Source organism: Sorghum bicolor, chromosome 8 (genome assembly GCF_000003195.3).
Source record: "Sorghum bicolor cultivar BTx623 chromosome 8, Sorghum_bicolor_NCBIv3, whole genome shotgun sequence".
Classification (NCBI taxonomy): Eukaryota; Viridiplantae; Streptophyta; class Magnoliopsida; order Poales; family Poaceae; genus Sorghum; species Sorghum bicolor.
In genome coordinates, this window is record NC_012877.2 from 55,761,988 (window position 1) to 55,822,935 (window position 60,948).

The 60,948-nt window shown below is 43.1% G+C and overlaps 3 protein-coding genes and 1 long non-coding RNA gene across 6 annotated transcripts; 1 reads left to right on the plus strand and 3 right to left on the minus strand.

Moving 5' to 3' along the window:
- LOC110437667 lies at positions 7,901-9,349 on the minus strand. Its single transcript, XR_002455576.1, has 4 exons — positions 9,068-9,349; positions 8,905-8,986; positions 8,443-8,542; positions 7,901-8,182 (listed from the first exon to the last, which is right to left on the minus strand). It is a non-coding gene; the product is annotated as an uncharacterized LOC110437667 (long non-coding RNA).
- LOC8068853 (psbP domain-containing protein 1, chloroplastic) lies at positions 33,952-40,286 on the plus strand. 3 transcript variants are annotated; one of them, XM_002442289.2, is made up of 4 exons: positions 33,952-34,126; positions 34,362-34,633; positions 39,262-39,683; positions 39,816-40,286. In XM_002442289.2, the coding sequence occupies exons 2-4, from the start codon at positions 34,507-34,509 to the stop codon at positions 40,032-40,034; spliced, it is 768 nt and encodes a 255-aa protein (XP_002442334.1). In that variant the 5' UTR covers positions 33,952-34,126; positions 34,362-34,506; the 3' UTR covers positions 40,035-40,286. The 3 variants fall into 3 exon arrangements, with proteins under 3 accessions (XP_002442334.1, XP_021301835.1, XP_021301836.1); XM_021446160.1 differs by lacking the exon at positions 33,952-34,126 and having other exon boundaries at positions 34,406-34,633; positions 39,247-39,683; positions 39,816-40,261; XM_021446161.1 differs by lacking the exon at positions 33,952-34,126 and having other exon boundaries at positions 34,436-34,633; positions 39,269-39,683; positions 39,816-40,261.
- LOC8068082 (nuclear export mediator factor NEMF) lies at positions 40,275-53,640 on the minus strand. The gene is made up of 14 exons (XM_021446159.1): positions 53,395-53,640; positions 52,553-52,665; positions 52,362-52,458; positions 52,133-52,257; positions 51,367-51,964; positions 50,979-51,164; positions 50,536-50,829; positions 43,891-44,043; positions 43,448-43,602; positions 42,916-43,021; positions 41,733-42,836; positions 41,562-41,640; positions 40,920-41,276; positions 40,275-40,795 (listed from the first exon to the last, which is right to left on the minus strand). Exons 1-14 carry the CDS (start codon positions 53,497-53,499, stop codon positions 40,602-40,604), a joined length of 3,666 nt encoding a protein of 1,221 aa, XP_021301834.1. The 5' UTR covers positions 53,500-53,640; the 3' UTR covers positions 40,275-40,601.
- LOC8068854 (putative disease resistance RPP13-like protein 3) lies at positions 54,317-59,120 on the minus strand. Its single transcript, XM_002443329.2, has 2 exons — positions 56,680-59,120; positions 54,317-56,587 (listed from the first exon to the last, which is right to left on the minus strand). The coding sequence occupies exons 1-2, from the start codon at positions 57,498-57,500 to the stop codon at positions 54,547-54,549; spliced, it is 2,862 nt and encodes a 953-aa protein (XP_002443374.2). The 5' UTR covers positions 57,501-59,120; the 3' UTR covers positions 54,317-54,546.

Genomic DNA, 60,948 nt, shown 5'->3' on the forward strand with positions numbered 1-60,948 from the left:
TACATAGTCATCACACATAGCATGAAAGGTGGGCAGAAGGAATGGAACGTTACACAGCATTTCTGTAAATATCAACAGCTCTTGCTCTAGAGTTAACATACCATTTGGCGCACCGCCCTGCAGACAAATACGCAACTGCAGCTGCTTGCTCTAGAGTTAACATACCATTTGGCGCACCGCCACTACCCATCGGACCACGAACAGTCACTTCAACACCATTCACTGGAAATGCGGCTGTCCCTGATTCCTGAGATGCAAGAAAAAAATTCGCATCAGCAATCTAAACTGAGCAGTGGGGCAAAGAAAGAATGAGGAGTGGGGCAAATACCAGCTTTCTATTTGGGTCAATTATTGTCATGGTCTTCCACTGGTTTCTAAAATCATAATACTTTTCCTTAACAATCTTGAAGTCGAAGTTCATCACATTAAATCTCGTATTCAACCTTACCGCAATCATTTGATGTAAATCATTTTTTGGCCGAGTCCATCGCTTGCCTTGAAGAACTGTTTGAACTTCATCTAAGTAAGCAACGTCTTCATCACAGCTCGATTTATGTACCATCCTCTGCTGTCTGGAGTGGGGAGATGAGGATGAGCTGCAGTCACGGGGATGAATCTGAAAAGGAACAGCAGTCACAAACATACTTCCCAGTTAATTAGTATTAAAAAAGAAAACGATGAGAACATGGAAGAGGCCAGTAATGGAAACCATCGCCATTAGTCTGTTCTGCTTGTCCGAGCTTAAGTTAAAAGCAATCCTGGAAATCCTAAGAACCAGCTCTCTGTGGAACTGGAAGATTGCATCATATTGACTTGTTATTATTAGCAGCGCTGCATGGTCTAAATTTGCTTATCTGACAAATAACCATGATTGCATGATGACTTATATATATATGTAATTTTAACTTCAAAATATGGGCAGGAAGTGGATGACCAATGGCAGCTTGATATGTCAGTTATGCCTAAGTGAAGGCTTCTCTTTTTCTAGAAAAAAAACATTTATTGCATGATGAATTCCCTTCTCACTGAAGTTGGATGTGGTAGCCCATATGAGACTAGGATCTTATCATATCTAACAATGGAAACTAAAATACTCAATTGGTTTTGGGTATTCTCTAGCAATTTTATGCTGGGAGGGTAACCACTGTCCTAAAGGCATCACAAAAATATGACATGCATGACATGACATGATGCACCCAGGGGCAAAACATTTAACTCAAAATAGACCAATAACACATGTACATATTAAGCATCATGGCAAAGATGTATAAACAGGTCAGCATTTTAAATCTTGATCTAAGTCACCTTGGAAGGAGACTGTGGCCAGTGGGACAATGCCATATTTTTCATCAATTTATCTAGTCAAGTATATTAAGGTTAATTAAATTTCTCCTACTACAACTTTAGCAATTCAAGTTAATACTGAGGTTGTTAGCACATAGTTTGTAAGGCAAGGTAGCAATAAAAGAATCAGCATGTGATCAATTCAACGTAGCAAGATCCTTTGTTTAGTTGCTTGTTTGTCTAGAGGCAAAGCTAGCTGAATCTGAATGTATTATTTAAACAACTTTTGTTCCAATCATACAAACTACCACCTACCTACCTGTTTCAGAGATGTGAACAGAGAAAACAAAGACTAAAACAGAGCCATGCATTGGATTGCAAATGCTATTCCACACTTTGGAATCGTTCCAGGGACTCAATCCAGAGCAACCGAATGAGCCCTAAGATGGATTGAGCGGTCATAGAGGCCAGAACTATTCCATTCTCTATGAATAATAAGATAGACTCATAGACGTACCCAAACAACTGACAGCATATATATAGAACACAAACAGGTTCAGCACTTTGAGGTTGCATTCAGCTAATTCAATCAACTAAACAAATTGGAACAAGCATGCCTAATAGCATATTGAGCCTACATGTCTACATCATAACAAAGTCATTCCTGAAATCCTGATCAATCGGCAGTCATAGCTGCTACTAACTGACTAACATTCAGAGGCAAGATGTCACTTCTCGTTAGGACAGACATTGCTGACCATGAGTGCCCATGGCTGCCCGCAGGTTCCTGGGAGCTCTGAACGCCTGTGGAACCACAATGCCCTGCGAGCCCCGTAAACATGACATGTGCACCCCGTAAACAAAGTGACAAAGCCCGTAAAACCTGCCCTGCTGACCCCGTAAACCATCCCTCTGCGCCCCGTAAACCTCTCATGTGCACCCCGTAAACCTCTCATGTGAACCCCGTAAAACCAAGTGACAGCCCGTAAAACATGCCCTCCGACCCCATAAACCGTTCCTCTGCGCCCCGTAAACCCACCCTGTGCCCGTAAACCTATCGTGTGAGACCCGTAAACACGCCCAAGGGCAGGTTTACAGGGTGCACATCTCAGGTTTATGGGTGCGCAGAGGAACAGTTTACGGGGTCGGCAGGGAAGGTTTTATAGGGCGTAATAAAAAATATATTATAATTTTTTTTAGAGAAGGCAACAGGCTGAGGCTGGCGGCTACAGGCCTCTATGGGTCGCTGAGGCTGAGGCTCCCAGGCTTTTTACGGGACGCGTGGAGCAGAGGGCTTCCTCTCTCAGATTAGTGTAGAATATAACGGGTCTTTCTAGTCTAGGAGTGTATCTTAGACTCCTGATTTCGATCCAGGGTCTAATGGGTTATGGGTCAACCACACTTCTGCTGCGCTACTTTGATAAGCGTAGATATCCTCCTTATCTTCTGGCTGGGTAGGCATTCTCTAAACTGAGATGATCATCTGGGCCACAGGATGTGGTAAAGTGGAATTGATTGAGACGGGTCGTAAAAGGGCGAGGCTACTTCTAACCTACTTCTCTAGGGCTTATTGGACGAAGTGCGAAAAGAACAATTGATATTAAAAGGTAAACTGATGATAAAAGGGTAAACTTGTATTTATGGTAGACCAAATTTTGGTACAAATATGGGGGATCATACATGAACTTGAGGTACTAGATAAGACATCATTGTAGCTTGAATGGTACTAGATAAAACATGAGGTAATTACATTCTCCATATTTTGGGGCACTATGTGCTGCTAGGTGGTTAAGCTGAAAGCGGGCAGCTCGTGTAGCACTTCGAATCTTCGTGGCTGAACCTTGAATTGGCTTGAACTGGATCTCAGCTGGTGGAGTGTTGTAGTTCCTCGGGCAGTTGATGACTCGGTGACCCGGTTTACCACAACCAAAACAAGTGAGAGGCTCACTGCTTGTAGGTGTTGGCACAATGTCCTTTTGGTTGCCAGATCTTGGTGTAGAGTGGTTCGATGCAGGATGTCTAGATATGGGGCGAGTATGAGTATGGCGACTCTGTGTAGAACGGTCCTGAGCAAGGTGATCCCGAGTGAAAGGGTCCTGAGTAGGGTGAGACTAGTCAGTGGTGTGGGTACCATCATACCAACTCGAATCTAGTACATCCTCCTTGATGTAGCCAGTGCGGTCCGTCGAAGGTGCATCTTCATGGTACCTCTTGCGATCAGAACAGTGGAATGATTCCTTTAGTCTACGCTTCTTTTCCTTGTACTCCTTGATAGCTTCCATGCGGTCTCTCTCGATCTGGATGCATCTGTCGATCAAGTTACGTAGGGTGTAACTCTTGACACCACTAAGGATCAACTTGATCTTTGAGTTCAGTCCTTTCCTATAGTAGTAAACCTTTTCCTTCTCATCTTTCTTGACTGCAGGGGGTGCATAGCGTAGCAAGCTAGTGAAGCGTGTTGTGTACTCGCATATCTTGTCCTTACCCATTCTGATGTTGCGGAACTCTTCAGTCTTGGCTTCGAAGACTCCTTCAGGAATGTGGTGCTCAATGAAAGCTTCCACAAAGTCTTCCCAGGAGATGTTGGCAGGGTTCTGGTGTGCGCCACTGTAGCTATCCCACCAATCGCGTGGAGCACCTGTGAGCTGGTGGGTGGCGACTGTAACACGCTCCTCATCATCAGTGCACTTTATCACGTTAAGCTTCTTCTCAATCTCCCTGAGCCAGTCATCGGCTGCGAGAGGTTCAGGGTCAGTTTCGTCATAGGTGGGTGGCCTGAGCTTCATGAATCCTTCCAACTTCCGCTAAAAGTCATTGGGTGGATAGCGATTCAGCAGGTCCTCGGCAATAGTCATTGGGTGGAGACTTCCAGAGTGATGTCTGTGAGTTCCTGCTCTCTCTCTCTCTCTCATTTTGCTGTTTTGGTCGTACTGGTTTTCGTAGCAAATTGGTGATACTATGCCATCCAGCTCTCAGTAAGGGATGACTCACCAGCACACACTATAAGACTGCCCTGCGACTTGATATGATCATTATGTTGTTTTGGTTGTGCAGCCGTGATATGAACATTTTGTTTCCCTTGATATGATCATTTTCTCATCTTGACCATTTTCTCATCTTGACCATTTTCTCATCTTTGTAGGAAAGAGGGGGAGCTCAAAGAGGGGTGGAGACGTCTGAGCAATCTTGGGAAGTACCTGATCAGTGAGGGTGACATGCAATGGGGCATTGATCAGTGCCCAAAACTTAATGTAGTATTCTTAGTTTGCTGAAGTAGAAGTCTAATGAACCAGTACTTTGTAGTACTCATGTTGCATGCTTGTCCTGTCGTGTGAACAATTAAACTTGGTCTGTAATTTTGCTTGTCCTGTGGTGACAAGTTGTTGAACTTGGTCAGAATTTCTGAATGTTGAATTTGGTTTCCCTAATTTCTGAATGTTGAATTGGTTTCCCTATTTCCTGATAAAACCACGGTGCGGCGGGTGGAAAAGACACTTTTATCATGTAAAAGTGTTCTTGGCTGAGTGTGGTTTAGTTTCTGGTGATAAAAATAGTAGTCCAGGAGGTGCTGTTCTGTTGTGTCATGGCTAGTAGGAAGTCACTTTTGTGTACAGCCCGTCTACACGTAGCTACGCAAACGTGCCTTTTGTGATGTGACATCCCCTTTTATCACATGATAGGTTTACGGGGCGCAGAGCCACGGTTTACGGGGTCGGCAGGGCAGGCTTTACGGGATAAGTCACAGTTTACGGGGTGCACATGTCAGGTTTACGGGCACATGGTGGGTTTACGGGGTGCACAGGGAGGGTTTATGGGCTAAGTCACTAGGTTTACGGGGTTCACATGTCAGCTTTACGGGGTGCACAGGGAGGTTTTACGGGGTTTACATGATAGATTTACGGCGTATCTAGCTGGTTTTACGGGGTGGGTCACAGTTTCACAGGGAGGGTACGAGGGCTCGAGGCAAAACTAACAACAGCCTGCTTTATAACCACACGAGTACCTCCACACTCACATGTCGTTTTCGCCCATAAGCGACCTCCGCACTCGCCGCCGCACACGAGTACAAGCAGGCACCTCGACGCCGGTGAATCCCCTCGCCTGGGCTCGAGGCCCGCCCGACGGGAGGACGAGGAGGAGGAGGCAAGAACCTAGAACCCTAGCCCCAGGGCCGGCGGGCCTTGAGGTGAGGCCTCCCCGTTGCCATTTCCCCCTTTCTTCTTGCGGTGCTCGTCTAGTTTCCTAGCGCGTTGTTGGTGCTCTGAGGTGAGGGGTTCCTGCGAGGGCGAGCAGGAGGTCTCCCTGTTCATTTGGGGTGGGTTCTTGCCTTTCGCAGCTTTAGTATTTCACTAGGTAAAGGCGTTACGGTGGATTCCCATAGGGTTTCTAGGGTTTTGGGGTTGTTGGTGTTTCTGGGTTTTTCCGTGCGCGGCGGTTGGCAAGTGGCTGGGATTTTTCGGTCGGTTTGTCGCGCGTCTGATTTTGAACCTGATGGTTGGAAAGTGTTTGGGATCTTTCATCTGTGCACCCCGGATTCACTTGATATTTTTTACTGGTATTTTTTTAGGAGGGCACCACAAGAATGAATTTTAGCGATCTTAAGAAAGCAGTTGAGGAGCTAACAGACCCCGCAAAACAGAAACTGATGGAAATGGGTCTAGAGACCTTTTTTAAAGTGAAGATTACTAGCCTTCATACAAGAAAGGGACTGTTGTTGCTCATGCTGAAATCCAATGTGCAGACGGCTGGTGAATCATTTACAACACAAGTTTCAGAAGAACGTATTTATCATATCACACCAGATGTGGTTCAGAAAACATTTGATTTCAAGAATAAAGGGACGTTTGGCGCAGACAAACTTGGGAAACAGAAAGACTATACATCTGTGTTCAAAGATTTTGTCGTTGAGTTGGAGGAAAACGGTTTTGCAGTGAGGAAACAAACAAACGAGGGCAAAACTCAAACAAATATTGATGTGCCTACCCTGATCAACTACATGAAAAAAATTAAGGAGAATGAAGAAATGACAGAACAAGCTAAAACGGACAAGCTAGTCTTTTTGTTCTGTTGTATGTTGGTAACAAAGATTCTATTGCCAACAACATCAGCTTATGTAGTTCCAAGAACAGTGTGGATGTGCAGCCAAGAAAACCTGTTGCGCAACTTAAACTGGTCCAATTGGATCTGTTTGGACATCAAGAATAAAATCAAAGACTGGCAGAAGAAGCACACAAGAATGGTAGCCACTCTTACCGGCTGCTTAGCTGTCCCATTGGTAAGGTCATCTAGGCAAATAAAGTTTCAGTTTTCAGTTTCCAGTAGACATGCAGGTTTTCAGATTCGGCTATCAGTTTGTATATCATGGAACATGGCAACAGCATGTTTATGTTTTGCTTCAGCACATATCAGATGCTTTTGTAGTTACCAGTGTCACTCTTTTATTCACTTTAACATATGCAACTATGTTTAAATGGAATTGTTGCTTCAGCACATATCAGATGCTTTTTGTAGTTACCAGTGTCACTCTTTCCTTCATCTTGTAATGGCCATCAGGTTCAAAATCAGACGCGCGACAAACCGACCGAAAAATCCCAGCCACTTGCCAACCGCCGCGCACAGAAAAACCCAGAAACGCCAACAACCCCAAAACCCTAGAAACCCTATGGGAATCCACCGTAACGCCTTTACCTAGTGAAATACTAAAGCTGCGAAAGGCAAGAACCCGCCCCAAATGAACAGGGAGACCTCCTGCTCGCCCTCGCAGGAACCCCTCACCTCAGAGCACCAACAACGCGCCAGGAAACTAGACGAGCACCGCAAGAAGAAAGGGAGAAATGGCGACGGGGAGGCCTCACCTCAAGGCCCGCCAGCGCCGGGGCTAGGGTTCTAGGTTCTTGCCTCCTCCTCCTCATCCTCCCGTCGGGCGAGCCTCGAGCCCTCGCGAGGGGATTCGCCGGCGTCGAGGTGCCTGCTTCTACTCGTGTGCGGCGGCGAGTGCGAAGGTCCCTTATGGGCGAAAATGACATGTGAGTGTGGAGGTACTCGTGTGGTTATAAAGCAGGCTGTTGTTAGTTTTGCCTCGAGCCCTCGTACCCTCCCTATGAAACTGTGACCCATCCCGTAAAACCAGCTAGATACGCCATAAATCTATCATGTAAACCCCGTAAAACCTCCCTGTGCACCCCGTAAAGCTGACATGTGAACCCCGTAAACCTAGTGACTTAGCCCGTAAACCCTCCCAGTGCACCCCGTAAACCCACTCTGTGCCCGTAAACCAGACATGTGCACCCCGTAAACTGTGAATTATCCCGTAAAGCCTGCCCTGCCCAGCCCGTAAACCGTGGCTCTGCGCCCCGTAAACCTATCATGTGATAAAAGGGGATGTCACATCACAAAAAGCACGTTTGCGTAGCTACGTGCAGACCGGCTGTACACAAAAGTGACTTCCAACTAGCCATGATACAACAGAAGCACCTCCCGGACTACTATTTTTATCACCAGAAACTAAACCACACTCAGCCAAGAACACTTTCACATGATAAAAGTGTCTTTTACACCCGCCGCACCGTGGTTTTATTAGGAGATAGGGAAACCAAATTCAACATTTAGAAATTAGGGAAACCAAATTCAACATTCAGAAATTCTGACCAAGTTCAACAACTTGTCACCACAGGACAAGCAAAATTACAGACCAAGTTTAATTGTTCACATGACAGGAGAAGCATGCAACATGAGTACTACAAAGTACTGGTTCATTAGACTTCTACTTCAGCAAACTAAGAATACTACATTAAGTTTTGGGCACTGATCATTGCCCCACTGCAGGTCACCCTCACTGATCAGGTACTTCCCAATATTGCTCAGACGTCTCCACCCCTCTTTGAGCTCCCCCTCTTTCCTACAAAGATGAGAAAATGGTCAAGATGAGAAAATGGTCAAGATGAGAAAATGATCATATCAAGGGAAACAAAATGTTCATATCACGGCTGCACAACCAAAATAGCATAATGATCATATCAAGTCGCAGGGCAGTCTTATAGTGTGTGCTGGTGAGTCATCCCTAACTGAGAGCTGGATGGCATAGTATCACCAATTTGCTACGAAAACCAGTACGACCAAAACAGCAAAATGAGAGAGAGAGAGAGAGCAGGAACTCACAGATATCACTGGAAGTCTGTCACTCTTGAGGTGGTTTCTTTTTTAAGTCTTCAGGTAGTTCAGCTTCAGGTACGTCGGGCACACCTGTCCCTCCATGTTTCTACAAAGATGAGAAAAATAGAGCAAATTAGCAAAATAATTGGAACAAATTAGCCAATTAGCAAAAAGGAGCAAATTAGCTTACAAACACATCAATGAGGTGGTTTCTCCTCATTACATAGTCATCACACATAGCATGAAAGGTGGGCAGAAGGAATGGAACGTTACACAGCATTTCTGTAAATATCAACATCTCTTTGCCCTGGGAATTTTTTTCTCCATTCCCTACAGACAAATACGCAACTGCAGCTGCTTGCTCTGGAGTTAACATACTATTTGGCGCACCGCCACTACCCATCGGACCACTAACAGTCACTTCAACACCATTCACTGGAAAAGCGGTTTTTCCCGATCCAGGTGTACCTGAACTTGTGCCTACATCACCACTGAACAAGAGTTTGATCGTTTCTTCATGGCCATTGATAGGTCGCCCTTTTGAAGTAACCTGAGATGCAAGAAAAAAATTCTCATCAGCAATCTAAACTGAGCAGTGGGGCAAAGAAAGAATGAGGAGTGGGGCAAATACCAGCTTTCTATTTGGGTCAATTATTGTCATGGTCTTCCACTGGTTTCTAAAAGCATAATACTTTTCCTTAACGATCTTGAAGTCGAAGTTCATCACATTAAATCTCGTATTCAACCTTACCGCAATCATTTGATGTAAATCATTTTTTGGCCGAGTCCATCGCTTGCCTTGAAGAACTGTTTGAACTTCGTCTAAGTAAGCAACGTCTTCATCACAGCTCCATTTATGTACCATCCTCTGCTGTCTGGAGTGGGGAGATGAGGATGAGCTGCAGTCACGGGGATGAATCTGAAAAGGAACAGCAGTCACAAACATACTTCCCAGTTAATTAGTATTAAAAAAGAAAACGATGAGAACATGGAAGAGGCCACTAATGGAAACCATCGCCATTAGTCTGTTCTGCTTGTCCGAGCTTAAGTTAAAAGCAATCCTGGAAATCCTAAGAACCAGCTCTCTGTGGAACTGGAAGATTGCATCATATTGACTTGTTATATTATTAGCAGCGTTGCATGGTCTAAATTTGCTTATCTGACAAATAACCATGATTGCATGATGACTTATATATATATGTAATTTTAACTTCAAAATATGGGCAGGAAGTGGATGACCAATGGCAGCTTGATATGTCAGTTATGCCTAAGTGAAGGCTTCTCTTTTTTTAGAAAAAAAACATTTATTGCATGATGAATTCCCTTCTCACTGAAGTTGGATGTGGTAGCCCATATGAGACTAGGATCTTATCATATCTAACAATGGAAACTAAAATACTCAATTGGTTTTGGGTATTCTCTAGCAATTTTATGCTGGGAGGGTAACCACTGTCCTAAAGGCATCACAAAAATATGACATGCATGACATGACATGATGCACCCAGGGGCAAAACATTTAACTCAAAATAGACCAATAACACATGTACATATTAAGCATCATGGCAAAGATGTATAAACAGGTCAGCATTTTAAATCTTGATCTAAGTCACCTTGGAAGGAGACTGTGGCCAGTGGGACAATGCCATATTTTTCATCAATTTATCTAGTCAAGTATATTAAGGTTAATTAAATTTCTCCTACTACAACTTTAGCAATTCAAGTTAATACTGAGGTTGTTAGCACATAGTTTGTAAGGATCGAGTATGCTATCGACGGCGCCATGGGTCCCGGTTGTTGCAGACAAACTTGGGAAACAGAAAGACTATACATCTGTTTTGCGGGGTCTGTTAGCTCCTCAACTGCTTTCTTAAGATCGCTAAAATTCATTCTTGTGGTGCCCTCCTAAAAAATACCAGTAAAAAATATCAAGTACAACCATCAAAAAATCCCAGTAAAGGCTGAAATGGGGAATCTCCTGCACCTCAGAGCTGTGGCTATCACAAAGATCGTACCTTTTTTCTCCTTTTCCTCAGCATAATCACCCGCATTCACATCCACATTCTCATCTCATTCACTGAAACTGTGCTCAGCTTCCTCATCTTCCATCGTGCTCTGATGCCTGTACGAAATTTTCATTGTGAGAACACACAAAATTGATTAAAAATAAATGACAAGAGGAAACGAAAAATCTTTTGGCAAGCAAAGTCCACAACGAGCTCACCAGTGCACCCCATAAACCTGACTTGTGCACCCCGTAAACCCGTCCTGTGCAACCCATAAACGTGTCCTGTGCACCCCGTAAACCCGCCCTTGGAAACTAAATGACCCAGCCCGTAAAACCTGCCCTTCCGACCCCGTAAACTGTCCCTCTGCGCCCCGTAAACCTCTCATGTGAGACCCGTAAACCCTCCCTGCGCACCCCGTAAACCTTACCTGTGCACCCCGTAAACCTAGTGACTTAGCCCGTAAAACCCTCCCTTGGAAACCAAGTGACTTAGCCCATAAAACCTGCCCTACGGACCCCGTAAACTATCCCTCTGCGCCCCGTAAACCTCTCATGTGAGCCCCGTAAACCCGCCCTGTGAACCCCATAAACCCTACCTTGATCTCTGGTCCAAACCTCGCATCTCGGCATCTGAATTCCAAATCTGCACCTCCCTTCCCAGGACAAAACGCCAACAATCTTTCTGTCCTAAAACAAATTGTACTACAAACTAGACTTATCAATGGGCGTACCATAATTTCTGCTTAGTATGACATACCAAAACGAGCAATCCAATCTATCTATGACTGCAGCCCAATCACAAACAAAGCATTATTAGGTGGGGTACTGAGATCACAAAAAAATTGCTACTTGCATTATATTAGCAAAAATGAACAAGCAAATGCTGGGAACAAAGACATAAAAAACTCTTGCAGTACACCACTGCAGCACAATCAACATCTACATAAGGTGGGTACTGACCTCACAAATTTTACAGCCAAAGCAATTAATTCTACCCAACTCTAGCAGTGTGTTCTTACGTCATTAGAAAAACCGCAACAAAATGACACATAAGCTTGGAACAAAAAATTATATCAACAAGTTATGGCTAAATGATACCTATCTCAAGACCTCAGTAGCAATGAACATAATCAAGCAAACATGCCTTTCCCTTGCCAGTTGCCGAGGACGATGGGCAAGAGCATAGAGCAAGGTAAACATTAATGGTGGTGACTTGCGGGTTCTCAGGAATAGTGAGAGACTGAGAGGGTAGCCAGTGGTGGTGTGGTAGACGGTGCGGTATCAATGTGATGGCGCAGTTATCAAAATGAAGAAACATTTGTTTGTGTAATGTGAACTCTCCACACCTCGAACGCGTAGCCCTTGTGAAGCGCCCCTGGTAAACCAGGAACTCAAATGTGATACAATACTAGTCCCAGGAGGCTAGTAATACATTTATTACATCAGATAAGTTTCAGCGCAGTAGTCTTGGAAAGCGTGGACAAGGAAGGCACGCTATAATAATAAGACACCAAAATACAACACAGGTCCAAAGGACCCAGAAACAAACGATATCGCCATCGAACATCTGACGAGTCCCAATGCCACAGGCTTAGTTGGGTGCAGACACGACCTTACTCGAACGCCACTTCGGGATCGAAGTCCGGATCTTCCTCTGTTTAATAAAGCAAGGGTGAGTACAAAGTACTCAGCAAATCCAACTTTACCCTACGGAAGGGGATAACAGTATATATGCATATGGTTAAATCAAGGATGAGGCTTAGTTTTATTTACATAAAGCTATCTTTTTACACATGCAAGGTTTCATTTCACAAATACTGTTGTAAAAGAGCTCCTTTTCCACATATGATAGTATTTCTAAAAATGGGGGTTTAATCACAATTTTAAGTGTTGTTGAACCCTTGTTCCCACAACACAATGGCAGTCAACCATTTATTTTCAAAATCACACTCACTCTCATGTTTTCACTCATACCATCCCATCTAGTTGTTGAAACCAAACCATAACCCGTCCGAGACCGCGGACACGGCTATCCAGATAGATTTACACTCTGCAGAGGTTGTACACTTTTCCCACAAGTAGGATACCATAACTTACACCGTCGTGCAAGCACAGATCCATCAAAGTCATTACCCTCCATAGCTAAGTAATGGCGCTCACCACGGGAACACTAAGGCCACATCTCATGATACCACAATAATTCACAAAGCTCTTTTCATATATTTCCACAATTTCACATACATCACTTAGTGTCCCGTTGCACACCTGCCTCCAGGTGATTGCCATACTAACTAGAGGGATTTAGACTAAGCCTTTCCCATGCAAGGCGAGTGGTTGTACGATAAATGAGTTAGGCAAGATGAATCATCAACTCAGTCCTTAATCGAGACAAGGCGGATATCTTCACGCTTAACCCCGCAAGGTATAAGCCACAACATCAGGGCATCCCCAAAAGAGATCCCATCCGCCCCATCTTCATAGTAATCACATCTATAACTTGTTCATTAACCCTTTCACAATACTCACAATTTATTTTCACCACTCACACCTTTTACTTTTAAAATCATTATATTTGATAAAATATAGCGATGAGTATCCAGGATGAGTAACAAGTCCTAAGCATACTAAATAATAATATTTCTGTCATAACATATTATTTGTTCCTAGGTTCGTACAAGACAATTATCGGGTAATATCAATTCAAGAATGGCTATTCAACAGGTTTTAACTAAGCAGCGAAAATACTTCGTACATATATCGTACATGCAATATTTAAAACGGCTTCTACGGGTTGTGTTTAAAAATAGGATCAATATGCATCAAAGGGGATCGGTTGGACTTGCCTCCGTCGGCGTCCTCGGCAAACTCCTGCTGACAGTCCGGGTCCTCGGCGTCAAACTCGCGGTACTCGTCTCCAACGTTCTCGTTCTCTGGCTCGTTCACTCCGTCAACTAAAATACGCGACGAACGATACAGACAACAGGCACAGATAAATAATCATATAAATTCATATGAGCTCCAAAAATCATGAAATTAATATGGGAGGTAGATCATGATTTTAGATGAATTTAGGAAAAAGGATTATTAAAATCAGAGTTAGCATGTGGCATTTGTGAAATGGCCGGAATTTAATCATGCGAAAAAGGCTAACGATGATTAAGGAATGGATGCTTCACGTGGGCATTTGTTTGGCTGGTAGTGCATGTTGCATGCATGCATGTACTATTTGGAGTTAATGCTTGGCCCACACATGCATGGTTAGAGAGAAATTAGCAGGGGTCATTAGAACTCTTCTGTATGTCATGGTTCTATTCGTGGAGTTCTTGGCAGTGAACCGGTACAGACAAATACATGGAAAAATACAGAAAAATACTACAGAAAGACAGAGAAGAGCAAGGAGATGCTCATGAGCCGCTCACCTCGTCTTGCGACGACAGTCGAGCTCGGCTTGTGCGTATGGCCGTATACGGTATACGCGAAGTGAGAGCGAGTGAGCGAGTGAGTGAACGTGTTTCTCGGGTGGAGAGAGTGAGCACCCGAGGCTGGCTTTTTATAGGCCGAAGCGCTCAGCTGCGTGCCATTAAAAATGCTACTGTAGCGCATGGTCGGTGCCTAATTTCATGCGAAGGACGATGTCCCATTTGCATGCACGTTGCATGTAAATGGACGGTGCCTAATCACCATGTCCTTTGCATGCAGGTGCATGCAAATGGACGGTGGCATGCTTGTCCTGCATGCATGCATGTATGAGATATATTCATATGTGTGGGTGCACTGCTATGCTTTCTTGCATGTAAACTTGCTGGTACTCGCTGTTATTTGTGCGCGAAAATATAAATGGTGCCTAATTGTACGTTGCGACTTGCTATCTTTTTATACAGCAAAAGAGGCGCGGGAAAAGGCAAGAGGTGGGGCCCGCATGCCGCGGTGCGCGCGCGAGCGAGTGCGCTCGGCGAGGGGGCCGGGCGTGAGTGCGCTGCGGCGCTGATGGTGGTGGGGTCGGCGCACGCGCCGTTGCCGGGTATCGGGCAGAGCGAGCGAGCAAGAGGGATAAGTAGCGGACATATGATGCTCATGCCATGCGGTGCAGGTTATATTTAAAGATGGATAATTAGAATGGATGGAAAAAGAATTAGATGGAGATACTATAGAGCTCAAATTATTTTATAGTTTTTGAAATATATTTTGAAAATAATTTTTAATGCGAGTGATTTTTGAATGTGAATTTTTGGGATGTTACACCTTGTTAGCGAGAGTCGTGCTCAAATGCAACCAACGATGTCACAGATAGCGCTTTACGAGACAAGAAGATCCAGTAGTACGCAAGGGTAAAACGGCTACCTGAAATCGATCGGCAGGTAGAGGAAGTCATATCCCGACCTCACCCCGCCCGGCGCGATCTTCTTGTTCTCGATGAAACAGTGTATGGGGCCATATTCCTGACATGTGCTAGTTGATCCTTTCAGTTTTTGTGCCATTGGTTGAATTCAGTATGTCAAATTGTTTTGTGCTTCTGTTGAGAACATATAAACTCCAATGGTCTTTATGCCGGACTGGCATAAATATCTGTACAAAAAAAGCACACTGTGTAAGAACACTAAACAACAGCTTTCAAATACATCTCTGGCTTGTGTACTTACATGTCTGCAGTTCAAAACTTCGTTGACCGTGTAAAGTGAACCGAGCTTTTCACAAATCAATTCCATGAATTGTTTCTCATCAGTCCTTTTATATTCCAATATGATGTCCTGTGATAACAAGTTAAAGCAACATTATAAAGCCAGCAAAACCATACCAAGTACTGTAACATCATGGAACTTAGACAACAATGAGCCACTAAAAACACTTACCGAGATCTTGGGATCTAGGAAAATCCTGTACCCTTTATAATCTGATCCTAACTTGTCGTCATCTTTCTTGAGACACACTGTGTGGAACGACATAACCTTGTCTTTACATCTTTCATGTAGTTTAAAGCTCTTGACAATATCATCTCCTGATAGATTCCATTGAGCCTCCCAACCAATTATCTCTTCTTCTAGACTCACGAAAATATCTATCAAGTACTTTTCCTCCTCAATTATCGCATTCCATACCAGCAATGCTTTATCCTGTTGTGGTCCTTCTGTGGTCCAACCAGACCCTTCTTCAAATGGGGACTTTAGCACTGAGGATCCCTTATGAATAGTGCTCTTAGGTTGTTCATGATGCTGCTTATCTTTCGCAGACTCATGTTTTTCTTCGTTTTTTAGGCGCTTTCCTCGCTTTCTCACCAGCACCATCTGCACCTTGGAAGGCTTCTTCTTCTCCATCTGCATCTTGGAACGCTTCTTCTTCTCCATCTGCACCTTGGAAGGCGGCTTCTTCTGACTCATCTTCACGTTCAGAGCCATCTACTCTACCTTCAGAGCCATCTACTCTATCACTATGTGAGGCATCAGAGCTTTTCTCCTCATAAGATTTTTCCTCCTCACCTTCCTGACGTGGATAACAACAATTGTGTTAGTTATCTATTAGTATTAGTCACTCTGCATACAAGCAATAGTAAACTCAAACTTAGCCATGAATTGAGTGAACATACTCTGGTCGACATTGCTCTCTTTCTAGAATAAACTCTGATGTTGCTGGGAAAGTTTCCCTTGGCCCTGTTCTCTTTATCAGTTAGCAAAGAATATGCAATGTGTTTGCGGCACAGCAGGATATCATTCTGCGTTTTATCACAAAATCCAGTTAGATGAGCCATTGCAAAATCAACAGCATTCAAAAAGAGAAATGAGTAGAGGCTAAAATTCAAAAAGAGAAATGAGTAGAGGCTAAAATTGAAACTCTGAATGTTTGGTAGCAAATGTTTTTACTGGCTGATTTTAGAAGGGTGATGTACTTCCACCAACTACTACTAGGATTGGCTTACTACCTTACAAGCTGCATCACTAGGGGCGCACAGGGTGGGTTTATGGGGTCGGCAGGGCTGGTTTACGGGGCGCACAAGACAGGTTTACGGGGCGCACAGGGCTGGTTTACGGTGAGGGTTTACGGGCTAAGTCACGATAGGTTTCCAACGGCGGGTTTATGGGGTGCACACAACGGGTTTATGGGGTGCACAGGGAGGGTTTACGGGCTGGGTCATTTAGTTTCCAACGGCGGGTTTACGGGGTTCACAGGTTAGGTTTACGGGGTGCGTAGGGAGGGCTTACGGGTCTCACATGAGAGTTTTACGGTGCGCAGAGGGACAGATTACGGGGTCGGAAGGGCAGGGGTCATTTAGTTTCCAAGGGCGGGTTTACGGGGTTCACAGGTCAGGTTTCTGGGGTGCACAGGGCGGGTTTACGGGGCTCACATGAGAGGTTTACGGGGCGAAGAGGGATAGTTTATGGGGTCCGCAGGGCAGGTTTTACGGGCTGGGTCATTTAGTTTCCAAGGGCGGGTTTACGGGGTTTAGGGTTTAGGGTTTAGGGTCCTAAACCCTAAACTGAATGTTTGGTGGCGAATGTTTTTACTGGCTGATTTTAGAAGGGTGATGTACTTCTACCAACTACTACTAGGATTGGCTTACTTGCCCTTTGTATGCAAAGCTGACCTACATGCCTTTGTATGCAATTAGGGAGAGAAGTTGGGAGCTTGCAGCAGATTATGACTTACAGAATGTTAGTACTGGTTACAGAAAAGTTACAGGACTAACCTGATCATAGTCCGTGAGCTCGCAGCTTTTAAAATTGCACAAGAACAAAAGCATATAATAACCGCAATCATAGCTGCAAAAATAATATATAAAATTAGCAAATTATGAAGAAATTAGCAACTTAAATTAGCAAACAAGTGAAACTTTTTACTTGTTTGTTTGCTCTGCGGTTTCTTCTGTTTCTGCTGAAACCTCGACATCCTTTAATTCAGCAATATATGATTTCAAAGAATTTATCCGCAATTCAAATGCGGGTCAGTTTTATGTATTCTCGTTGCAAAACATTTTAAGCTGAAAAAAATCTAACCAATCCGATGTGATATTTGCTAGGCTTCTCAGAATTTAGGGAATCAAGAAAAGTTATAGATGGATGCTTTTTCTTATGTTGTACCACCAGCAATGTCCAGTGATCTTTATGAAGTACAGGGATAAAAATCTGCATGAAAATGAAACAACCAAATTATGATGAAATACAAAAAACAAATACAAATACAAATAAATAGAAATGAAAAAGTACACACAATTTTGTTGTGTTTCAAATCATCTGGGCTCAGCTCTCTTTGGAGATAACCTCTACGGCCATTCCTGTTGGACAATTCCTCCTAGAAAAACAAACACCATGGTGCAATTAGACGAGCAGCACATTTAAAAAGCCGTAGTAGTGATAATTGGTACTTACCATAGCACAATAAGATAGCACCTTAGCTAGCTTCTTGGTCTCCTTCCAATCTCTGTTGAGAATGTAAGTGAAACATCCCATGAGAAAGTTGGAAAATTGGCCCCCTGGTCCTGAAGATTTAACAAACAGGTCCTCTGATATTTGTAGGCTGCCCTCAATATCCACTACAATGGTGTTTTTCATCTGTTTGACTAACTCTGCATGAGTAATTGAGGCCTTTTCTGCGATAAGTCTGTACAATCCATTGTGAGTGACTAAGAATAGTTTCTATAACCTAGGAGACAGTGTCAAGAAACTATTCTCCACAATGCAACTTTTTTATCTTTGAGTCTAGATAAAAATCTAGACAAATATTCACTGGATTCTCTGCTCCATCCGCACGTGCACCACGGATGCAGGTGCTGGAGATCAACCATCCGCGTCATCAACTCACCATCCGATGGAACTATTCACATCCTCTTGTTCATTCAATGGAATTGGCATCTACTCGTTCGTCCATAGTGAACAAATGCACCAGCCTAATCAGGAAGAACGCTGGCCCGTGGAGCACCAACCGCTATGCTATGCGCCGCCACGGAAGAGCGTCTTCGCTGCTGCCGCTCCCACCATCCGGTTGGCTTCACACGATCGTTTCCGGGCGACGACGGCCAACGATGAAGGTGCGGTTGGCAGGTGCTCTGCACCTGCAGGGGCCAACAGCAATACGGCCCATCGATGAACCATACCTCCCCTTGCAGCTTGCTGGTCTGCGATGCGTGCGTGCAGAGAAGAAGCACCGGATGGGACGGGGCTGAGCGCGCGCAGAGCTTACATGGAAGCGGCTGCGGCGATGGGGAGAGGAGGGGCACAGGGCGTAGGGGATCTGAAGGGGATCGATAGAAACTAGCCAAGAGTTACCAACGCGGTCGATGTTAGTTTCTTCGGCTTCGATGCGCGAGTAGACGTCGTTTCTTGTTTAGACATCGTTTCTTGGTTTTTTACTCTCTCTCATCAATAAATATAGCGCCACATTAGCAAAATTCAATAAATACAAGGATAATAAATAGACATAGAAACTATAATAGAGTCTGCATTGGGAGTGCCCTTGTAGATGCTACGGTGCCACTGTATATGGGTGGAGCAGAAATTTGAGGATGTACCCATTTGTTCCAAATTATAGTCACCATCAAGATATATACATTTCATAGAGAATCCAATTAAACCAATTTCATATTTTATGCGATGGCTCTATAAATTTGGTCAAGCCCACTACTACATAAATGATTTTTAACGAAGATAACTTTTTTAGTGGAGGCAAATCAATCAAAATCTGCCTCTAAAAATGGTTTCTGATATTTTTTTCAAACAAAGTCGGATAAAGAGAAACCTTATATGAAACATACATGTTTTGTAGTTGATAACTTTTTTATTTGAAGTTATTTAAATCCAACAAATTCTGTTTAAACTTCTCATATTTTGAAATTCAATTATTTTGAATTTTTTAAACAACCTTGGATGGAGAAATAATCAAAATCAAAGTCGCAAATCTTAGAAAAAAATCTAAAACATTACTACTGATATCCTTTTCATTTTAAGTACTCTAATGTAAAAAAGTTCAATTTTAAGTGTTCATTTGAAATTCAAATTTTGAAACGACCTTATATAGAAAAATGAAAAACCCAAAGTTGTAGATCTCGAAGAGCTATACAACTTTGTAGTTGATAATATTTTCATTTGAAATCATTTATCTAAGAAAAAATAGGCTTACCACATTCTAAAATTCAAAATTTTCAAATAACCTCTAATGGAAATAACAAAAACAAAGTTATATAATCAACCATATTTATAACTTTTCAGTTTAGACCCTTTTTATTTGAATTTGTTTGGTGTTCCAAATATTCTGTGAAAAATTGGTAAAGTAAATACGAGTGATTCAAACAAAATCTTTGATAGTATATTTAAGAAGGCTTGATGGTTTATTAATTTTTTTGGCTACCTTTTGGCCCGATTTGTGATTTCTTAAAACAATTTCCAGAGGCAGCTTCTGTTTTCAGGACCCTACAAATCGATTTGTAGAGGTGACTCTGGACAACCACTTCTAGAAGTCGTTCATTTATAGAGACAGACAAATAGAGGTTAGCCGTCTCTATAGAGGCTTTCCCACTGCCTCTACAAATGTTCTTTAGTAGTGAATTAGACTAGTTTAACTTAAAAAGCTGAAATGACTTGTAATTTGGAAACTCTAGTACAAAAAAATATTTTACTTGCAGTAGTTTTTGCATTTTACGAGCAGTTTTGTGAAATCACTAGCGTGGCAGTGTGAAAAGGCTAATGAAGATGGTGATGTCCCACTAGCATAAGCTTGAGAAGTCCAATGTAAATCCATTTACACCAACACATGCAGTGGACTTAAGTCATCAACTGTCAGTGCAAATATTTTACACTGGCGATTTATATCAAAAATACCATGTTAATTAATTTCAGAGGTACCTTAATAACATAACTTGCCTTATATTTTTTCTAAAAAATATATTCAAATGTTCACACTATATTACTATCGAACGTAGTCACATTCAAATGCAAATAGTCATCCATAGCAAATTATAACAACATAACAAATATATATCACAAACAATTATATTTTTTATGTATCCATAAACACGTGTAAATAATACTTATTTCATTCTACCATATATAGTCATCAATCAAGTATACATCAAACCTTCCAGACTTGAGTGAACGGAAAAGATTAAAAGAGCGCTCTCCTCATGTATACGTGAAAAAGTCTACATAACCCCTCAAACTATCTAGGGTGGAATACTTCATCCTCCAAACTATAAAACCGAATATTGTACCCTCTGAACTTTCAAAACCGGTCAAATAACCCCCTAGAGTGGTTTTAGATTGTGGTTTTATCTTTTTCTTTTTTATTTATTTCTGTTGAATCTTTAAAAAATCATAATAAATCACAAAAAATTATAAAATGAAAAATTCAATTTTATTACACTCTTGATGAGTAGACCTACATAATGAATATATAAATATGGTATGCTTTAGTACAAAGTTTTTGTTGTAGCTTTGAAACTATATTTTTCTATAATTGATAAGAATAATTCATATATGTAGTTCCTATAGTTCAATTATGGTAAATTTTTATGGTGGGCTCATTATTGAATGCTTGAACTATGGTAAAAGTTTCGTACCTATTGGAACACGTATAACTTAGTTATAGATTTATTTAGTTTTATTCTTGTTAAATCTATGCTTTATCTATAACTAAGTTATACGTGATCCAATGAGTATGAAATTTTTACTATAGTTCAAGCATACAATACTGCGCCCACCATAAAAAATTTATCACAATTGGACTATAGGAACTACATACATAAATTATTTGAATTAATTATAGAAAAACATAGATTTAGAGCTACAACAAAAACTTTGTATTTAAATATACCATATTATATATTTACTGTGTAGTTCTACTCATCAGGAGTCCTACAAATTTGAATTTTTATTTTATGATTTATTATGATTTTTCAAAGATTTAGCAGAAATAAATAAAAAAGCAAAAGACAAAACCACCCTCTAAAACCACTCTAGAGAGTTATTTGACCGGTTTTGAAAGTTTAAGGGGTAGAATATCCGGTTTTATAATTTGGGGATGAAGTATTCCCCCTAAATAGTTTAGAGGGTTTTGTAGACTTTTTCCTTTGTCATATATTCTCTTGATATTTCCACTTCCCAGTTGCTTTCTAGTCTGTGCTTTCCACGTACAGTGAAGCCAAAAATTTACAAGATTCTTCATTATATTGAATCTTGCAGTATATACATAGAACATTAAATATAGATAAAAAATAACTAATTGTACAGTTTACATGTAAATAACGAGACGAATCTTTTAAGCCTAGTTAGTCCATGATTAAACAATATTTGTTAAATATAAACGAAAGTAATACAGTGTTAAAATCTAAAAAAATTTACATCTAAACAAGGCCATGTCTTGCTGACATCCCGTACGACCTGACGACCGCTTGTCACATATTCTCTCAGTCCCACAAATAAACGTATTTCTTTGACTTCTATGATTTATATTTGACTGTTCATCTTATTTAAAAAAATTTAATAAAGAGTGAAGTCCACTACCGGTCCCTAAACATATACTGTCGTGTCATCTCGGTCACTAAACTCACAAATCGATCGTTTAGGTCCTCAAATTTGTTCGTCTGTATCATCTCGGTCCCTAAACTTGTTCAGTTATGTCATCCCAGTTCCTAAACTTCGAAATCACCTGTCCTCAAATTTGTTCAAGTGTGTCATTCCAGTCCTAAACTTGGTTTTGAATCTTATCTTGGTCAAAATAAAGCGATCCGAAAACTCTATATCAAAAAATAATTCATAACTTTTCCATATGAACTCGAATGAAGGTAAACTTTATACCAAAGTTATAGTCCTCAGCACAATCTACAACTTTGTAGTTGAAAAGTTTTTTTTATTTGAAGTCATCCAGTATTATAACATTTAATTTTAAATTTTAAATTTCAAAATCTATAAACTTATAAAAAATATTTTGAGGCCTAAATGATTTTAATTTAAAAACTTTTCAAGTGCAAAGTTGTAGATCACGTTGCTGCCTACAATGTTGATATAAAGTTTATCTTCATTTGAGTTCATGAAAAAGTTATGAGTTATTTTTCAATATAAAGTTTTTAGATTCGTTCTAATTTGAGCTAGATGAGACTTAAAAAACAGATTTAGGGACCGAGATGACACAACTGAACAATTTGAGGACTTATATAGCAGATTTTTAAGTTTGGGGACCATGATAACACAATTGAACAAGTTTAGGTACCTAAACGATCGTTTTGCGAGTTTTAGGACCATGATGACACATTCGAACAAGTTTAGGGATCGCTGATGGACTTTACTCTTTAATAAATATTATTTATTTTTATGACTTATTTTATTGTTATATATACTTTTATAATGATTTATTTATTTTATTATTTGTATAAAAAATTTAAATAAGACGAATGGTCAAATATGAATCATACCGGTCAAAAAAACATTTTTTTGTGGGACGAAGAGAGTACGCGTGCCTCATTTCTCAGCAATCTTGGAGTTGATGTGCGTGCATATCGGTGAAATGCGGACACAGTTTTCAGTTCATTGCTTCGGTTCCAATTCGATGCAGATCGGTGAAATGTGGACACTTCTTCTTCTTCTTCTTTTTTCCTAACGAAATTTTCACATGGATGTGTGTCCAACATGGGGACGAAGTTGCTGCAACAGAACAGACAATGACTGACGCCGTGTTGCCTTGTGGCCGACTGCGGCTAATGACAGCTTTAGCATAGTCAAGATTAGCTGTGATGTGATAATTCGCCCCGGCCGGGTGACCGGGTCATACAACAAGGTTGGCTAAAAACTATGTGATCCAAACATGTTGGCTAATTAAAAAATAGCCAAGCTGTTGGCTAGATGTAAACCTATTAGCCAAGTACAACTAGCAGCTAACAAGGCTAATAGTTCATTGCCACCGTACTAGGACAAATCTAGAAAAAACATATTAAGAGATGCTTCTCCATTATCTTTATCTCTAGCCTCTCCTTTTGAACTTTGTGCGACAATTTATAGGAAGGCAAAAGAGGGGCTCTATGATTTAAGTAGTGGTAGCAGAGGCTTGAGCCCACCCCACGCCCTGGTAATAGATCCACTCTGTTAACCACAAATCCAAACATGCACTTCATAGGTTGTCTTTAGAAGTATGCGCCTGTTCGGTTGCCTGATTAATTTTTCAGCTGGTGTTCATGCTAATGTTGATTTATTATTAGAAAAAAATATTATTCTAAAGCTGAAAACACTATTCCAAGGCTGATAAGCACGAGCCGAATTGGAGATATCAAAGTATGTAGGTTGATACTGTGCCAGCTCAGGTATCATCATCACATTGTTGTGTTTGTCAAAGAAGGAGCCTACAAGTTTGAAGTACACTGCACGAGAGCTAGCTAGGCTCCAAGAGCCCAAAAGTAACCAGCTGTGCTGTCACGATTTCTGTTTTTTCCTGTTTCTCCTAGCTAGTCTTGTATACCACGGTTGAAATGTTCAAACAGTTGAATTTAGTTAGCTAACGGTTTTGGATCTATTTGGAACTTGTTTTGAGTTGTTGCATACTCTGTACCTCTGTCTGGATACAAATCAAGGTTTGATTTGACACAAACTTTTTTAATCTTGATTAAGTTTATATAAAAAGTTATCAATGACCCAGGGGCAGCTACCTACTCCCTCACTATCACCACGATGCCACCCGAGAACAGGAGACAATGATGAAGGCCACAGTGAGCATGACAGTTGGCGAACCACCACCGTGCCTACAATGTCGTCACGACCGGCACTGTAGCATCATGTTGTGCCATGCTACAACGTGGGAACAAGACCATAGCGACAACCACACTAGAACGTATGCTGATGCCAGGATAATACAGCCTTCCTTGCAAGCCAAGCTTACAAGTTTCCCCTTCCTTGGCTCACGACCACTCGGTTGGGAGAACCCTTCTCTACATGTAACACTAGCCTCCGGACTCTATATAAGGGCAACCATGCTTCCATTCCAAGGGGACGGACTCTTGAGACTTCATTCAGACTGTCTCTCACCTCTCTCCTACCTCCTTCACCCAAGCTTACACACCCTATTATAAGAACTCTCAAGAATTCAACCAAGAATCACGCACTCAAACTCTCTCTAAGACTAGACGTATGGCTCCGGTCTGAACCAATATAATTCCTTGTGCCTTTGGATGCTACCATCGTCTTAATAGAGCAACATGGCACATATAAATTCACTCAAAACACCGACAATTTACATATAAAAAATATCAACATGTGTACAACAGCTATCACGGCTTATTCAGTTATTATAGTTTTATGCAAAATGGCCATGTAAAGTTTCATATATGCACATAAATTTTCATGCAGGTTGTGTACATACACACATCAATTTCATGTCTGTTTGAGCACATATCGTATGGTACGAGTTGCTTGAATAAAAAAATAGATAGTTTATGTTAATCACATTATGCTATATTTAAAGTTGCAAAAAAACATTTACTACATCCAATGGATCACATATGCATCAATTAGATCTAAACAAAATCTTTATATCTAATTTTTTCCTAATTTATCATACTTTCCAAAATTTAAAACTAAATAAATAAATATTTCATAGGAGGTAAACGATTGTGACCGTCCGATCGAGTAAATGAACGGCTAACAATCATTTCTTGTACCACAGCAAAACCCATTAATATTTATGACTCCAAATAAAAATATATCTCATAAATAATTTAATAATATGTATTACGTATAATAAATGTTAGAACTTTCTATATAGATTTGGTTAAGCTTAAAAATGTTTGTTTTGAGAATTAAATTTGTTTTAGGACCGGGAAGTAAGATTCATTCTACACTCAAAGGATGGCTCATTTATTTTGGGGCATTAGAATGAGGGAACGGGAGTTTAGAGGTACGAGTCTAGAAATCTTTTGTTCATTTTGTGGGAGTGGAAGTTAAGGTGGGACAAAGAATGAGAGTTTAGAGAGAGCCAACTCACACCAATCACTTCTCAGGAGAAGTTATAGAAGTTGAGTAGAAATTGTGCTTAAGATAGAACATAAACGCATTCATCATGACTTGTTAGATAATTTCTCACTCAAATATCCACCATCAAATAGAGGATATTGATATCTTTTAAACCCCTATTATTTCCCTCTTGTTTGGTGGTAGGGACGGGGCTAGCTAGCGCTGATGAGGCAAGTCACTTTATTTGACCTTCTCTTGTTATTTCTGGTGTGTGATGTGGCACTAGGTGCCGCGTATGGTGCATAATTATGTACCATTTCAACTTTTCAAGTCTTCTGTGTTGATTAGTAATCATATATGACCTAGCTGGCTTATTTTCACTATGTGTCTGGTCTCGTGTAGCACGTGCATGTGCCTTAGTTTCTAGCAATATTGGCAGTCATTGCACTTGTCCGTGAAATGTAGACACTGTAGTCAGCTTCTACCAACTTGTTGGCCATTTTTTCCTAAAGATAAAGAAATGTCCACATGGATGTGTTCCAGTTGGGAATCACCAAATGCTTTTTCCTTAAAAAAAATATGTACATGTTCTAGCTCAAGATGACAATAACTCACTCTTCTTTTGGTTGAAAACTACTGCAATGACTAAGGCCATGTTTGATCCTCTAGACTAAACTGTTTAGCCCATGGGACTGTTTGGATCAAGGGACTAAGGATTAGCCTCTTATCTTACAATGACTCATTTGCCCCTAATTTAATACATATGCATAGCCATGCGTTGGGGTGCATGGGGGTAATTTGAGTCCTTTGTCCCCACGTTTTAGCCCTCTTTAGCCCACCTTGGAGGGGCTAAGGGCCTCCCTAATGCACCACGCTAGAATACTGCCTCAATCTCCATGTATGCATCAAACGGTCATGTCATAGCAAGTGGTGGTTCCGTGAGGTGTCAGAGGCCCCTATAGAAGAATCATTTGCCTTAGCAGAGAAAAAACAGAGGTAGTTGTTGAAGAGTGTGTTGTGGTGAAGAGCCACTCAAACATGACGATGCTTCCTCTCTAAAGTAGAGCATGAGAACAAAAAACGAGAAATAAGAAAGATGTGTTGTGGGATCGTAAAAGTGATAGGAGAGCAGTGGGAGCAGTTGCTTGCATTGAGAGACTATCCTCTTCAATTTATCTAACTCCATTTGTTAGATAAAGGATAGTTTATATCTGGCTTCATCTATTAATAGATAGAATTAGACCAATTATTACAAAGTTTGCCCGTAGGCCAGCACACAAACTAGAGAAAGCTCGTAAACCAAAACGGTCGAAAGAACACAACAGAAAAGTGAGCTGACTAAGAAGAGGCAATAAATCTAGTTGACAACCATCCCTTGACTATAACTTTTTGTTAGGCACACAACTAGTGTTGCCCGCGTCGGTGCTTCCCTAATAGAAAAAGGGTGGGCTAATTAGCCCTCATGTTTGAATCCAAGAAAGGCTAAAAGCGACTAAAATGGGTGGACCAAACTTTAGTCATATGGAGATCCAAATGGTGCCTAATATGGTGTTGGTTGTGGACTGATAAGGATAGTCAAAATGGAACATTGATGGTATTCTCCCCTACAAGTTTGAAGTACATTGTATATGAGCAAGGCTACAAAAGTTATACTAGTATTAGACATTCTATAATCTTGTTCAAATACTCAAATAGTAGAATTTGGTTACCTAACAGTTTATGCTAGTCTATTTGGAACTTTTTTGAGGAAGGTTCGTTTGTTTGGAATTTCCTGTGAATTGTTGCATACTAAGCTTCAGTCTACACTCCTATTCCATGTAAACATTTTGTTCAGTTTAAATACATGATGAAAACATGGTGATTGCAAGAAAATGAAGTGCCAGATTTGTCACTAATCCAAGTAACAATCTACAGTGATACAGCGGTTTCTTAACCACTACTGCAGAAATGATTTCTTTTAGGGATGATAAAAAATAGTTTCCATGGATTGCATTGGATCAGACTTACATTGTGCCAATGTTCATAAAGATAATACTACCTTTGCAACTGTTGAATATGTATTTCTGGGGACAATTTTCTTAAAATAATGAGTTAAATGCACCGGAGGCCCTTTAACTTGTGGCCCTGTGCCACTTTGGTCCATGAACTTGCAAACTCAAAAAAGAGACCCCTCAACTTGTGAAGTTGTTGACTGCATGCCCATTTCCCTTCCGTCATGGCCTACTGCCAACGTGGCAACGCTAGCGTGGTGTTCATTTGGTACTGGCGGGACTTTTGCCTCTCCTAGACGTTGGCAATTTTGCAAAGGACACCTTGAGTTGTATTGAAAAGGGCAAGTCACCCACAATTCCCATCTGCACTCTCTCCCAATCGTCTTCCTCCTCTAGGATTCATCGTCGGAATCAAATCTCCCCCATGGCTGGTGAATCAAGGGCGTCGATGGTAGATCTAGATGCCATACCCTTGATTCAGTGCAGGGAATGTGGGCGGGCAAGGGTGGTGCGCCGAGTTTCAAAGCAGGAATGGAGCTACGAGTAGGCATCTACTGCTGCCCATTCTACACAGTTAGTGGTTGAGTTAAGATCAACTTGTTGTCTCTTCTTGCTAGATTTGAAGCTGATGTTAGGGATCTATGTAGTGAGATGGAAATGGATGCCCTTTCTGGAAGTAGGAGAAGGAGTACTTGGAGGTGATTTTTGGAAAAGGCATTGTTGGTGTTGTACCACGTTCAAGCAATGCAGGCACCGCCATGGTGGAAGCAGCTGACTTGAAGATGGACTCGTAGCAACATTTTGGAGAAGAGGGAAGATGTATATGCTGAAATGGTGAAAGAAGTAGTTCTTGTGTTGAAGGTGTTGAAGGCAATATTTGCAGTCTATGTTGTTGTACTGTTCGTGCTCATTCTTGTTATGTTAGTGTTGTTAGTGAAGTAGGCTAATGTGTAATCAACAGTGTTTGTTTTGTGTTATTGAAGGCTAGCACAAGGAGACATGCATTCAGTACTGCTGGAACCAACAAAGCATGAATGAAAAATTCACAGAACAAGCTGGAACCAAAATAGGCCACATAATTAATGCTTAAGTTTTTTGAAAGCATCATGTTTTGTCACAGATTGTGTCCATCCCTAAAAGTTGCTTCTATCTTCTTGTGCTTATATGGAAAAACTAAAAGCTTTGTATCTTCCCTTTCTAGCTGGAAGAACCAAAAGGAAGCAAAATAACCTAAGCATCAACTATGATGTTTTTGTTACTGCTTTACAAATTTACTAAAATTGGTCTATTGATTGATACCAAAGCACCACACACCACATTGCAGATCACATTCACAGGTCTTGAACCCTTTTTTTCTTGCTACTTGAAGTCTTCTTCGTCTTGCCTTGCTGAGTAGATAGACTAGTAGATGCACTGCGCTTAAGTCCTGCTCTTCCTGCCTTGGTTGTAGTGGTAGGGGGCACTGGCCTTGCAGTTGGCTGGTTGTTGGTGATGAAAGTGGAATCTGGCAATGGTTCCTTATAAATTTTCCTTTTGCTTGTTTGTGAAGACTGCATGCAAACAAGTTAGTTGCTGCTCATTTCAGTTTAGCATAGTTGAATTGAGATAGCACTTACATCTACATGTAGTTGAGATAGCAAAGTTCCTATCATTTGTGATAGCAATGGCTGGCTGGCCTCTCCAAGCTGCATGGAAGCCTATTCAGAGTGTTTGAACTATGAGTCCAAATAACATGCTAAATGAGTTTGACATACATGAGTTCTAACTAGTTGGCATACCTGACCGTTAACTGGTTCTTCATAATCATTAGCTGATCCTCCTTCTTAGGCATCCTCCATAATTGGGTTTCTTTGAGATTGTAGTTCTTGTCTGATCTTGGCCTTTCTCAGCTTGCAACCACCCATGTTATGGCCTTTTGTTAGTGTCATCTTCTAGTCAGCTCTAAGGACTCTAAGTACTTCTCTAAAAGCCACCTTGAGGTGCATCTCTTCAAGCTCTACTTCCTATGGCAGGTGTGTTCTCCAAGATAAGTCTTGATCATCAACCCTTGAGTCCTCCTATAAATTGAAGCACACAGATTCCAAGGACACCCTTCTTCATAGTGAGCCTTTAGCCTTTTCTTCTCATTCCTAGGCATCCTAATCTCTACCCTGTGCTTGTAGCTATATTATGTGATAGCCTTACTTAGAATCACAACTGATTAAAATATCATGCCAACTTTGAAGATGGGATTCTCTATGTCTTCATTTCTAAATGATTTAAACCTAAAACCTCCACCTTCTTCATCAGATTCTAGGAATTGAAGCTCAGAGTCATCTATTGACTCCTGAAAGCCCTAGTTTGGTTTTGGATAATTGATGAAACCCTAAGTACTAACCTCTATTCTAAGTGTGTGTAGACTTAATGAGGTTGGTACATGCCAAGTGATGGAGTAAGTGATGATCATGGTGATGTTGGTGATGACCACAAGATGATCAAGTGCTCAACTTGAAAAAGAAGAAAGAGAAAAACAAAACCCTATGGAGATCAAGGCAAAGGTATTGCATGCCTAGGGTTTTGGTTTTGGTGATCAAGACACCATAGAGGGTGTGATCACATTTAGGATAGATAGTCGTACTATAAAGAGGGGAATTCTTTGGCTAAGCGGTTATCAAGTGTCACTAGGTGTCATTGTTCATGTGCATGCATTTAGAACCTAGTGAGCTAACTTAACCCCTTCGAAGAAAATGATTGTGAAAATGCTAACACACGTGCACACTTGTTGATACACACTTTGTGGTGTCGGCACACTTTGAGAAGGAGGTGGAGTTTGAAGGGTAGAGAGAGAGGATGGGTTCCTCTCTCCCTCCCGCTGAGCTTGCGAGGCGGGATTCGGCACTTTTCGAGAAAATGAAGTGCATATTCTTCTATTGCGCCGGTGGGATATTTGGAGAAGTCGCGGGAGTGTTTCTCGCTGAGAAAACACTCACCGGACGCTGGCTTCTGGAGCACCGGACGCTGCGTCTAAGCGTCCGGTGCAGACAGTGCCTGGCCCAGCTAGGGTAAGGCACCGAACGCAGTTTGGAGCGTCCGGTGGTGTGAGTCCGGTGACCTGAGCGTTTTGCGGAGCTCTCTGAGTTTAAGTCCGGTGAGCACCGGACGCAGCTTGGAGCGTTCGGTGGTGTGCGTCCGGTGACCTCGCGTTTTTGCAGACCTCTCTGTGTTTAAGACCGGTGTGCACCGGACGCGGCGTCCGGTGCACTGCAGGTGACCGTTAGACTCTGACATGAGAGTTTCAAAAGGCGACACGTGGCTGACGTTGGAGCACCGGACGCAGGGGCTGAGCGTCCGGTGCCCCCTAAAGAGCGTCCGGTGACCCCAAGTTTTGCCCAGTGAAAGAGCCAACGGCTCTATTTGTTTGAGGAGCTATATATACGTGTTTGGCCAGCTTGGGGCTCACTCTCTTGGCATTCCAGCATACATAACATTCTTATGAGCCTAAGCAAACTCCTCCCACTCATCTCCTTCATAGATTAAACATATTTGTGAGATTGGGAGTGATTCCAAGTGCATTTGCTTGAGTGATTGCATCTAGTAGCACTTGGGGATCGTTCTAGCTGCGGTTTTCTTGTTACTCTTGGTGGTTGCCGCCACCTAGACGGCTTGGAGCAGCAGAGGAGCATTGGCACGAGTTGGTGATTGTTCGTGGCCATCTCCCAGTGATTGTGAGGGGTCTTGTACCTTCTCCGGCGGTGAGGCGAAAGATAACTCTAGTGGATTGCTCGTGTCATTGAGTTACCTCACTTGTGGGTAGGTTCTTGTGGTGTCCTAGTGAGGACGAGGTTCGTACTACACCTCTTAGCCATCGAACCACCAAGTGTTGGTCGACACAACGAGCGTTGTGACGTAGCGTGCCGGCAAGCACGTGAACCTCGGGAGAAAATCGTGTGTCTCCATTGTGATTGTACTTTGGATTTCTCCCAGTGATTGGACTTCATATTATTGATTGGTTCATCCCCTCTACGCGGTGGTATAAAGTTCAAACCATCTCTCTTACTTTATTGCAAACTAGAGTAGCTTATATACTTGTATAGAAACTTTAGGTAGCTCTCTAGTGTAAGTAGAGACATAGCTCTTATGTGCCTAGTGATCATATCAACTAGAATTGTTGGATAGGCGGCTTGCAAACACCCCTTTAGAGCTAGAGCAAAAAGCTTCGCTTTGTTATTTACTAACTTCTTGCTCTAGTGATTTTGTAGAATTTTTAAATAGGCTATTCACCCCCCCCCCCTCTAGCCATATTAGGACCTTTCAACTCCTCTCCATAAAAATCCATAGATGAAACCTTTCTCCCCTTTAGTTTGGAACCAACATCTTTCTTCCCCTTACCTTTTTGTTGCAATTTGCTGTTAGTCTCATTTATCACATCATCATCAACATACTCTACAAAGATGTCATCATCATCTCCTTCTATATCATAGTCACTATCATGGAAATTAGAGTCAAATTCTTCAGAGACATCATCTCCTTGCTGCACTGAATCCTGGTGCATCTCACATGCATGGTGCTTGTTGTTCTCCTTTATCCTTCTCATGAAATCCTCCCTTGACTGGGATAATTACTTTAGGTAATGAAGCAATTGGGTTTGCTACAATCTCTTCCCAATCTATTCTAGCAAAGCTATCATCATGATCAAAATAGACAATCAAATTCTTGACCCTATTAGCAACTGAACTCATCACTAGTGCCTCTGAATCAGACTCAATCACTCTAAGTCCTTCAGCAAGACCCATTTCAGGAAGCAACCAGTATATCTTTAGAGCATTTGTTCCTGGACATTTCAACTGATCAACAAAATCTAAGAACCACAATGGAGATCAGGTTTCTACCTTGCAATGGTCAAACCAGTCCACCTTCCCATCAATGTAGGCCTTATTCGAACCATTTCCAACAAAGAAACCACAATGGTGCACCTCAATCGTGAAATTCTGCCTATTGGTGCCTACATTTAACCAAAAGGATGCTCAATACTACTTGAATTAAGTTACAGAACCACAAACTTGATTTTAGCCACAAAGCATTGGAACCCTAAATCCTAGCCACCAAAACAAACGAATATAGCATACTAGGAACAACTACATGCACACCACTGCATTCTACAGGCACTAATAAGTAGGTTTTGAGGTTGGATTCACTAACCATAATCTGGCGGTGGCTCCCCTTCCAGTCACAGCCACGTCAACATGGGTCAATTTCACCATGATCGTTAGTGCAACCCGCGGTCGCCAAGCCTGTATCTTTGTTGCTCTTCCACGGAATCTGCCAAAGTCGCTAGCTTTTGCCTCCATCGTAGGCCACCTCGCTGTCACCGCCGCCCTCGCCTCGCCCACAGGATGAGGAGCTCGAAGAGGAGAAGACGAGATTTTGGAGATTTAAGGATTTAGAGGGGCCTAGATGCATATTATCAACTATGTTTGGTATCTAAACGTGCTCAGACCACCACGATAGCGCTGACACATCGGTTGCAGGCCGCGGCGGAAGGGAAATGGGCCTGCGATCAACAACTTCACAAGTTTAGAGGTCTCTTTTTCGAGTTTGCAAGTTCATGGACCAAAGTGGTACAGGACCACAAGTTAAAGGGTCACCAGTGCATTTAACTCTAAAATAATTATCCCTAGATATGTATTTCTAGAGCTGGCTTGCTTAAAGTAAGCTACCACGTCAAAGTTGTGGGTCTTATCAAGAAGTAAAGGGTGGTGCCCCTTCCTATTTATTTGTAAAATTTTATTTGTTATCTAATATATTAACTAGTAGGGCCCCAAAAAATGTAAAGTGGTGGAGCAAGATGACCTCTATCAAATAGGCCCTTACAAAATAATAATGCTTCCAACCCAAGTGCGGCTTGGGGTCTACTTGGCGTGACTCCTCCACTCCACTTCCCTCGAGAATCGGTCGAGCGCTACTAAAAACACCATCGCTTCACACAACTCCACTTGGGAAGCGCTCCCCAGTCCCCATCCCCTCTCGTTTTTTTCTCTTTTGCACCATCGGTGGTGAGTGAAAAAACATTCCACCATTTCGCTTCGCTCCCTCATCCCACTCGCGCCTCTCTCTGCTTTCCTCTCTAGCCTTATCTGCCATGTCCCTCTTTGCCTTCCTTGCCAGCCTTCTTCGCATCTTCTAGGCATCTCTTAGCCTTGCCACGCCCTCCCCTGTCTTCACCATGGCATTTTCTATAGGTAGCTCATGAGACCAAGGTCACAACTGTCCTCCTGCTCATGCCGTCGTAGCTTGCCCTTCTCTTCCTCTAGCTGGTTGGGAGCAAGAGCTATCATGGAAGCTCCACCAAACAGCGTCGGTACTTGGAGGGAGCAAGAGCAGTGGACAGAGCTAGAGCAGGAGCAGAAGTGGGTGAAAGTGGGGTTGGAGACTCTGCCAAACTGACCCTTAGAAGTATATCTAGTCCAACCCTGACAGCCTCATGCTCTCAAAGAAAATAAAAACAATTATTTAAAAAAGATAAAAAACATCTGTTGGACTCAGTTTTTTAAGTTAGCAGCCAAACAAATAGGTTCTCTTGAATTCTAATCTAATAAAAGCCCAGCAGAGATAGGTTGCGTAAAAGCCCATGCTGCCGCACTTTCTTCAACATTTTCTCCTTCTCTCGTTCCTTCCTTCTCCAATCCCCTGCCGCCGCCCACCGGTACAGCCGATGCGAGTGTCCCGTCACCGCTAGAGCCACCGCCCTTGTCGCCATGCCTCTCAAGCTCTTGTGCGTGCGTGGGGTGTCGTGGGCTTAGGCCTTGTTTAGTTCGCAAAAATTTTCAAGATTCCCCGTCACATCGAATCTTTAGTCGCATGCATGGAGCATTAAATATAGATGAAAATAAAAACTAATTACACAGTTTACCTGTAATTTGTGAGATGAATCTTTTGAGTCTAGTTACTCCTTGTTTAGACAATGTTTGTCAAATAAAAACGAAAGTGCTATAGTAGCCAAAAATGAAATTTTTTGCCAACTAAACAAGGCCTTAGATGGGCCACTCGACTAACTAGTGGGCCCTGCCCATCCAAAGCAGCAGCGAATGAGGTGACCTGTTGAGGCTTATCCGATTCAATCAAGATGCTGCAGCTATCCATCCACTGAGAGCGGCCGAGTTGAGCTCCCCGCTCAGCTCCAATGGCCACTACTGCCGCGGCCGCAGCCGCAGCCAGTGCCTTCTCCCACGGCCACGGGCGGAGCCGGAGGTGTCCCCCACGCTCGCGCTCGCGGGCCACCGTCGCACGCTGTGGTCTCCTACTACCTGGTACGCGTGCTCCTCTCTCTCTCTCTCTCTCTAACCAGAACTTGTTGAGCGCGTCTCGAGCTATAGGCAGAAATGGCTGGACTGTTGTTCCGTTGATGAATTGTTGCTCAATTCTGGTTCCGCCGTCGTCCTCTTGCTTTGCTGCATTTCTGCATGTTTGCACAACTGTACACGACTCCAAGAATTTAGTGTCGCGTGCGCGACTCCACACATTGTGTCTGATATCGTGGTAATAACAGGCTATTAGCTGCTGCTTGGCGCAGTTTTTGGTTTTGGTTGCAAGCGCGCGACTTTGTCAATGATTTGCTCGGAATTTAGCCTTCTAGAGCCGAGCGAGACCGGCCACTCAGTTTAGCTTACCTCACCTTTCACTCAGTGAGTCAATGCATGCGTGTGAATGAGTGGAATGTTAGCACAAAAAATGACACTCACAAAGTCTGAAAAGCAACCTCGCCGGACTTGTGGGATAGTTTTAGCATAGCTATGACTAGTTTTGTGTCTCTCGCGCCCAGGGTCATGCAATTAGTCAAAAATGGAAAGACTACAACAGGTGTGCCGCATATATGTCACCATGCATGACATCTTGCGTTTGTCAAACAAGGAGCCTACAAGGTTTGAAGTACACGGGTCACACCACACGGCACAAGAGCTAGCTAGGCTCCAAGAGTAATTAGCTGTGCTGTCACCGTCTCCGTTCTGTCATATTTACCTTAGTGCTAAATTTCAAACGGTTGAATTTAGTTACCAAATGCCAGTTTTTGCTGAAGATCCATTTGGAACTTGTTTTGAGTTGTTGCATGCTAAAGGTTTCAGTCTACACACGGTACAGAGTCCAGACAAGGAACTTATAGGCTTTCAGGGCAGTTTTAATTAATTGTTGGTAATTAACTTTCAAAAGCTTGGAAATTGTTTTGAATCGTTGCATGCCAAGATCCTGTATAGTACACTCTACAGTCCAGACAACATATATAACTGACAGGATTCATGGGAACAGTTTTAGTACTGTTTACACCAAAATATTCATGCAATTAGAAAACGTGATTATTATTGCAACAAACTGTTATTATGATTTTTTTTTCATTGTATTCTTTCATTCTTTTTTTAATTTGTGGCTCATGCGACATGAAAATGCTGCGACGAATGATTAGCTGTAGAGCTGTAGCATAACAGAATTTACCTTGTAGGTTACTGCATACTAGTAAATATTCCAAGAATTTGATCATAGAAGATTGCTAGTGTAGCAGTGTATCCCTCTTCATTTCCCTGTCCCATATTGTAAACCAAACAAACGTGGGAATGCATATCCACAGCCCTTCGTTTCCCCTTCCCACCTTCCGTGTCCTCTCATTATCCAATCCAAACACCACCAGCTTGCTTCCTAGTGTTGGGGGTTTAGTCCCACATCGTGTAGCGATGGTGGGGGAGCACAACATATAAGGTGGGAGGAGTTCTCACCTATCAGGCTAGTCTTTTGGGTTGAATTGGGCCCAAGGCCTTATATGTTGTCAGCTTCGGTGGACCCGGGATCATGTGGAGCGCAGGCTCGTGGTAGCGAGCCCGGCCGACTTCAAGCCAACTCCAAGATCGAGAACTCGGTAGACACTACCGGTTCTAACAATTGGTATCGGAGCCAAGCCAACTCCAAGATCGAGAACTCGGTAGACACTACCGGTTCTAACAATTGGTATCGGAGCCAGTACCCGAGGTCAGAAATCTAAACCAGGGGAGCAAGAGCTCCGTTCAATCTCGGAAAGGTCACAGGTGGCAGAACCACCCCGATGTGTGACTAAGGGAGAGATTGTTGGGGGTTTAGTCCCACATCGTGTAGCGATGGTGAGGGAGCACAACATATAAGGTGGGAGGAGTCCTCACCTATCAGGCTAGTCTTTTGGGTTGAATTGGGCCCAATGCCTTATATGTTGTCAGCTTCGGTGGACCCGGGATCATGTGGAGCGCAGGCTCGTGGTAGCGAGCCCGGCCGGCTTCAAGCCAACTCCAAGATCGAGAACTCGGTAGACACTACCGGTTCTAACACCTAGTAGCAGTAGGCGTAGGACGGACGGCCGCACGCCATCGAGCTTCGGATATAGGCGCCATGGCTATGGCGGTAGGAGCAAGGGTGGCTGGGGAGCTGATGAGGTTCCCGGCGGCGGTCCCGTGTGGGGTGGTCCGCCCACGCTCGTGCACGCTCCCTCAGGTCACCGTCCCATGCGGCGCGCGGTCTCCCGGCGGCCGGTACGCATATGCATGCACTTCTCCCTAACCATTGCTTGTTTAATCTGTCAGCACGTCTCGAGTTAGCAAGAAATTCCTAGTTTGATTTCGCCGGATGTGCTTGGCCATTCTGGTTCTGCCCTCCACCAGCGCGTATGCAGAATTGGGCATGATTAGGCTGTCGTCCTTTGTCATGTGAGAGCGAGCCTCCAAGAATTTAGGGTGCCACTCTTTGTAGAGCTGAGGCCGACCACTCGGTTTAGCTTACCTCACCTTCACTCATTTAGTCAGGTTGTGTGTGTGGATTAGTGGAATATTAACAGAAAAAGATGCGCTCTCAAGTCTGAACATCAACTGACCGACTGGACTTGTCAGTATGCATGGTTCTTCTTCAGGCGTGGGATCCACATATGTCAGATTTCCAAAAACATTTGTTAATGGAACATTCCATGTGCAGATTTCAACTTTTCAAGGCGTGTAGGTTTTGATAGGGTCCTGACTTAGTCATTCCTTTGGTCACGGCTAACAACATTTATCACGTCGCTGCTTCCTATGGTGCCAATTGACAGTGTATCCACTAAAAGTCTTGCTTGCTGATGTTGGTTCCATATTACTCAGCTGACTCCAAGAGCAACAAGTTTGAAGTACACTGCAAAAGAGCTTAGGCTCCAAGAGCAACTGGTGTGCTGTCACAATTTCTGTTTTGTCCTGTCTATCCTAGTGTTAAATATTCTGTGCAATCCAATTGAAGTAGTCAAACAGTTGGATTTAGTTAGCTAACAGTTTTGGTTAGGTTAGCTATTTGGAACTTGTTTTGAACCGTTGCATGCTAAGATTCAGTCTACAGTCTACACTACAATCCAGAATCTCCAGACAAGGATTGCTGAGAACAGTTTTAATGTTGGTGACTTAAAAATCTTAGAAACTGTTTTGAATTGTTGCATACTAAGATCCAGTCTACACTCTATGGTCCAGACAAGATAACTGAAAGGATTGATGGGATCCAGTCTATATTCTGTTTTGAAATGTTGATGCAACTAGAAAAAGTGATGATTGAAACCAACTGAAAGGATATTTCTTTTGCAAGCATGGGATTCATGTTGGATTTCCACATCCATTGAGTGATGGAACATCTCCAAGTCATGACATTTTACATCAGTCCATTTCAAGATGTGGGTTTTTTCAAGTCCTTGTTAGTCACTTTCTTTGGCCTTCTCGTGTTATTTTCAGTGTCCTGTGTTTCTCAGTATACAGGTTTTGTGTAAGGATTTCTACCATGCTGCTGCCACGTGTAGTGCATATAACTATGTAGCCATTTCAAGCTTTCCATGTTGATAGTGATCACATATGACCTGTCTTCTTGTCACTATGTGCTTTGTTTCATTCAGAAGTCAGAATGCACATGTACCTTATTTGCAGCAATATTGGGATTTACTGCACTAGTCGTAGAAATGTAGACACTGTTGCTGTTTGTTGCATCAGTGTATCACTACCAATTTATTGGCCATTGTTTCCTAACGAAATCTCCCCATGGAGTAATGGACGTGTTCCAGTTAGGAAGGACAATAACTCACCCTGTTGATCACTTCTTTCTAACAATTTTTCTACATGGATATGTTCCAGCTGGTAATGACCATAGCTTACCCTTCTTCTGTTGGAAATTACTGCAACTCGCAGTGATTAACATGATGCTAGTTGCGGATTAATAAGGATAGTTTTAGGTTTTAGCCTTTTTTGTAAAAGAAAACTTGTCTGGCAGGGGAAGACCGCCTCCACAGTATTTTTCTTGTTTTATTGCATGCAATAAGTCAAACAAAACAAAACAGTACAATAAGCTGATGGTATTATCTCCTACATCGCCAGTGGCGGATCCAGAAACGGACTGAGAGGGGGGCTAAATGACATAGGCTAAAAATTTTTTTTTGCTCGTTAGACCTAGTACACTAATAGATATAGCTAAAATTGATAATTTTTAAAGTGCTCAAAGTAAAAAATACACAATAAGCATAGAAAAATATCAAATACAAAAAGTTTTTTATCTTCAGGAATTCACTAAACGAATTTTTAGAACTAAAAATGTATTTTTGTTGAAAAATATGAATTTTTAGAACTAAAATTGTATTTTTGTTAACAAAAATATGAATTTTAGTATAAAAAATATTTTTGTTAACAAAATTTCTTGCCCAAGGGGGGGGGGCTGTACATCGCTACATTGTTGTGTTCGTCAAAGGAGGAGCCAGCCTACGAGTTTGAAGTAATGAGCAAGTCTCCAAAAGTTACTAGCTGTGCTGTCACAATCCTAATAATAAACATTCTACAACACTGTTCAAATATTCAAACAGTAGAATTTAGTTACCTAACAGTTTCTGCATCGTTAAGTCTGTTTGGAACTGCAACAGCTAAGATTTCTGCAGTTCCCAGGAGGAATGTGCTGTCGACAATGCTCTCCACTTCGACGATCCTGCTCTTGGGTCCGAGACAGATCACCTTAGCAGAGACATCCGGTGGCGCATTCAGGGAGTACATCGACATATTTGATGGCTACACTTTCCTGTACCCGAAGAGCTGGATCCAGGTCCGGGGAGCTGGCGCGGACATATTCTTCAGAGACCCCTTCGTCCTCGACGAGAACATGTCGGTCGAGATATCGTCGCCGTCGTCGTCCAAGTACATGAGCGTCGAGGATCTTGGCCCTCCGGAGAAGGCTGCAGAGAAGGTTCTGAAGCAGTACCTGACGGAGTTCATGTCCACCAGGCTGGGCGTTCGGCGCGAGTCCAACGTCCTGTCGGCGGTGTCCAAGGTCGCTGACGATGGCAAGCTCTACTACGAAGTTGAGGTGAGATGAAACAGACAGTGCTGCTGCAAATTTGGTTTGAGATTCAGAGAAACGGGCTTCAGACTGAACATATGTCTTAGGCTAGTACAAATTAGAATCTGAATTCTATATGTGCTTGTGGTTTAACTGCAGGTGAACATAAAATCCTATGCGAGCAACAACGAGCTGGCCGTGATGCCGCAGGACAGGGTGCAGAGCCTGGAGTGGGACCGCCGGTACTTGTCGGTGCTCGGCGTCGAGAACAAGCGGCTCTACGAGCTCCGGCTGCAGACGCCGGAGCAGGTGTTCATGCAGGAAGAGGAAGACATCAGAAGAGTCATGGACTCCTTCAGGGTCATCAAGACGGCGTAGCTAAATATTGCAATGGTTTGTCTATTGTAGAGTGCACATGTTTTTTGTATAGCTGATGCAATACCTCTGTCCATAACCTTTTGTATCGGCAGAGATGTTCATATTCAATGTACCTTGTTTCCAAATGTTGCAAAGTCTAATCAGTTTCCATTCATGTCTAGTGGGAAAAGCCAGTTCCAAATGAAATGTATGTGCTGAATTCATATCAAGGTATCACAAATAAAATATAGAACCAATCAGTTGCATATGAAATCTGTGCTGTTTATATATAATATAAGGTGTCTATATAAGAAGTTCAATATCGCCATTGTATCATAAACGTGCAACTTGGGTCCTACGTGCCTGCCGCTGCCTCCTTTTGATTGCATCCTGGCCTCACCAGTATGACGCCAAAGGAATGTTTACATTTACAAGCATCAAAATGTACTCCCGACGAGGCTGCGACCTCCAAATGTGCCTAGAGTGACAAACCACAACATCTACATACTTTCTGCAAGGACAAACATTCACTTCCCGCGAATCAGGGATGGGTCAAAACTTCGGTTCTTCGGGCCCACCAATCTCACACTACTTCTGTTTCGCAGACTTCTTCCCCTTCTGCTTCTGTTTCTGCTTCAGTTGAGTGAGGCCAGGCGCTGTGATCTTGGCATTCCCGACGATTGCAGCCACCAGCTCAGGGTCTGTGCATGCCTTCATGAGCTCCTTTTCACGGTTGGTGGCATCAGGTATGTGCAGGAACAAGCTCATTGCGGTTTTTGCAGCTGAAACCAACATACTTGAGCATCAGGACAACTGATATACCAGGGGAAAAATGAAAACAAAGGGTCTGAAGCTAATATACTTTTTTTGTCGGTTGATTGTCCTGAAATGATAAAAGAAACATACCTTTCCCTTTCTTTGCAGTGCCTGGGGTAATCTTTACACGATATTTGTATGTCTGCAATGCGTTATAAGGGGCACACACAGGTACAGCATATAGCAAAATATCACTTGGTAGAGGGTTTCCAGTTAAGTAGTCCAAATCAATCAACTTTTCTTTCTCTTCATCACCAATTTCTTGAACATCATCTTCGTCCATGGGACTGTTGCCACCAGCAGGAGAAGTATTGGTACCCATAACGTCTCTGCTTTTACTAATGCTGCCATCATTTCGGTCCACCTCAGATGTGCTTTCTGGGCAATCGCGAGAAAGATGTCCAGCCTTTTTGCATTTGTAACATATTTTTGATGAGTCATCTTCACCTGTAAGAGTACAGGGTGTGAATGTATTGAACTGTCAAACATGAAAAAATGATACCTCACACCAAAACTTTCATTTTCCTGTTCAACATGGGAGGACGTTATTCAGCAAACTAACATTATATACTATTTGAAATAGAAGTAATCAACTACCAAAAGACAGAACATTCTGGGAAAATTGCTATTGTACAGAATAGGAACAACAAAAGGCGGTAATCACTATCCACGCAAGGAGCTACCACATATCACAAATAGAAGCCTGAAAATGAGAGGAAAATGTCAAAGTACCAGCTGATGGTTTTGATTCTTTAACAGAGGTTTCTTCATCTTGTGAAGGTTTGTCCTTCCGCAATGCTTTCCCAGATGACTAGCATGACAGGTACAAGGAAAAATGTTAAAACTTGCAGCACGAAAGGGAAAGGACAATAAAATAGGAAAGAAGATAAATGATGTTATTACCGCAAGCAATGCCATACGGATCTCCCTTTCTTCTTCGTCCTGCTCTGCATATTTCTCTTTAATCTTCTTAAGCTTCCCTTTCTGTCCACGGCTTACTTTAGCATTAGCAGCCTGAGTGCTTCCCTTGCCCTTTTCTTGCTGTGAATAACCTGGCTGGCTTAATTTAGAACCAGTAGCCTTTGTGTTTGCCTTTCCTTTTTCTTGCTGTGAAGTACCTGGCTGACTTGCTTTAGAATCAGCAGCCTTTGTGTCTGCCTTTCCCTTTTCTTGCTTTGAAGTACCTGGTGTTTCTACAGCTTCACCATTTTGAGAATCAGTAGCAGTTTCACCATTAACTTGGCCCTTCTTCAATTTTCTTCTCTCTGCTTTCGATATGTATGGTTTGTCTCTTATAGTTGGCCTTTTCAATTCAAGATCATCGTCATCTTCTGCTAAACTTGAAGGGACGCTGGTGAGCAAAGAGCTTTTACCTGACACCTTTGCAGGGCCAAGGCGAAGAGTCTTATCTAGCAGATCATCAAGTTGAGATGAAACAGAAGCTTCGATTGTTTCTTCCTTAGAAATGGAACTTCCATTGTCCAAGAGGTCCTCAGCTTGGATTGTTTCTTCCTTAGAAATGGAACTTCCATTGTCCAAGCTTTCCTCAGCTTGGATTTCAGGAAGTTCAGGTGAGTTGGCAGTACCAATATTACTAGAGAGATCAGGAAGCTCAAGATCATTATTTTGTTGAATGTTTGTAGTTTGCCCACTTGATTCATCTTCATGAGTTTCCTTGTTTGCACCTTCATCACTACCAATTTCTTCATCAGATTCAGGGTTACTTTGCTTCTTGCGAGATTCTGCTTCCATTTCTTGGAGGGCCTCGTCTTCACCCCTAACCCTCCTTTCATTCAGATGAGATGCCAAGGAGCTCTCATCCAAGCGGAAGAGTATACCAAAGCCCATAACAAGGGGGTGAGGTGGAAGAAAATTTTTCTTGCCACGGATCATAAAACTACCAACAGTAAGGTACTCGCCAGTAGGAGCTGTCTTGCTAACTTGATGTGGATACACCCACCAAGCACTTGTAACAATTTTTGAATCCCATGCTTTGCTGTGGCAAACCTGAAGAAGGACAAGATAATATGAGCACCAACTTTTTAATGGTATTGTCCTAAATGTTTAGAAATAATCTTTAACTCACAGTGAAGCATCCTGCTTGGTTTAATGTTAATGGTGGAATAGGAGTGTCAGGTTTGTGATTCTTGATTATAGTACTGGAAGCTCCATGTAACTCGGCATGCACATACCTATACAAGATCCAAAATCAACCAGCTTCTATGACAAATTCACATATCACACCAATACAAAACTTATAACTCAATGGAAGTTATATTTTTAAGATGATCAATTGTAAAATATGACACATTGTGCAAAATAAATGCATTAACATGATAATATGAAAAAAGACTTTACAATGAATCCAACAATACTATTCTATATGATCAATCCAAATATTTTTTCTTAATGAATGGTCAAAGTTAAAGAGTCATTTTTTAAAAAAATTATACTCTTGCTGCATGCTTACTGTAGAAAATATATGTTAGCACACCTTATAAATGACATTGAAGGACTTCTTGTGACATACCGGCATAGTTTTATATTTTATGTCTACCTTCATATATCAAGATTAAAAATTGAATAGAAGCATTCTAAACAGGAATAAGGGTACTTACAGATCTCCTTTGGACATATAGCGCTTCACAATCAACTCGTTTTGTTGAGCATCTCGGCCACTGATAATCAAGTAGTTTTCACTGCTGATGAACCAATTGAATTTCTCAAACCAGTGAACTTTGCGCATATGAGTGATTGCAGCTACTGTTTTTTCCTACAGGTGTCCAGGTATAAAAGTTATGTCACCATTGTAACAAAACCAAAAAAAAACAAAATAATTACTTCCAAAGGCAGGTTTGCCTTCCATTTAATTATCAGCCATTCTTATGAACTATCTGGGATGAAAACCAACTGAATATTGTTGGGTTTTTCCAACAGTAACATATAGGATAAGGTTTTTTTGTGAAGGGCCTACAAAAATCTGAAACTTAACAGGAACCAAATATCAACAATCAATTTTTGTGTTGCAATACAAGTCTACGCCTATGTTATATAAAAGTACCTGAGCAAGCTGAAGGCGTGTCTTCTTCTCAGCTGCTTTAAACGCTTTCTCATGAGCTGTGATAGTCTTCTCTTGTTTACTTTCCTGTTTCTTCTTCATTTCATACCACCGTCTTGCATTAGCATGTGCAGAAAGCGCTATATCAACCTCTACCTACAGGAATAAAAAAGACTCAAGCTGATAAGAAAACAATGTGAAGATAATGATATTGCAGTTAACTACAGAAATATAGTAGGTACATGTAAAAAGACCAAAAATGTATCACAAGTTTATGGGTCAGCATAAATAAAATCATGAAAAGTAGTAAAGTACTTAGCACCATGAAGAAGTGGCCTCTGGGTGTACCGGGAAATACTATACGTCGCTTGTCGCATATGTAACTAGAAGTCATTGATCCAAACATTTTTTTATGAACATTAATTTTCTTCTTTGTTAAACATGTTTTCTACCCAAGTAAAACATTTTTTTCTTTGAATAATGGAACATTTCCTTTTCCCTTAGTGGAATAAAAAAAATTCCCCAACTGGAACAACTTTTATCCTTTTGTCCCATCAAAGAAAAAACTTGTTCCACAAAGAAAAAAAATGTTCCAGCCGCAGAAGAAGAAAAAATGTTAGGATCTCAGCATAGGTGCACAACAAGATGAGTTCCAGTCGCATATGTGATATATAACATAACACAATAGGGGTGGTGCTTATCAAGTAGTACTTTACATGGCTGTCAAAAGGTAAAAAAGTTTAACTAACCAAAACAGAATGTAACAGGGGAAATACAGCATGCATAACACATGACAAAATCTCCTCCCAGGAACATCATATACAGTGGCGGATCCAGAAATGGATCAAGAGGGGGGCTAAATAATATAGGCTAAATTTTTTTTTGCTCGCTCAGTCCAGTACATTGTTTAGTTCTAAAATTTTTTGTAAAATAGGAATAGTAGAATTTTTGTTTGTATTTGACAAATATTGTCCGATCATGGATTAACTAGGCTCAAAAGATTCGTCTCGCAAATTACAGGTAGACTGTGTAATTAATGTTAGAGGTAACACAGATTTTGATTAGCCTTGAGGCAACTGACCCCAGGCGTCTCCTTCATATATATAGAGAAAGACAGATATTGCATTGATTACAAACAGCTCACTAGAGCTTTAACTAGACAGAATAGCTGCCTGGGTACCCGCACAACTCTTGGGCTACCCAAGGCCTTTAATGACAGAAATTTAACTAGCACAGTTATCTAAGAAATGCTTAGGAAGCAGGGCTTATTAACTACATTTCTCCCCCTAAGGCCTGCTTCAATTAATCTTGATCTCCTTGATCCCAATCCTGCTCCTCATCTCTTCCAGCTTGGTTTTGCCCAAAGCTTTAGTCAGTATATCAGCGAGCTGATCTGCAGTGGGAATGAACTCTGTCTTGATGCTACCATCCTCCACACAATCTCTGATGAAATGATGCTTGATTCTAATATGCTTGCTCCTGTCATGGAAAACAGGATTCTTTGCCAAAGCCAGAGCAGACTTATTGTCTACTCTGAGTTCCACCACTTCAACTTTTCTTCCCAACAAATCTGCAAACAGTCTTGACAACCACAAAGCTTGGGTTGCAGCTGTTGTCATCGCCACATATTCAGCCTCACAGCTAGACAGAGCAACAACTCTCTGTTTGACAGACTGCCAGCTGACCAGGCTGGTTCCAAGGAAGAACAAACATCCAGTTGTGCTTTTGCTTGAATCAACATCTCCAGCCAAATCTGAATCACTGTAACCCACAAACCTTGCTTTGCCTGTTGATCTGGTGTAGCAAAGCCCATGATCTAGAGTACCAGCCAGGTATCTCAAGATCCTCTTCACAGCCTGAAAATGTTCAGTTGTTGGCTTCTCCAGAAATCTGCTAACATACCCTACAGCAAAAGCCAAATCTGGTCTGGTGTGCACTAGGTATCTCAAACTGCCAACCAGTCTTCTGTACTGAGTTGGATTTACTTCTTTTGCTGTGCTTTCCTTGCTCAATTTCAGCCTTTCTTCCATGGGTGTGGTGGCTGGATTACAACCTGCCATACCACCAAGCTCAAGTATCTTCTTAGCATAATGGGTTTGCTTCAGAGTGATGTTCCCTTCTGATTGTCTCACCTCAACTCCCAGATAGAAGGACAGAAGACCCAAATCACTCATTTCAAAGGTTTGCTTCATCTTTGCCTTGAAAGCTTCAATCTTCTGCTGATTGGCTCCTGTGATGATCAAATCATCAACATAGACTCCAATTACCAGTAAGGAGTCACCTGATCCCTTTCTGTACATAGCAGCTTCATACACATTCTGCTCAAAACCCATCTGCTTGAGAGTCAAGTCAAGCTTGGCATTCCATGCCCGAGGAGCCTGTCTCAGGCCATACAGAGCCTTGTGCAGTCTGTACACTTTCTTCTCTTCTCCTGTTACAGCAAAACCTGGAGGCTGTGTAACATAAACCTCCTCCTGGAGTTCTCCATTCAAAAATGCAGACTTCACATCCATGTGATGTACTGCCCATCCCTCTTGTGCTGCTAAGGCAAGCAAAACACGCACTGATTCCATCCTTGCAACCGGTGCAAAAGCATCTTCATAGTCAACTCCTTCCTGCTGCACAAAACCACGGGCCACAAGTCTTGCCTTGTGCCTAATTACAGCTCCATGTTCATCTTTCTTCAGCTTAAACACCCATTTTAGTGAAATGGGACGGTGACCAGGACGAGGAGAAACAAGTTCCCAAGTCCCATTCCGCTCTACTGATCTCAGCTCCTCCTTCATCGCTGCTTGCCAATCTGGATCATCTTTGGCTTCTTCATAGCTTGTAGGCTCACCAGAATGGGTGAGATTCAGTTCTGCAAACAGCCGCTGCGCTGGCGGAGGGGTTGGCTGATTACCAATAATGTCATGAATCTTCCGATAGCGGAGTTCTTCATCGTCATGGTAGGCATCCACCCTTTCTTCATCATCTTCCAAGGGGGTCACATGCTCAACCTGAGGACTTGCTGGAACTGGTGTAGGTGTTCTGGGTGACGCAGGCACCTCTGCCTCCGCTGCGGGCTCCTCTGCTTCTGCTGCAGGCTCTCCTGCATCCACCGGAGAGAAACCAGGCGATGCAGGATGTGGCGGAGGAGATAGTAAAGGCGACGCTGAACTTCCTGCTTCAGGGAGTTCCTCCGCCCATGGGAATTCAACAGAAAACTCGCTGCCCGCTGCTTCTGGTGTGCCTGCTGCTGGTGATGCCCAGTCCCAGCCGCGGCCTTCGTCAAACACCACATCACGGCTGACACGCACGCGCTGGGACACTGGATCATAGATACAGTATGCCTTGGCCCCTTCCGCATACCCGATAAACACGCCAGCCTCTCCGCGGTCATCGAGCTTGCGAAGCTGAGTAAGCCGCCGGGTATAAGCCACACAGCCAAAGACCTTGAGGTGGCCGACTGTTGGTGCCCGACCATGCCACGCTTCATAAGGAGTGACATTCTTCAGCGCCTTCGTCGGGGATCGATTCAGGATGTGTACAGCCGTCATCACAGCCTCCCCCCAAAACCGAGAGGGCATCTGGCGTTGCTTGAGCAGAGCTCGTGCCATGGCCACCACTGTTTGGTTCCTGCGCTCAACAACACCGTTCTGTTGCGGTGAATAAGGGGCACTGAAATGCCGTTTAATACCTTCATCAGCGCAGTATGCAGTAAACTCTGCGACGGTGAATTCACCGCCATTGTCGGTGCGCAGGACCTTCAACTTGCGCCCGCTTTCCACCTCTGCTGCCACCTTAACCTTCTTGATTGCTTCTGTTGCTGCGTCCTTGGATGGCAGCAGCACAGCCCACATAAAGCGGGTGGCGTCATCGACAAGCAGCAAGATATAGCGGTTGCCCGCCGGTGTCGCTGGCGTGACCGGACCGCACAAGTCACCGTGCACCAGCTCAAGCTGATTCTGGGCACGGTATGCTGCTGCAGCCGGAAAGGAACGCCGCCTCTGCTTGGTGGTAACGCAGGTGTCACACACCTGCTCAACATGGTCGACCACCGGCATTCCGCGCGCCATCTCCTCCTTGCTGAGTCGCCGGAGTGCATCGAAGTGCAGATGGCCGAAACGCTCATGCCACTGCCACGCCTCTTCATCCTTGCGTGCCGCGAGACAGACAGGTTGTGCAGCCTCAAGATGCAGAATATACAACCTATTCTTCCCTCTGCGTACCTTGGCGAGCAGACGGCGACTCTTGTCCCAAATGCGAAGCACGCCATCATCAATCTCAACCTTGGACCCTCCTTCATCAAGCTGTCCCAGACTTATGATAGAGTTCTTCAGCGCCGGAATGAAATAGACGCCATGAAGAACCCTCTGCTCACCGGTCTTGGCTTGGAAAACAATAGACCCGACGCCCTTGATCTCAACCTTCGACGCATCCCCGAACCGGACCGTTCCTCGAACGCCAGTGTTCAGATCAGCAAAGAGCTCTTGGCGCCCGGTCATGTGATGCGTCGCGCCGGAGTCCAGGTACCAGCCGCTGTCCACCTCTTCTTCGTCCACGCCGAGGTAGGCACGAGCGCGTGGCTCAGAGAGCTCGACGTGCTGCGCCGTGTAGCTGTGCACCAGCGTGCTCTGTTCCAGGCTGATGAAGCCATGTGCCAGAAACAGAGCACCATCTTCATCGCACTCAGCGTACTGGGCGCGCGCCTCATGCCTTCCTTGGTTCCCACCACGCTGCCCAGCCTGATTTCCGCCGCCACGACCTCCACCACGGTTGCCACCACCGCGGCCAGCACGGTTTCCCCCTCCACCGCCGCGCTCTGCATCTTCACGGCGCGGCTGGGGACACTCACGTGCCCAGTGGCCTTCCTGGTTGCAGTTGAGGCAGGTGTTGGGGCCAACACGGCCAGCGCCTTTACCTTCTCCACGTCCGCCACCACGGCCAGCACCTCTGCCTCGTCCGCGTCCACCACCACGGCCGCGTCCGCCGCCACCGCCATGCTGGTTCTTGAAACCAGAACCGCCAGCTTCTTCTGCGCCTTGCTTCTCCTTCTTCAAACGCGCACGCCACTGCTCCTCGGTGTACAGCAGCTTGCCGTTGATGGACACCGGCTCTGTCACAGCTTGCGCTTCACGTTCATCCACCGCCTTGAGCCTTCCTGTCACCTCCTCAAGCGAGAGCGCCTCGAAATCGAGGAACTGCTCGATGGCGACGACAATCTGCGCGTACTTGGCAGGCACCGTGCGCAGAAACTTCTCCACAACACGCTTCTCGTTGATGTCCCTGTCACCATGAAGAACAAGCTGCTGGTGCAGAGTTGACAGCCGCAGGGCAAAATCCTCCACCGGCTCGCCAGGCTTGACATCCATGTTCTCCCACTCCCGACGCAGCCGCTGCAACGTCGCTCGGCGGACCCTGTCCACACCGATTCGAGTCGCAGCGATGGCATCCCATGCCTCCTTTGCTGTCGCCTTGTCAAGGAGCGGGAGCCCCAACTCCTTGGGCACAGACGCGACAATCACCTCCAAGGCTCGCCTGTCGTCGCGGTACTGCACTGGGCCTCCTTCGACAGCTTCCCAGAGATCGCGCGCCTGCATTCTGAGCTTCATCGTCTGGCTCCACTCATAGTAATTTGTCTTGTCCAGCATTGGCCATGATGTGCCGCTGCCGGAGTCGCGGTAAACCACCCTGCCTTGCGGTGATTCATAGCGGCCGCCGCCACGACGCCTTCTGTTACGCAGTGGTGACTGCGAACGGCGCCTGTCCCGCGATGGAGTCCTCTGGCTCCTCAAGTCCTCTTCCTCTTCCTCCTCTTCCTCCTCTTCTTCTCCCTTCTCAGCAGCAATTTCGGCCCGCAGCTCCTGCGCCGTCCTTGCTGCCGCCTCTGCAGCAGCCGCCGCCTGCTGTGCTGCCTGGACTGCCAGCGCTGCTGCTTCTTCTGCAGCCTTCAAACGCGCGGCCTTGAGCCTGGCAACACGCTCAGCAGAGGTCGACATGGGTGGAGGAGGTGAGGAGTTGGCCTCGTGGCTCTCTGGTGTCTAACCTAGCTCTGATACCAAATGTTAGAGGTAACACAGATTTTGATTAGCCTTGAGGCAACTAACCCCAGGCGTCTCCTTCATATATATAGAGAAAGACAGATATTGCATTGATTACAAACAGCTCACTAGAGCTTTAACTAGACAGAATAGCTGCCTGGGTACCCGCACAACTCTTGGGCTACCCAAGGCCTTTAATGACAGAAATTTAACTAGCACAGTTATCTAAGAAATGCTTAGGAAGCAGGGCTTATTAACTACAATTAATTATTTCTTTTATCTATATTTAATGCTTCATGCATGTGCCGTAAGATTCGATGTGATGGGGAATCTGAAAAATTTTGCAAAATATTTTAGGAACTAAACAAGGCCTAATAGATATAGCTAAGATTAATAATTCAATATTGATTCAAAGTGTTCCTAGGCAAAGATTCATAAAATAAGCATAGAAAAATACTAAATACATGAGGTCTTTTGCTAAAAAAGAAAACCTGTTAAAAAAATTGAGCCCAAGAGGGGGGCTGCAGCCACCCCAGCCCCCCTCGTGCGTCCGCCAATGATCACATACAAAGAATTATAAATTAGAAAGTGCCAACACAATTCCATATGCATCTGTATAACATACCTTTTCCACAGGTGCAGTTTTTTCATCTTCATCCATGTCATCAAGATTATTGCTCAAGAGTAGAGTAATACAATTTCTTTCAAAATTTAGTTTATCAATAAGGCCTGCTACTGGGTTTCCAGCCTTTCTTTCCTCTTTAATCATGCGAGTAAGAGCTTCCCAACTCATTTCATTTGCAAGAGAAACACGCACAGCCAAAATTGCTGCATCTACATCCTCTAAATTGTATTCAATTAGTTCTGCCATTTTGACACAATGGTCCACTTCCTTCCTCAATGTATGCACACGATTCTCCTGCATGGCAGAACAGAGGAATGGACTATCACATCTCCTAACAGCTAACATATGCACCAAACAAATAATGATAACCCCCAACGGCAAGAAAAACTATGAGAAATGCAATAGCTGAATTGCATATGTGCATTAAAAGTGAGGTGAGATACCTGATCCAACTTTATTTTATTCAGCCTCTGAGCTGCAGATTCTTCTTTTGCTTTCTGCTGTTGATTCACCTTTTGACTTTCTATTTTGCTGTAGAACTCATCTAGTGCAGCATCAAATGTTGCAAATTCATTATATTCCCTTGACTTGAATTGGTTCAGCAGAATAGGGCAATATTCATCATATATCTGCATACAGGAACTCAAACAGTTAACTATCAAGACATTACATCAATCAGATGGTAACGTGCAAGTGCCAGTGCCTGATAATAAACAAGCATATATGATATTGTGGTAACAAACATTTCTTGTGCATAAAACAAAGAAATGTAAATCCGCTCACTCAATTCCACAACAGTCATAAACCAAGCAAGGAGCAAATTATACTGACCTTATGATTAGTAGAAGCCTCTTCCGAGGGTGTGAGGTTCTTCTTTGCGGTCAACTTATTCTGCATGAGAATATAACCCTCAGGAATCCTTTGGCCAGATATAATATCTACAAGCCAGTCCTCAAACCTTGTAATAGATTCCATTAGAGCCTGAACAGTGCTATCATCGACAGTGCTCTCTGGATCTTTCCCAACCTTTGTACTTGGAACTAAACCAGCATCCAATATGATATGCTCTGCTAGTGCAGGACCATAAGCCAGTGCCTCACCAAGAATTGTCTTCAGAGTAGCTTTATTGGATTGAACACCATTATTTGCTTTGGCATTTGAACCAGATTGCTTAGCTTTTGCAGCCGCCTTCTTTTCTTTTCTACTCAGTGATTTTTCAGATATTTCAGTTATCAACACTTCATCATTGGTGGATTGAGAAGGTTCTTGAGCATCAGTTGATCCAGATGTAATTTCCTCTTTATCATCAGCCTTATCAGGCATCGTCAACATGTCCTTTAACTTAGCAAAGTCAGTCCTGACAAAAACACGGCATACTTCTACTGGATAGCGATGACGTGACATGATGGCCAATCCTTTGTTGTCATCTCTGCGATCCATAGAATAGAAAATAAATACAATGAACACAGTATATATGAAAGAAAAGTAAAGAGCATCCTTGCAAAGCATGTTAACTCTGATATTTTCTTGTCCTTAGTCAATACTGCTGCAGCAATGGTAATACATACAAAGTACAACTTATCAATCAAGCAACAACCTGTGAGAACGTAGTAGTGTCATCACTGTGTATTCTGAATCCGTGAGAAGAATGTTTCCTTGAGCATAGAGCTCCAGAATTATGAAATGTGCATTACTGCCAAGCCCAAATTGGAAAAGAATAATCTGTACAAACAAAAAAATGGGCTCAATTAAATGGCCAACGAACAACAATACAAAGCTGCTGACATGAAATGTTTATCTGAGAGGAAGCGAAACTGGAGCAATACCCTGTCATATCCGAGCATACGGACATCTTCAAGTCTCTTGTTACGAATGTGCTTTCGTAGTTTAAGAGTAAAACCTGAAGGGGTGGTGCTCTTGTCGCTGTGGAAATGCATACACACAACGGTCTAGGCATTAATGTTCCAGAACAGGATGATGACGCAAACATCAATCAGGGCAATGAGTAGAAACTCACCGGACGTATTGGGTGGTGTGGAACCTGACACCACTCTCCATGAGCAATAAGACCCTCTCGCTTTCCCCTGATTCAGTAATCCCACTGCTGTTCATCAGCTTGAAAAGGTATGTCTGTCCAAGTGACAAAAGATGTTACCGAAACTACATCTGTACTAGTAGCATCATATATAGACATAGAACAATACGCAATTATGCTGTGTGAAAATGCCGATAACAATGTGATCTGTTTGCCATGATGAACTGGTGATACAATGCTTTTATTAATGGTCCAAAGAAATCAGGCATCTAAGATCTAAGCCTCAGTCAGAACACAGAACAGCAAGAATGGCAAGACCTGGTTGATCCTCACAAAATATGGCAAGGATCTTGTATCCCACGAAACTGCACCTAAAATGTGCATCAGAGCCTCAGCTAGTCAGCTCATAGCGCAGTCTATTGTTTATGTCAAATTTTACAAGTGACCGCACAGGCTACATCAACTACTGAATAATAACAAAAGGGAAATCTCACAGCACATGGAGTCTCCATTGACGCATCAAACTAAGTTCTCTATGCCCTAGTCTCACACTAAAGTTTGGTAAGTTCTAAGTTGCATCGCCACTGGTCGAGCATACTACTAGACACCCCTTCCCGCTAGCAATCCGAGCAGGCCGAAATTCAGTCGAGATTATAGAACCGCCTCTTCCATCACGCCTCTACCGATCGCGGCGGCGGCGGCGCAAGTAGAAGCCCCTTCCCATCCTATCGCGGACTAGCATCCAACCTGCGCCGAAGCGGGGCGGTGGCTAGGGCTCGCGGCGAGCGGAGCAGCGAAGGCAGGGGAGCGGGGTCCCAGCTAACCTTGGGGGTGATGTCGTAGACGTTGGCGAGGCGCATGCCGATGAGGCGGCGGAGGCACTTGACCTCCGCCGCCACGTCCGTCGTCGTCATCCTCGCCTTCACCATCTTGCCTCAGCCGCCGGTGCTACGGCAGCGCCGCAACCTTCGGGGGGCTTTGGCTCCCTTCCTCCCTCCCGGGGTTCCCTCCCTCCTCTCTCTCCGCCGCCTCCCGAGCTCTCTCTCTCTCTCTCCTCGTCGGCTCGAGTCGGGCTCGGCTCTCGCTCCGGCCGCCCACCCCACCTGGACCTGGAGCGGCGAAGGGCGAGATGGGCCAGGCCGTGGGCCGCGGATCCTCGTACGCCCAAGGCCCATTTTGTCACTGATGATGAGGTGGGCCGCAGGTCGCGTATCCGTTACACAGGGCCCATTCCCTCGTTTTTTAACCGTAGTAGACCATCAAGCCGAACTGACAGTTTTATTTCCTTTTACGGGAGGAAATTGTTCACCGTTTCGAACACAGAAGATTCAGGTGATGTTCACAACTTTCTTATTAGAAGCTCGAGTTCTCTGAGTTTACTCGTTCAATGCATAACCGTGTTCCTAGCTAGTACAATTCGGTTTATGCATGTATAAACCGTGAATTGACGAATGTCCAGCACATCTTGCGTTGGCAGAAAGTGACTCAACTTTTTACACATACGTGCGCGCGCGTGTGGGGGGGGGGGGGGGGGGGTCTGTGGGAGCAGACAGTTCTTGATTCGAATTTGAAGGATTCGAGAAAAAAAAACTTCAAATTTGAAGGAGTCCCCGGGGACCACGGTAACCAGCTTTTAGAAAGCTTCAGATTTGAAGGACAGAAAGCTTCAGATTTGAAGGACAAGCAAGCCTTCAAGCAATTAGAGGAGAATTTAAGGACCAAGTAATCAGAGGAGCAGGGGTTCCAAAATGCTTGCAGTTGCATCTAGTATATTTTCCCAAACTTCAAATTTGAAAAAGGAAGAACAAATTATTGTGTCACTGAATATAATGGACCACTAATTTGTTTGAATCATGATCGTGCCGAATCAGCTCTTCACAAGCGCTAAAGTCAATAGTGTAGGCACCCTACAATGTGCTAGTCAGTAGAAACAGAAATACATGTGCATGCTTGTGATTAAGAGAAGAAATCAAACTTCAGTATTGAGTTATGCTTTTTGAATCATAAGAACTAAACTCCTCTTCCTCCAGTTTATGCTCCTCGTCCTTCAAAATCTCTTCTTCGTCCCATCTTCTTACATCAAGGAAGAGCTCATCAGAAAGGTAGCTGGCTGCATTCTTGACAGCTTCCTCCACGGCCTCCACCTCCTTAAGCCTCGCACCATGACAAATAATCTCGACATGGAGATGCCTTAGGGAACAGAGGTGCCAGATTCCAGAATCCAGAACACCGTGCAAAGAGCACACACCATGCGCGTTGAATGGAATCCGCAGTTTTTCAAGCATTGGCATGGCTCCTGGTTCAAAAGACAGCCCTGTACCAATTTCCCAACAGGTGAAGTAGAACTCCTTCAGACAGCGGAAACCATTGCTGCTGACAATAACCCCTTCTTTAGGCTTTGCTTCTCTTGAGGATATCCAGAGGAACAACAGAGAGGGCAAATCCCCCAGGGTTCGAAATGATTCCTCATCCACTGGAGTAAGATATATGTCTAGGTAACTGAGGTACTCCAGTGAGATTATCCAGTTTGGAATTCTGGGGAAATGGTAATCTATGGACATATCAAATATTTGGAGGCGACGAGGAGGAGGAAACCAAGAATCCTTTAAGAAATCAAGGGAACAACTATGATAGCTTTGAATCTGTATCGATCGAAGATTGAGCATGCCTAATTTGCAGAGGGACATAACCAAACTATCTGCATGGATTTTTGTTACATAATTTGTATCGAGGATGCACCAATTTAGCCCAAGAATTCTTATATTAGTCAATTTGCCCAGTTCCAGCAAAGAGGACACTGATGTATGACAGTTAATTTCAATCTCTGATAACTCCTGTAGAGCTTGCATATTTCCAATTCCTTCAGGCAATTCTAAACTGTTAACCAACAAGCATGTCAATCGTCGTAGGAGGACAACACTCTGTGGCAATCTTTTAATCCTTGTCCACCTCAGATCTAAGGTCTGCAAGTTTTGTAGATCTCCTATTTGTTCAGGAAGTGCAGTTATTCTTCTTGAACTGAGTCGGAGGTACCTCAACTGAGAAAGCCTACCTATGTGTCTAAGGTAATTGTATTCCAGCACCACTCTATTTTCTAGATCCAGAACTCGCAAGAGTAGAAAGTTGGAAAGACCAGGCATATTCTCATCATACCCAAATATAGTGAGGGATCGAACATTAGAAACAATCATATTTGTTGGTACTATAATATCATCTCGAGCATGATAATTGATGGATAGCCGACGAACCTTATCCTGTTGCAACAGCTTGTGATTTCCATCACCACATAAGGTTAGAAAGTTTTCTTCAACTGATTTGGATATGATGAGATCAAGAATCATATCATGGACACGGCAAGCATCAGCCCGACCATCATACTGAATTCCAACAGGCTGAATCATGCTCCTGTTGATAAGTTCATTGAAATAGCATTCTCCTATTTCCTCCATGTCTTGTCCACCTTCTGTAGTGATAAAACCTTCAGCAATCCATCTTCTTATCAGTCGATCCCTCTTAATCTCATAATCTTCAGGAAACACACCTAGATATAACAAGCATGTCTTCAAGTGGTAGGGGAGATCATTGTAACTAAGCAAAAGAATCTTCTTCATCTCTTCCATATCTGTATCTTTTTCAAGTGCTGAACCAATAGACTTCAGCATCTTCTCCCATTCTTCTTTTGTAATAGCTTTAGTGACCAATAAACTAGCTACGGTAATGATTGCCAATGGTAAGCCACCACATTTTTTCAATATTCCATTGGAAACTTCTTTCAGATGAAGAGGACATCTATCTTCAGAACCAAAAATTCTATTAAAAAATAAGCTCTTAGAGTGAGCTGCATCGAGAGGCTTCAGTTCATAAACATGGTCGCGGTGAGGAGAGCAACAATACTTAGCGACTGTGATGATGCGAGTAGTTGTCAATATTCTACTGGAACAATTATTTTCAGGAAAAGCACATCTGATAGTTCTCCATGCTGATATGCTCCATATATCATCAATTACAATAAAGTACCTAACACGAATTTGCACAAATCAATAAATAGGCACATGTATATTCCTTCAAAGCAAGATTGTCATGAAAAGAAACAAATATATGATGCATACCGCTTATCCTTAAGGAACTGCCTTGTTGTGTTGATGAGTTGCTGCTCATCCCATATTTCATTGTTGCCACACTCTCGGCAACTATACTGGCAGAGTATATGCCTCAATATCTTCTTAATGTCAGGTTTTTGTGACACTGACACAAAAGCTCTGTAGTCAAATTGCCCTTCAAGCTTCTGGTACACTTCATTGGCAAGAGTAGTCTTCCCAAGCCCACCAAATCCAACAATGGAGACCACACTCAGCTGTGTCGTTGTGCCCTCTCTTTCTGTTAGCAACTTGATAAGTTTGTCCCTTGGGCCATCAACACCAACAAGCCTTGTTGTCTCAGTGTACAATGCCGGCAAGCGAGGGTCTATGCTTGTTCTACTCAATCTGGGGACAGCATCATCAACCCTGTACCTCCCACGCCGATTGCTAGCCTCTATAACATGGCATTTGAGACGTTGGATCTTCTTGGCAATCCAATGACGTGTCTTAGCATCGGCAAACAAGTTCAAGCACCTACCAACAAACCCCTTGAAGCCTCTAGGTTCGCTGTTGGACTCACAACCAAGAGAAAATATGAAACTGTCGATGCTGTCCTCAATGTCGTAGGACAGCTCCCGCACCTCCTTCATCCAGCACTTGGACTGCTCATCAGGAACCTCCACCTCCGACATCTTCTTCAGGAAAGCATGCATGACCTCAAGCTCAGCTTTAAGGAACATCATATCCACCTTCACACTACTTAGAAGCTTGTACTCATCAGAGAGCAATGCACCCAGCTTCCACAGCAAGGAGCCCATGGCTCCATGTGATGCACACACAATAGCTTCCATCCCCCACCCCTCACTGCATCTGGTATTCTGGTGTCAGTATTTGTGCCTGTGCAACTTTCATGTCTGAGGGCTCTTCTTATACATGCTCAGTAAGTCAACTCCACATGCACAAGAAAAGGAAGCGACTGAAGTATAAGAACAGAATAAAAGGAGTAAGCAGGTAAGCCAGGTAAGGTGTACACAACAATCACTTCCTTGATGCATAAAAAAAGGTGCACAAAAAGCATTTCAAGACTAGTCAAGTGGTCAAGAATGCAAGTGTGAAAAAAGTGTGAATCACCCACATTGCAAGGTCAATCAACTAGTTAGAAGATAAAGCTGATAAAATGTGTGTCTTACTAGTGAAGCCACCTAATGATAAAAGATTTGTATATCCCTAAAAATAATTTAGGTGAATGCAGAAGACAAACATCACAGGTCATATACCTAAATTATAATATTCAGGGAAAGGACATGGAACCTTAAGATTAAAAAGAATAGATAAATAAGGTGATAGGTTTAGAGCAAAGTTGTAAAGATTTTCTTAAGGGAATCTATGATTAGTCAAACCACTAGAGGATCTGTCAGTGTCTACTAAGATGACTACTATGTAAACTGGACCTGTTTCCACAGTGGCCCATTTTTTTCAGTAATATGTGACAATATGAACGCCCATGACCTGAAAAAAATTATAATTCAACATAGGACAGTGAGAGTTGTTTGAGCAGTACAGACTAGAATATTATTTCACATTGTTTATACTTCATACCAATCAGCCCCAGTTTCCAACAAGCTAAACAATGCTAAATAAATTAGCAAATATAGTGCCTTCCAAAGGAGCAGGTTTAGGGAGTATAGCCTCTTAAAGATGCTTACTGCCAAGCACACATGAGCAAGGAAAAGATGAGCACTCTCCAATAAAAGGGAGGAAAACAACTAGCTAGTAATAATGTGACCTCTAAGCAGCAGTCCTTGTCTAGCTAGTGTGCGGTCATGCCAAAAGACAGGGGGTTCTCAAATTGCACAGAGCAGATTTGAAAGATCACTGAATCTGTCAAGATTAAATTAAAGACATGAAGCACTTATGAAATCATAGGAAAAGAAGTGCGGAATTGCACAAGGCACACTACTGCAAACTTCAAGGCTACTCAAGTCGTCAACAGGAAAGCAAGTAAAGGGCCTCGATTAGCCATATTTCACTCTCACCGAGCAGTTGAGCCACCGCCTGCGGACAAATCACTATCAGATATCAAACTGCAACAGTCAACTGCCAAATCAATCAAAGATTAGTCAAAGAACTACTCGCCTGTGACGTAACGACAATTTGAGCCCGAACGACAGGGACTGCGTGGAAACCTGCGATTTCTTGAGCCGCCCAGCGAGAAAGAAGTGGCCGGTCGTCGTCTCGTTGGTCCAGCCCGCCAGACGCCCGACGAAATCTCCCTGTCGGTTGACGGACCATCGCTGACGGTATCACATCACATTCCCCCAATCAAGCCTTGGAGAATAGGAAGACAGCGCGGCCAGCAGGAGGAGAGACGGATGCGTGTAGCGTCCACGCCCCGGCCTCTGTGCGGCGGCGCAGCGACGACCGTGGCCGGAGAGAGAGCGAAAGAGAGAGAGGGAGGCAATTGGAGGCCTTGCGGGGTAAGGCCTTTTTTCGTTCCCAAATCTAAGACAAAATGGTTATTATATGACCTCTAAATAGGACTCCAAATATTTGTTTCTCTCAAATAGAACTCTAAACATTCTTTGTAAGCTCTAATAACATTTTAATATTATTAGCCATGTTTTAAGTCTTTAAATATATGTATTTGGCCATGGCTTGACTCTTTTGCCCCTGGACTTTACTGCTCTACTCGGGATGTACGTTGAGCAGGCCGGTGTCCGCATCCATCTCGCGGATGGACCTGGAGAGTGTCATGCTGCTGGTTGTCTCCACGACGCTGCCGTGCATCTTCACGGCCCTACACATCCTCCACGCCAAGAGAAAAGTGTCGTACGAGCTGAAGCAGACGATGCTGAGGGTGCCCACGCTGATGGCGTTCGTGCTTCAGCTATGCCTCCTTCAACTAGCTTGGTCTGCTCGGAGCTCGGCTGCCGACAGAGCAAGGACGGGACAGCGGCGGCGGCAGCCGAGAGGAGCGATATGTCTGCTGCTGCGCTGCATGGGAGGATTCTCTCGCCGTTCGTGTTGGCCCAGAGCCAGCTACGCTATGGGAGGACCTCGCCTCGTTCGCGGGGCTGGCGCTCGATGGGTTCCTTCTCCCTCCGGTGGCCATGAACGCGTTCTCCGGTGGCAAAGTGAGAGTCGTCTCGCCGTGGTTCTATGTCGGCGGCACAATGGTCCCAGGGGCAAAAGAGTCATGTCATGGTCAAATACATATATTTAAAGACTTAAAACATGGTTAATAGTATTAAAATGTTATTAGAGCTTACAAACAATGTTTAGAGTCCTATTTGGGAGAAACAAATATTTAGAGTTCTATTTGAGAGAAGCCACAACGATTGGAGTCCTATAATAGCCATTTTCTCCCAACAATCATCACCCAAAATATAAGACTCATTTGTCTTTTGTGTAGCGCTCTATACCTATTTTTAGTCTTCTTCAACAAGACCTAAAAGACAACATTCTCTACAAATGGGTCTCGAGGAGAGAGGGTACCCAAATTTGGATTTATGCCTCTCCTGATACCCAAAATGAGTCTTCTATATGGTTACTCTATGGAGGCTATAGTTATTGTGTTAGAGATTCATTTTAGATTTGGGTTCCCAAATACGTCTCATGTCCTAAGTTTTCAATCATCACATTGAATGTTTAGCGCATGCATTGAGTATTAAATATAGATAAAAAATAAACTAAGGTCTTGGTTAGTTGAGAAATTTTTTTGAATTTCGCTCCTGTAACACTTTCGTTTGTATTTGGCAAATATTATTCAATTATGTACTACCTAGATTCAAAAGATTCATTTCGCAATTTACAGGTAAATTGTGCAATTATTTATTTTTTTATCTATATTTCATGCTCCATGCATGTGCCGCAAAGATTCGATGTGACAGTGAATCTTGAAAACTTTTTGTATTTTGGTGGGAACTAAACAAGGCCTAAGTATATAGTATAGTTGGAAATCATATAGTAACTTACATGTACTAATAATAGATTAATTAGACTTAATAAATTCGTCTTGTAGTTTACAGCAAAGTTATGTAATTAGTTTTTTTATTAGTATCCAAAGACCTCTTCCGATGTTCTACGAAACATTCGATATGACACCCAAAAGAGGTGAAAAAATCTTGAAATTTTGTTTTATTTGGTAATTGTTATCTAACTATGGACTAACTAGATTTAAAAGATTTATGTCGCAAATTACAGGTATAGTTAGTTATTTTTTTTATCTATATTTAATGTTTTATGTATGTCTTATAAGATTTGATGTGATGGAGAATTTTGAAAAAAAAAAGATTTTGG

Coding starts and splice junctions, on each gene's coding strand:
- LOC8068853 (XM_021446160.1), top strand. CDS start 34,507: ATGGCCACTACTGCCGCGGCCGCAGCCGCAGCCAGTGCCTTCTCCCAC. Junction 34,634..39,246: donor CTGTGGTCTCCTACTACCTG/GTACGCGTGCTC, acceptor GAACTGCAACAG/CTAAGATTTCTGCAGTTCCC. Junction 39,684..39,815: donor AGCTCTACTACGAAGTTGAG/GTGAGATGAAAC, acceptor GTTTAACTGCAG/GTGAACATAAAATCCTATGC.
- LOC8068082 (XM_021446159.1), bottom strand. CDS start 53,499: ATGGTGAAGGCGAGGATGACGACGACGGACGTGGCGGCGGAGGTCAAG. Junction 50,830..50,978: donor ATAAAATAAAGTTGGATCAG/GTATCTCACCTC, acceptor TCTGCCATGCAG/GAGAATCGTGTGCATACATT. Junction 40,796..40,919: donor CACTGCAAAGAAAGGGAAAG/GTATGTTTCTTT, acceptor TGTTGGTTTCAG/CTGCAAAAACCGCAATGAGC.
- LOC8068854 (XM_002443329.2), bottom strand. CDS start 57,500: ATGGAAGCTATTGTGTGTGCATCACATGGAGCCATGGGCTCCTTGCTG. Junction 56,588..56,679: donor CAGTTCCTTAAGGATAAGCG/GTATGCATCATA, acceptor AATTCGTGTTAG/GTACTTTATTGTAATTGATG.